Source organism: Callorhinus ursinus, unplaced genomic scaffold (assembly GCF_003265705.2).
Source record: "Callorhinus ursinus isolate GAN/ISIS: 27379988/994484 unplaced genomic scaffold, GSC_fseal_2.0 scaffold1, whole genome shotgun sequence".
Classification (NCBI taxonomy): Eukaryota; Metazoa; Chordata; class Mammalia; order Carnivora; family Otariidae; genus Callorhinus; species Callorhinus ursinus.
In genome coordinates, this window is record NW_027397063.1 from 3,946,256 (window position 1) to 4,017,172 (window position 70,917).

At 43.8% G+C, this 70,917-nt stretch overlaps 2 protein-coding genes and 1 long non-coding RNA gene across 11 annotated transcripts in view; 1 reads left to right on the forward strand and 2 right to left on the reverse strand.

Moving 5' to 3' along the window:
* Window positions 1-14,353: 14,353 nt before the first annotated feature.
* TMEM50B (transmembrane protein 50B) lies at window positions 14,354-48,342 on the forward strand. 5 transcript variants are annotated; one of them, XM_025872016.2, is made up of 9 exons: window positions 14,360-14,511; window positions 16,536-16,602; window positions 19,616-19,755; window positions 34,668-34,807; window positions 36,510-36,622; window positions 38,859-38,926; window positions 39,525-39,617; window positions 43,297-43,354; window positions 46,847-48,342. In XM_025872016.2, the coding sequence occupies exons 4-9, from the start codon at window positions 34,709-34,711 to the stop codon at window positions 46,890-46,892; spliced, it is 477 nt and encodes a 158-aa protein (XP_025727801.1). In that variant the 5' UTR covers window positions 14,360-14,511; window positions 16,536-16,602; window positions 19,616-19,755; window positions 34,668-34,708; the 3' UTR covers window positions 46,893-48,342. The 5 variants fall into 5 exon arrangements, with proteins under 5 accessions (XP_025727795.1, XP_025727807.1, XP_073747247.1 ...); XM_025872022.2 differs by lacking the exon at window positions 16,536-16,602 and having other exon boundaries at window positions 14,359-14,511; XM_073891146.1 differs by lacking the exon at window positions 16,536-16,602 and having other exon boundaries at window positions 14,359-14,511; window positions 19,616-19,751.
* An 8,969-nt stretch (window positions 48,343-57,311) lies between these two features.
* Window positions 57,312-70,917, reverse strand: part of IFNGR2 (interferon gamma receptor 2) — a 27,002-nt gene continuing 13,396 nt past the window's right edge. The window contains exons 3-8 of one of the 5 annotated variants that reach the window (XR_012377681.1): window positions 68,316-68,518; window positions 64,584-64,729; window positions 60,992-61,154; window positions 60,449-60,606; window positions 58,975-59,132; window positions 57,846-57,985 (exon numbers count right to left, since the gene is read on the reverse strand). Coding sequence is in view for 3 of the 5 variants with exons in the window: in XM_025871987.2 (XP_025727772.1) it covers window positions 57,803-57,985; window positions 60,449-60,606; window positions 60,992-61,154; window positions 64,584-64,729; window positions 68,316-68,518 (853 nt within the window). In the remaining 2 variants the exon portion in view is untranslated. Of the gene's footprint in view, window positions 59,133-59,334; window positions 60,274-60,448; window positions 60,607-60,991; window positions 61,155-64,583; window positions 64,730-68,315; window positions 68,519-70,917 lie in introns of those variants that run through there. The other 4 variants (XR_003208296.2, XM_025871987.2, XM_025871997.2 and 1 more) reach the window with 4 other exon arrangements.
* On the reverse strand, window positions 62,340-64,577 carry LOC141372426 (uncharacterized). Its single transcript, XR_012377683.1, has 2 exons — window positions 64,203-64,577; window positions 62,340-63,598 (listed from the first exon to the last, which is right to left on the reverse strand). It is a non-coding gene; the product is annotated as an uncharacterized lncRNA (long non-coding RNA).

The following is a 70,917-nucleotide window of genomic DNA, read 5'->3' on the forward strand; positions in this document are numbered from 1 at the left end:
CCTGATTCCCAGCCTTGGATTTCAGGGCTCCTTTCTTCAGACTCTAGGACCAGAACCCTGGCCCAACACCCTGAGGACAGAACCTCAAAATCCCAGTGGCTTTTGGCTCCCAGCCTTATGAAATGGTTTTTGCCCTTGTTCTGTGTACCTGAGCCTGGTTTGGTACCTCCGGGCTCTAGTTTTCTGTTCCTTGATAGAACAGTTGCAGTACTATTCCTGTTCTTCATCGAGCTACCAGGACAGAGCTCTGCTCTTGGGGGTGGGGAGCCTCCCAGAGATGGGAGTCCCCTGTGACCTTATCTGTATGATCGGGACCTGCTACTTCCTGACGTACGTCCCTGCTGCCAACTGCCTGGGACTGCCATCACTGGGACCCAGCCACCGTTTGGGACATTCTCGGTACCTCTCAGGCACCCCTCACGCTGGTATGGTCGTTCCTAGAAGTATTGCCTTTCCTTTTCGATGATGTTCCGTTCATTCGGCATACATTTATCGAGGTCCTGAATGGGAAGCTCCGTTCCACCATCTGGATGATCAGAAATCAGTAACTGAGGGAGGGGGGGCAAATGGACCCCTCAGCCCCAAATGTTACCCCCAGACACTCATTTTGCTTGGTATTATTGCTGCCACCACCACCCTGCTTCCCGGGCAGGGGACACTGGCCTCCCTCTCCTCCCCTGGCCTACGGGCAGACCCACAAATATGGCATAATACTTCTTGCCCAGCTGAGACCAGACTGGAACTTCAAATTACAACTTGGCTCAAGGCTTGGGATGACATAAGCAAAGGGAAGGCAGTCCCTGGGACAGGAGAACCTGGCCTGTGGCCCTCCCCAGTTTGTCTCTGAGCCCAGTCCCCAGCCTGCTGTAGAATGGCAGAGCCCACCACCCTTCCACCTCTGAGAGAATCCTCAGGTGCCCCAAGTATGCCTCCACTCCCCCAAATCTAGAAAATCAGAAAACTAAGGACTAAGGAATTTTCTTTCCTGCTGAGACCAACTTCAGAGGTCTGGCTTCCTCTTTGAGGACCCATGTCTTCCCTAGATGATTGATGTTTGCCCCTATCCCCCAGGCCCCCTGTATGACAGGTCCTATCTGAGAGTCTCAACAGGACAGATATATCAAATAAGCTTAACATTGTTATAAGAGAGACCTACTCCAAATAAAGAAATAAAGTCTTTAAAAAGGGGGGAGGGGGTGCCTAGGGTGGCTCAGTCAGTTAAGTGTCTGCCCTCAGCTCAAGTCATGCTCTCAGGGTCCTGGGATCCAACCCGTGTGGGCCTCTGTGCTCAGCGGGGAGTCTGCTTGTCCCTCTCCCTCTGCTGCTCACGCTCTCTCTCTCAAATAAATAAATAAAATCTCAAAAAAAAGAGAGAGAGACCTACTCGTAGTTGTGGGGTGGGTCCTTCCTGGTGTACCCTGAGGACCTTCTAGCAAGGAGCATGCGGTCCAGTGGTGACTCAGCTTTAGAATTTCTAGCTGGGCCTTTCTGCTCAGTGTGGTTTCACCTCTGCGGATGCACCTGGTTCCATGGCCTTGTCCTCCCCACTTTTCCCCTTAGCCACAGTTTACAGCATGATTTGCCCAGTTGAGCCCCAAGCTTCTCAGTGAGATTAGCTTAAAGATGTGGTCAACAGCTGTTGTACTTTGGCTCTGTCTCTCCTCTTTGAAAGGCCTATATTAATGGTGGTATATGTCGTTCATCTAGGGAGGATGTGGTTCCTAGCACAGGAAGTCAGACCTTTGAAGCTGCTCTTGACAGGAGAGAGAAGATCCCTCATTTTCTTAAATATGCTCGAAAATGGGCATGTGACCTAGGCTCTGCCAAGACCTGTCCTTGGGAGACGTGGTTCAGAATGAAGCATGGGAGGAAATAGGCTGGCTCTGTGTAGAAGTGGGGCGCCTGGGTGGCTCAGATGGTTAGGCGTCTGCCTTCTGTTCAGGTTGTGATCCCAGCGTCCTGGAATTGAGCCCTGCGCCAGGCTCCCTGCTCGGCAGGGAGCCTGCTTCTCCCTCTCCTTGTACTGCTCCCCCTGCTTGTGCTCTCTCGCGCTCTCTGTCAAATAAATAAAATCTCAAAAAAAAAAAAATCCCTTTTCAGCTCAATCCAGCTGGAGGAGGGGCTGCCATTTGCAGCTGAGCACTGTGACGGATCCAGATGAGGTCATGAGAATCTCGTGGTTTGGGGATACATGGCAATGATATGCTTGATTGTGGGGCAGGGGGCATGTGGACTCTCATCAAACTCTCAGCTCCACCACTTTGTAGGTGTGTGATCTTTTTTTTTAAATTTTTTTAAATTTTATTTTTTTTAAAGATTTTATTTATTTATTTGACAGATAGAGACATAGCAAGAGAGGGAACACAAGCAGGGGGAGTGGGTGAGGGAGAAGCAGGCTTCCCGCGGAGCCTGATGCGGGGCTCGATCCTAGGACCCTGAGATCATGAGCGGAGCCGAAGGCAGACGCTTAACGACTGAGCCACCCAGGTGTCCCGTAGGTGTGTGATCTTGAGCAAAATACCAAACCTCACTGACTTACAGATTACTCAGGTGTAAACACTCAAAATGATCACTTATTGTGAGGATTCATTGAGATATTATATGTAAGGGATTCAGCATGGTTACTGACACAGGATGAGCACTCCAAGCATTAAATGATGTACCATTGTGCTAATAAAATAATAAAGAGAGGTTTTTATTATTTTTAAGGTTTGTTTAAAAAGTGGTCCATGGGGGCGACTGGGTGGCTCAGTCAGCTGAGTGTCCAGCTCTTGATTTCAACTCAGGTCATGATCTCATGGGTCATGGGATAGAGTCCCGCGTCAAGCTCCGAACTCAGCACAGAGTCTGCTTGAGATTCTCTCTCTCTTCATCTCCCTCTTCCCCTCCCCCCTCCCCGTGTTCTCTCTTTCTCTCGCAAATAAATAAATAAAATCTCTTTAAAAAATGTTCCATAGTTCTTTTCTTGGGGGAGTATTGATTTCAAAGCTGATCTTGCTAGTTCCAGTCAATTTCCTGAATTTACTGAGACTGTTCTCTGACATGCCTTCAGCTAGCAGGAGGCATTAGATGAAAATGTAGAAGCCAGTCAAGAAAGACCACATATTGTATGATTCTATTTATATGAAAGGTCCAGGGTAGGCAAATCTCTAGAGACAGAAAGTAGAGTAGTGCTTGCCTAGGGCTATAGAGTTTGGGAGGAAATGGGGAGTGACTGCTAATGTTTATGGGTTTTCTTTTGGAGGTGATAAAAATGTTCTAGAATTGTGGTAATGGTTTCGCAACTCTGTGAACATACTAAGAACCACCAAATTGTGCACTCTGAATGAGTGAATTTTATGGTATGTGAAAGCTGTTTTTTTTTTAATTAAAAAGTAAGAGAAAATATAGAGTGGTTCTGCATTCGGTAGGTTGCTTGCTACTTTTCTATAGGCAAAAAATGTCCTCAGAAGCATAAAGAGTGAGAGAACTGTTTTAAATTAAGCATAAAAATGACAGCCAGTGTTTTAAGAATTTAAATTTAGATGCTTTCACATCTATAGCAAATGTTGATTAATGTGTACACATTTCTGCAAAACCCCACAAAACTGTTAGTATTCCCAGGCATTTGCCACTGTGCTGCTGCTTCTTTTTTTTTTTTTTTTTTTTAAGTAATCTCTACACCCAACATGGGGCTTGAACTCACATCCCCAAGATCAAGAGTGGCATGCTCTACTGACTGAGCCAGTCAGGCACCCCCACTATGTCTTTCTTACAACAAATAGCTACTCTTACCAAATTGAGTGGTGGCCTTACATAAACAAGAATCCACAAAGTGGAGAAAATAGACAAAAGCAAACACATATTTTGTAAAAATGATTGAAAGAACATGGTCTGTATCTTTTTTTATTTTTATTTTTTTAGATTTTATTTATTTATTTGAGAGAGAGAGCACAAGGGCAGGGTGAGGGGCAGCGGGAGAGGGAGAAGCACGCTCCCTGTTCGGGCAGGGAGCCCGATGCAGGACTCGATCCCAGGACCCTGGGATCATGACCTAAGCCAAAGGCAGACGCTCAACCGACTGAGCCACCCTGGGCACCCTAGAACGTGGTCTTTAATTACATACAAAAAATTTTTGTAAAAGATTTTATTTATTTGAGAGAGAGAGGCAGAGAGAGCAAGAGTGGGGGAGGGGCAAAGGCAGAGGGAGAGGGAGAAGCCGACCCCTCGTTGAGCACAGAGCCCCCTGCAGGGCTCGATCCCAGGACCCTGGTATCATGACTTGAGCAGAAGACAGACGCTTAACCAACTGAGCCGCCCAGGCGCCCCACATATAAAAACTTTTTATTCTAAAACTCCACAGGTGATTAGGCAGTGGGGAAGATTACACATCATGTTACCCAGAGCCTGTGGGGAAGGAGAGGCGTAAAGAACCTGCCTTTCCTCTCTTCTCTTTCTTCTCTCCAACACCCAAGAAAAAGTGGCCCTGAGACATCACGATTCCATAACCTTCCAGACATGAATGTCAGGGAGCTGGCAGAGTGAGGAAGAATACCCGGGCATGCCTTTGGGTCCCACTCTTATGGACATGAGTATCTTGAGAGGTTTGGGACAGGCCTGCTTTAAGCTTATCACTTACGGTTCCGTCCTGCCCACAGGGGCCAAGGTCACCTGCCCAAGAGCAAAGAATACATCAACTGGCTGGTGAAGTGTTACATAGTACGCCAACGTAAGGTTCTTTGTTTTTATCTTATTTTAAGTATTTTATTTATTTATTTGAGAGAGAGCCAGCACAAGCGGGGGGAAAGGGCAGAGGGAAAGGGAGAAGCAGATTTTCTGCTGAACAGGGAGCCCGACACCGGGCTCGATCCCAGGACCCCGGGATCATGACCTGAGCCGAAGACAGACACTTAACCAACTGAGCCACTGAGGCACCCCAAGTTTCTTTATTTTGAAAAGAATCTTTTTTTATTTTGAAAATTCACGTGTATATAGGAAAATAATTCAATCAATGCAAAAGGACAGACAATGACCAAATGAGTTCCCCTTAATCCCAGACCCCCTACCCCCAACCTCTGCCCAGACCCAGACATCCCAACCCTACTTCCCAGATCTAATCACCATCAACAACTTCTTGGCACATGTATACTAGTTTTTTTTTTAAACAAATGACTACAAAATTGTGGCTGAAAGAACTCAAATTTGTTGCCTTACAGTTCTGGAGGTCAGAAGTCCAAAGTGGATCTTACTGGGCAAAAATCAAGGTACTGGTAAGACTTCATTCCTTCTAGAGGCTCTAGAGGAGAATCTGATTCCTTGCCTTTTCCTGTTTCTAGAGGCCACCTGCATCCTTGGTTTGTGGCCCCTTCCTCTATCTTCAGAGCCAGCGACAGCAGGTAAGTCCTTACTTACCTGCTGTAAGGGTGAAGTCCTTACTCGGAACACAGGTAAGTCCTCCCTGTGTCACACGACTCTGACTCTCCTGCCTCCCTCTTCCACTTACAGGACACTTGGGGTTACCTCGGTCCCACCCAGATTGTCCAGCATAATCTCCCTGGTTTTTTTTAAAAGATTTTAAAGATTTTATTTATTTATTTGACAGAGAGCAGGAGAGAGAGTGAGAGAAAGCACAAGCAGGGGGAGCAGCAGAGGGAAAGGGAGAAGCAGGCTCCCCACTGAGCAAGGAGCCCGATACCAGGCTCGATCCCAGGACCCCAGAACCCCAGGACCCCAGGATCATGACCCATGCCAAAAGCAGACGCTTAACCGACTGAGCCACCCACGCACCCCATAATCTCCCTGTTTTAAGGTCAGTCGATTAGCAACCTTAATTTCCTTTTGTTAAGTAACATAACATATTCACAGATTCTGTGAATTTAGGACATATTTGGGGGAGCCATTATCCCGCTACCACTATATCCTTCTAAAAGTTTAGGTATATAATTTACATGCACACACTGTCTCTCCATCTCTCTCTCAAAAACACTCAAATGTGAACACACTCTACATGCTCTTCTTATCTTTTTCTTCACCAATCTATTAATATATCTTCAAGATCTTTCCAAATCAACACATCCAGCTCTATTTCATTATCTGTTAAGCCTGCATGAGACTGTTTTATGTTCTCATGGAAATAAGAACTAATCGATACTGAGCAGATGAAATAAATAGCAGTGCAAGGTCACGCAAAAAGAGACCTTGAGGCATAGAGACAGCGGATGCAAGCTGAAGTGATCATGAGTCAGGAGTGAGATACGGCATAATAATGCATCATAATGTATGAGGTACAGAGAGGCTGACAATAGCTTACTCATGTTGGATGCTTTCCTTGCACTAACTAATCTTTGCAACAATCCTATGACATAGGTACTACTATTAACTTTTTTCAAGAGGTGAGGAAACTAATGAAGCACAGAGATGTTAAGTAACTTGCCTTGGGTCACACAGCTAGAAAGTGTCCAGGGTTGGGATTTGAACCCAGATTGTCTGTGGTTGCTCTGCTTCCAGATCCCTATTCTTTTAACGATAGATTTATCTGTCTATCTCTCTATCTGTCAGAGAGCACACACAAGCAAGGGAGTGGCAGACAGAGGGAGAAGCAGGCTCCCGCTGAGCAAGGAGCCTGATGCGGGACTCGACCTCAGGACCCTGGGATCATGACCTGAGCCGAAGGCAGATGTTTAATTGAGCCACCCAGGTGTCCCTCCAGATCCCTATTCTTACCCACACACTATACTATGGTATTGGTAGAGAGGATATTGGAGCAGATCACATTAGTGGCAGCTTCTTCAATGAAGAGTCAAGACACTGAGGTTCCTGGAGCTGTGTATTTTATCCTTGGACTGTCATTCTTGTCCCTTACTTCCCTCAAGGTTCCTGCCTCCCTGACTGCCCCTCATACCATGAGAAAGAGGCAGTATGATGCAGTGGTAAGGGAATGGGAGTGGCTAGGGAGACTAGAAGTCAGATCCAAGTTTTGCCACTCACTAGCTATGTGACCTTCTTGAGTTTCTGTCTCCTCATCTGTCCAATGAGTATACAGTTGACCCTTGAACAGCAGGGGTTTGAACTCTGTGGGACCACTTATATGCAGTACTGTAAATGTATTTTCTCTTCCTTATGATTCTTTTAAAGATTTTATTTATTTATTTGACAGATTTTATTTATTTATTTGACAGAGAGAGAGAGAGCACAAGCAGGGGAAGCAGGAGAGGGAGAAGCAGGCTCTCCACTGAGCAGGGAGTCTGACACGAGGCTCCATCCCAGGACTCCAGGATCATGACCTGAGCCGAAGGCAGACGCTTAACCAACTGAGCCACCCAGGCGTCCCTTCCTTATGATTTTCTTAATAACATTTGCTTTTCTCTAACTTACTTTATTGTAAGAATACAGTATATAATATATATAACACACGATGTATGTGTTAATTGGTTACTTATGTTATCGGTAAGGCTTCATTCAGATCAACAGTAGGCTATCAGCAGTGAAGTTTTTGGAGAGTCAAAAGTTTTGCGGGGATTTCTGACCGAGTGAAGGGTTGGCGCTCCTAACCTCCGCATTGTTCAAGGGTCAACTGTAATCAGACCTAACTTGCAGGGATAGTTGTAATCCTTAGAGATGATGAATATGAAATGCTGGGTGTAGGGTGAAGTCCTTACTCGGAACTCAGTGATTCTCAGTGGAGATGTTACTACCCCCAGAGGACATTTTGGAAATTTGTGTAGGAATCTGCAGACAACAAAATGGTTGGAGGGACACTACTGGAAGAAATTCTATTTTGCCCATCTGGACCAGTACATTGTGTTGGCTGGCATGTGTTCTGATTGGCTGATAAGTCCATGCAATTCTAATTGTGAAATATTTCAGGGGCCCCTGGGTGGCTCAGTTGGTTAAGCGTCTGCCTTCAGCTCAGGTCATGATCCCAGGGTCCTGGGATCGAGCCCCACGTCGGGCTCCCCGCTCAGCGGGGAGCCTGCTTCTCCCTCTCCCTCTGCCTCTCCCCCTGCTTGTGCTCTCTCTCGCTATCTCTGTCACTATCTGTCTCTCTCTCAAGTAAATAAATAAAATCTTTAAAAATAAAAAAATTTTAAATTAAAGGGGCGCCTGGGTGGCTCAGTTGGTTAAGCGACTGCCTTCGGCTCAGGTCATGATCCTGGAGTCCTGGGATCGAGTCCCACATCGGGCTTCCTGCTCAGCAGGGAGTCTGCTTCTCCCTCTGACCCTCTTCCCTCTCGTGCTTTCTATCTCTCATTCTCTCTCTCTCTCAAATAAATAAATAAAATCTTTAAAAAAATTTTTTTAAATTAAAAAAAAGAAATATTTCAAACATCATCGTGGACCACAAACATTTAGGAGGTGGAGCCAGGGATGCCTTGTGTTTGCAGTGCAGGTAACCAAAAAGAGGAATTGTTCCATGTCTTGCCCAACATTCAAACACCTCACCAGATATCCACATGGGTGAAAAAAATCTGTTTATAATAATCTAAACCTGGAACAGAATCATATTTTACATAGAAACACAACATACTTTTTGGGCATGATTTAAAATACACTATTTTTTTTCACAAATGCAAATACTGTACAAATTGTACTTATTTTGGGGGGAATTTTACCAAGAGTTGTACCCCATTTCAGAAAATCATTAGTGATGGCGCCATGGCTGATGGCATTTGAATTACCAGTACTACATGTCTATTGCAGTTTGCTTTTAGTGTTGAATGCAAATATGTACTAGAGGATATTGGCTTTTAATTAAGAGCTGACTATTACCACATTAGTGGATCTTGTAGCCAGTATCCAAGATGACCCTCAAAGATCCCCACTTTCTTTTCTTTCCTTTTTTTTTTTTTAAGATTTATTTATTTATTTTAGAGAGAGCATAATCAGGAGGGGTGGAGGGAGAGGGAGAGAGAATCCCAAGCAGACTCTGGGCTGAGCATGGAGCCCAACATGGGGCTTGATCTCACAACCCTGAGATCATGACCCCAGCTGAAACCAAGAGTCGGACACTCAATTGACTTTGCCATCTCACCCCCCCTTTTTTTTAAGATTTCATTGAAAAAAAATTTTTTTAAGATTTTATTTTATTTATTTGGCAGAGAGAGAGACAGAGAGAGAGGGAACACAAGCAGGGGAAGTGGGAGAGGGAGAAACACGCTTCCCGTGGAGCAGGGAGCCCAATGAGGGGCTCGATCCCAGGACCCTGGGATCATGACCTGAGCCGAAGGCAGATGCTTAACGACTGAGCCACCCAGGCGCCCCTAAGATTTCATTTTTAAGTAATCTCTACACCCAGAGTGGGGCTTGAACTCACGACCCTTAGATCAAGAGTCACATGCTCTACCAACTAAGCCCGCCGGGTGCCCCAAAGATCCCCACTTTCTGATATTTACATTTTTATGTAGTGCCCTCCAATATCGTATCAGATTTGGTCTGTGTGACCAATAGAGTATAACAGAAGCGACAGCGTGTCAATTCTGAGGCTAGACACTCTCCTGCTAGATCACTCACTCTGGGTGAAACCAGTTGCCATGACCTGATGCAACCTTGTGGAGAGACACATATGTCCAGGAACTGAGGTGTCCAGCCAATAACCATGTGAGTGAGCATTATTGGAAGCAGGGCCTCTGTCAAGCCTTCAGAGATCTGCAGCCCCTGCTGACAGTTTAACTATAAACTCATGAGGAATCCTGAGCTGGAACAACTTAGCTAAGTTGCTTCCAGATTCCTGATCCTTAGACATTATATAAAATAATAAATAAATGTTTGATGTTTTAAGTCACTACATTTGAGGATAATTTGCTACATAGTAACAGATAATTAATAGAGTAGACCTACATGAAACTCTGTAGTCTCATTAATTTCATTAACAAGCATTGTTTTAAAAAATATTTCATACATGCTACCCTTCTAGTACAAAGAAAATCAATCTCTATTGCAAAAAGTACATGTTGAAATGATTTATTAATTTGGGGGTCACCTTTTGTGTTTCTGCCTTATCATATTCTATCCTTAGCAGCCTTCTACCTAACTTCTCTATGGCTTCGTGTACAACTGAGCTTCTTCTGACCCATCTTCTGTTCCCTGTTTCCCATCAAAGAATTTATCTTCATATCAATCTTTTAAACATTGGTGTCTGAAGATATCCCTGACATAGAATACTTGCAGTATTTCACTGCCACCTTTTCCTGGATCATAACATAGGTGATTATTTTATTTTATTTACTTTTTTTTTTTAAGTCCCACGCTAGCTGTGGAGCTCAGTGCAGGGCTTGAACTCACGATCCTGAGATCAAGACCTGAGCTGAGATCAAGAGTCAGACACTTAACTGACTGCCACCTAGGCACCCCATAGGTGATTATTTTAACACAACACTTAGAAAACCGCCGGACCCATTTGTGAGAGTATCATACTTCTCATTTTCTCCATATGTGTCTCTATTTCTACTGAGGTTATGTCTCCATTTTTTTGTTTGTTTGTTTTAACGTGAGGATTTTGAGGCACCTGGGTGGCTCAGTCCAACTCATAATTTCAGCTCAGATCATTGTATTAGGGTCGTGGGATCGAGCCCTGTGTGGGGCTCTGCACTCGGCAGGGAGTCTGCTGGATTCCCTCTCTCCTCCTCCCTCTGCACCTCCCCACCAGGTGCTCTCTCTCTCTCTCTCTCTCTCTCTCTCTCAAACAAATAAATCTTAAAAAAAAAAAAAAACACCCTAGGGTTTATGGGGCGCCTGGGTGGCTCAGTTGGTTAAGCGTCTGACTCTTGATTTCCTCTCAGGTCATGATCTCAGGGTCCTGGGATAGAGCCCTGTGTGGCTCCCAGCTCAGCAGGGAGTCTCTTTCTCCCTCTGCCCCTCCCCCAGCTTGTGCTCACTCTCTCCTTCTCCCTCTTAAATAAATAAATAAAATCTTAAAAAAAAAACAACCTAAGGTATTTTTGGTTTTGTTTTTTACTATTCTAAAAAGCCAGTTTGAGATTATTTTTCTTGTTACTTGCAACTGAAGGAGCCAACTGATAAATGTATCCACTGTCATCAAGAGTCCAGACTGCAGAAAGAAATGGCCTGTTTTCTTCCTGTATCATCTGATCCTCCAAGCTTTGGTATCATTTTCCATCTAAAGACCAGTCTTTCTCCCAAATGAATGACACTGAATATCTATCCTTTCAGGAGAGGGTCATTTCAGATCCACAGGAATGTGATCTTAGTCTCAAGATACCTTTACCAAATACAACAGTTCTACTGACTTATGTGAAGTCTTTTTGTTACACACCCCTAAGTTTATGGAGGAAGAGACCATATTTTCAGAAGTACATGTTTACACATTATGCTTTAGTCTTTCAGTTTCTGCATTATACATTGGGTGGGAAGTGAATGTCACTGCATTAGAGTATGTTTATGAAGTTGCCTTGAGAAAATAAGAACAAACCAGAACCCGTGGGACCAAGTATGAAGGACAGCTTGGATTCTTCCTCTTTCTTAATAGGTTTGAACCAACTGGACTGGATCCTACCTGTCTAGTTTTAGGTGAAGCAGTCTTTTAGAACAGTCCTGGCCCAAGCCTGAAAAGGTCCTGAAGTCACAAAGACCCCAGATTCTAGGAGGGCCTCTCTGAGGTTCTGAGGGAATAGGAATTTAAGAAAACACATACTTAGGTAGCTACATGATGGAATACCAGTCAAATCAGGGCAGGCATGAAGTTTTGTTTAAGCTGATTTGCAATTTTACTAAAGACTCAAATCAGTACATTTGAAATGCCAACACTGAAATGCTGACATCAGTGACTTAATCCCAATACATTCCAAATGCCCATATTTTTGAAAGTATAATTACATATATATGTACATATATATATATGACTCTCTTTGTAAAGTAGAGGTTTACAGAATGAGAGAAGCTAGCTGCATTAATGTGAGTCCCCACTCATTTCTGGAAAAGCAACCGAAAGCATGTACATCCTCAGGGCAGGTCAACAGTAACATCTTCTTTCAAACATGGAGGTAAGCATTTTCTTACAGATAGTCTTCTGTAAAAAAAAGGCTTTTAAAAGTCTTGGGAAATCTTAAAATACTTAATCTTTAAGAAGTGAGATTTAAGACCATGATAGAAACTCCTACCTGTTCCCCAGAATCCATTCTTTCTCAGTACTAAAGCCCTGTTTTCCAGCCTTTCTTGACATTTAGTGTAGCTAAGTGACTAAGTTTTTTTGCCAGCAGGATAAAAGCAGAAATGATATGTATATGCAGCTTTGGGGAAAGGTTTTTAAAGACAGGGGGTGTTTCCTTCTTCTCTTCTGCCAGTTGTCTTCTCTCCTGATAGTTGGAATGCAAGCATAATGGCTGGAGCTACAGCAGCTCTCTTAGATCACAAGGTGATAGTGGGAATGGAACTGGATATCTTCCAAGTGCCCATATATTTGAAAGCATAAATAAATACATTTATGACTCTCTTGGTGGAATAATGAGGCTGGATCTGTCTCCATGAAGTGTCAGACCAGCTCTAGACTAACTTTGGACTTTTTAAACATAAGAGGGAAATACCAATTTTTGTTTAAGCCACTGTTATTTTTTGGTTGTCTTCCCATGCTACTTGCAGCCAAACCTAATCCTAATACAATAATCAAAGAAGAAGCAAGATCTAAAACCTTATTTTTAAAAAGCCAACTTTCATAAGTTAATAAGTTTTATAAGTTATACAATTTGACTAATTTTAAAGTTGCACATATTTCAAAAGTAAATTATTCAACAAATATTTATTGAGCACTAGATCTTAGCACAGGTATCAGAATGATGGATAATGTAACTATAAATGCATTACTTGCCAAGTGACAAATAATAGATAGAAAAATAGTATCCATGAGTATGGGAACTTAGGGATAGTGGGAAAATAACACAAAGCAGGGATTGTTCCTCTGACATGCATAAAATCTATAGGAGTAACAGGAATAGAAGAGGATGGCATTTTGTGATAAGTTGGGACACAAAACCTTTCTTATCATCATACCACAAGCAAAAAACTTCTTAAGATTCCCATTGCTAATACCTGGATTTAGTGTCTTTTCCTCCAAACAACTAAATGGCACCTTATAGGGGCACCTGGGTGGTTCAGTCCTTAGGCGTCTGCCTTCCGCTCAGGTGGTAATCCAGGGGTCCTGGGATTGAGCCCCGCATTGGGCTCCCTGCTGGGCGGGAAGCCTGCTTCTCCCTCTCCCACTCCCCGTGCTTGTGTTCCTTCTCTTTCTGTGTCTCTGTCAAATAAATAAAATCTTTAAAAAATGGCATCTTATATTCTGTAGGAAATTTAGATGGGGCTTTCAAAAGCTGGTGAAGTTATGCTGAAAATTCAAGATGCAGTGTATTTTTATTTACTTACTTATTTTTTTAAAGATTTTATTTATTTATTTGACAGAGAGAGACACAGCAAGAGAGGGAACACAAGCAGGGGGAGTGGGAGAGGGAGAAGCAGGCTTCCCACCCGAGCAGGGAGCCCGATGGGGGGGCTCAATCCCAGGACCCTGGGATCATGACCTGAGCCCCTGGGGATCATGAACTGAGCTGAAGGCAGACGCTTAACGACTGAGCCTCCCAGGCGCCCCTATTTACTTATTTATTAAGTAAGTTCTACACCCAAGGTGGGGTTTGAACTCGCGACCCCAAGAGTTGCATGCTTTACCTAAAAAGCCAGCCAGGCACCACAAGATGTAGTCTTTAAAGGAGACAGTTGGTTTTGGCTAATTGAATTTAAATTAAAAGAATAAATTAAAAAAAAAAAAAAAAAGAAAGGAGACGGTTGAAAGAGACCTGACTATAAGGAAGCCAAAAGTCTGGGTGGATCCCTGGAAAAGTATCAGGCAGAATTAGAAGACTAGTTGTACCGTGCTCGTTACCTCGGGTAACAGTACTAGTTGGTAGCCTTGGATGAGAAACTTCACTTTTCCAGACTTCCATTGCTCAGTGGTGGAGATTAGAAAAGGGCATCCCTACAGACCTTCAGTTCCTCAGAACCCTTTTCTGGAGCACATGCCCTACTGTGGGCAGCTCGCGCGGCCAACGCCGCTGGGCCTTAGAGGCAAAGAAGTCCCTGCCATCTGGGTCTTGGGCTCCCCGCGCGCGTGATCTCACGGATGCCGCACTCGAAGTCCACCAGCAGAAACGCAGCGGTGGGCACCCGGCCCCAGTCGCCGTCTAGAAGACAGCACTACCGGTCCGGTGTACGCGGCCGCGAACCCTAAAGGCGCAGCAGTCAGCCGACAGCTTCCAGAGCCGCAGAGTCGCGGTACCCTCGCCCCGCCCCCTGGCGCCCCCGCCCCGCCCCTCGAGCCCCGCCCCGCCCCTTCGGCCACTTGCTGCGTGCCGATTGGTCGCTGCGGTGCGCACGGCGCCGCGCCCCGCCGGCCCCTCTAGCCTAGCGCTGGCCGTCCGCTCCCGGCTCCCGGGGACTGAGGTGGAGCGGTGGACGCTGGCCGGGTCACGGCACAGCCGCCACCTCCTCTGAGCGCGCGCTCGGGGTCGGCGTGGGCGTTGGGGAGGCCAGGTGAGTGCGGCCGGTCGGTCTCGCGGCGCGCGGGGGGCTCGCGCCCGCCGTCCACGCGCGGAGAGGCGCCCCCGGCCGGCCCGGCCTGCGCGGTGCGGCGGCGCCCAGCCCGGCCTCTCCCTCTCCCGCGCCCGGCGCCGCCCGGCGGAACGGGCCCGCGGAGCGCCGCGGCAGCCTGCGGACCGGAGACCTCCACCGCTCGCTCCGGCCCAGCCCGCGTCCCCTCGGGCCGACCGTGGCCGTGACGCGCGGGGATCCGCTCTCGACCCGGGCGGGCCGCACCGCCGCGTTACCTGGCCGTCCATTGCCGGTCTGGGGAGGTCTGGAAGGTTCCCATCTCGAGCCTCTCGGCTTCCCAGGGCCACGGGCAGGGGAGAGAGGCGGTGGACGGCTAGCACGGGGAGTCTGGGGGCGACTCAGGTACTTCGTCGCCCCTCTCGTGTGCTCCGAACCATTGCTGGGAATAGTGTCAGTGTTCTGTGGACTTTGCCGACTCTGGCCTTAGGAGAGTCAGGTACAGAGGTGGGAAGAGGAAATGTACGAGGCGCAGCTTTCTTTTGATAATTACTCATAAAGTGTGGAGTGTCCTTTTAGGTAAGTAGCAGCAGAAAATTGCCACTGTGGCAGTGGTAGTTGAGCTGGGGAAAACCATTTTGGTTTTTAACCAATAAATTGGGTCCCGAGTTAATCACTGGAAGGTGCTTAATCTCAAATGTAAATATATGACCTTTTTAAAGCCAAAGCAGTGGTGAGATCGACTGTGCTCTCCCCCTTCCTGCTCTTAGTGCCCGGTGAGCGTGTGCGTGTGTGTGTCTGTGTGTCTGTCTGTGTGGGGGCGGGAGTCAAGCCTCCGACTGGAGTAAATGTGTCATCACTATGGTGCCTCTCAAAGACAATTTCTCTTTTCGGAGTGTCCCACCTCTTCTCTCAAACTCTTCGTCTACCTGTACCGTGAATCCCTTTTCTTAGCAATTCCCAAGGCTCTTACTCCCGGGCTTGTCACTATTCTTTTCCCATCGTCGTTAGTCTCTTATTTGTCCTCTCGTGTTTCAAATCCGCTTTGGTTTCAAACGTAGAACACACCTTAAACGTTTTTAGCGATTACAGTGTTGCAAGAGTCTTCGCTCTTGAAATGAAAATCAAAAGTTATCTTGAATACTGATACTGCAGGAAAAGCAGGTTTAATGAGAGCAGCAGGAGGATGTCGTTTTCCTCTTCCGGAGACACGCCCTCCCCTCCCCACCCAACCCCCATCCTATGCCCGCTGGGATTACCGCAGCCCTAACGGGCCGGTCTTAATGAATTCACTGATGGAGTCCAATGGTAGAACATTTATCTGATTAGTTTATCCTTATTTGCTACTTTTAAGTGATAACAATAATATATCTAGGTTGTAAAAAAAATTTTTTAACGTTGCAGAAGAATATCAAGTGAAAAGTTCAAACAGCACGAAAGTGTATCAAGTAAAAAGTGGGAATTCCTTGTTCACTTTTCATCCTTTATATCTTCAGTTCCAATCCCTAGGAAGAGATCATCCCATAACTGTTGGGCAGTTGACTTATAATCATATCAGGACACATTTCCATATATGTATGTGTGGACCTACCTCATTTTTAAAACGCTGCGTAGTATGCCTTTATTTAGGTGTACTGTAATATGTTTTATTGGTCCAGTACTGATGGACATTTTGGATGTTTCTGGATTTTAGCTGTTAAAAGCCTTGTTGCATGAAAATCCTTTTGCCATTGTAGGATAAGTTTCAGGTAGATAATTTAAACAGATTATTGTACTTCAGTATAATGTGAGTGCCCTTTTCACCAGGAATGGTTTTTACAATTTAGAGGCAGTAGCTAAATTTGTTTGTTTTAAGTGCATTTCTTAGAATCTGTGTGTCCTTTTATATTCAGAGACTGGATCAAGAAAATTTTGAGGACCTGGTTAAATGATGGCGAATTTTTAGACCTTGTTTCCACTTAGTGGTGTTGACTTTAAGATTATATTCATTCATTTGATTGGCTTGGCAGGAATAAATAGAGGAGGCCTTCAGGAAGAGATTTGTGAAGAGACATATTTTGTGTACTTTGTCCTGTGGTAGGCACCTTGAATATCCAGTCATAACAAATTCTTGTTCTCTTTTTTAAATGTTTCTTTTATTGGGAAATGTATCCCAGGTGCAAAAAAAAGTGTGTAGAACATACAAACATACGTGTGTGTGTACATATATAATACGTGATTTTTATATATACATATATATATTTAAAGAATATGATTGCTATGATCATTGTATCTGCCATCAGATTAAGAATTAAAACATTTGCATCTTTCTTCCAGAGGTAGCCTCTATTCTGATTTGTTGATCTTTCTCTTGCTTTTTTTAAAATAAGCTTTACACGGGCGCGTGGGTGGCTCAGATGGTTAAGCGTCTGCCTTCGGCTCAGGTCATGATCCCAGGGTCCTGGGATCGAGTCCCGCATCAGGCTCCCTGCTCGCCGGGGAGCCTGCTTCTCCCTCTGCCTCTCTCTCTCTCTCTCTCATGAATAAATAAATAAAATCTTAAAAAAAAAATAAGCTTTACACATATATACACAAATACACACATATACATATATATTTACACATATACATAAATGCACACACACAACAGTTACGTACACATCCTAAACAATATATTTGGTTTTGAATGAATAGTGTTAAGATCTCACGCAAATAGATAATGAACATGTTTCAGAGTTTTATTTAACTGTTAGAGAGAGTGCCACGGAAAGCTGGTTTTAAGAGAATTTAAGGAATATATATATAGTCCCCAGGGAAAGGAATATCTGAACAAAATTCCCGAGTTAGATATAATTGGTTAATGTTACACACAGCAACAAAATCATCATGCCTTTGGGATTATTCTTTTCTACCAGGCTAGAAAAATCATAACACCTTATTAATTTCTCCAGTTAAACTAAACCTTACAGGACTCTAAACTGTGTCTTTATTAACAGTGGGTTTTTCATTTAATAATTAGTTGTTATTAATTACAGTTATTATAATTTATTAATTATTTCATTTAATAATTAGTTGTTATTACAGTTATTATAATTTATTAATTATTAATTATTTCCCCCAGAGTGCAGATGAATTCCAAACAGGCTTATTAGAAAATACTGGAGCTTTCTAAATTTGAGATTAAAATTTTATTTCATAATTGTAAGCCCAGACCTGACCACATAAGGAAAGCACGTTATTGTCGCTATTAGATGAAGTTTTCCAGGAAAAGATGAGCAGAACAGAATGGCTTCCCCTTCCCTGCCTGTTTATAGGAGGTCTTTCTGAGGAAGTTAGTGGGTAGTGTTGTGAGTGAGTCCTAGGAAGTGGGGTTCACCACAGTAAGGGCTTCTGGAAGGCTCGAGTGTGGATCGCATACAGGCACCTTGTTTTATTGTGCTTTGCAGATACTGCCTTTATTTATTTATTTATTTATTTAATAAAATGAAGGTGTGTGGCAGCCCTGCATGGAGCAAGCCTATCAGCACCTTTTTTCCAACAGCATTTGCTTGCTTCATGTCTCTGTGTCACATTTTGGTAATTCTTGCGATATTTCAAACTTGTTTATTATTATATTTGTTATGGTGTGATCTGCATGACTTGCTGAAAACTCATATGATGCTTCACATTTTTAGCAATGAAGTGTTTTTAAATTAAAGTATGTGCATTGTTTTCTTAGATGTAGTGCTCTTGCATACTTAACAGGCCAAATATAGTGTAAACATAGCTTTCATAAGCACTTGGGAAACAAAAAAATTCATTCAACTAATTTTACGAGGATATTCACTTGATTGCTGCGGTCTGTAACCGAATCTATAATATCTCCGAGGTCTGCCTGTACTGGAAGGACAGCAGAAATGAGAGAGTGAACTGCTCTGTATTTTCTGCTTTTTTAGCTCACGTGGCCTGCCTGCAGTTACCACGGTCGGTCAAAGCAGTCAAAGCACTTCCTTTCTGTGAAGGAAGTGAGTGTCCTCTGCTGATGCAGCTGCAGGGCTTGGAAGGGGAGCAGGAACTGTATCACCATATGATCAAGATCAAGCCAAGCCCAGCTGAGTACAGATAGGAATCTGGGCCAGGTTTCGGGGCATTTAGTCGTCAGGTTAAAAAGCTGGTATAGCAGCTGGGACATGTCTGTCTCAAGTTACACTACTTCAATCTGGCCTGGTTATCCTCGTTGTCTGGGGCACAGCTGGATTCTCTTTAGTTCTCCTGTGTCCGATCTTTCCTGTATCCTGGATTCTCTCCCTTTTAAGAAATATTTTTATTATTGAAGTGTACGACATACAAGGTTACATTAGTTTCAGGTGCACAACAGAGTGGTCTGACAATTCTGTACATTACTCAGTGCTTGCCACAATAAGTGTAGCGACCATCTGTCACCATACAATATATTATCGACTATTCCCTATGCTGTACTTGTCATTTCCCAACTTATTTATTTTATAACTGGAAGTTTGTATCCTGTATTCTCTTTTATTGATTTATTCTCTCGAGTGGTGCTCAAACTCTAGTAGCTTCTTGACAAGAGAGTTACATTTTTTGGAGACCTTGCCTGTCTGAATATGTCTTGATTCTTAATACTCATACTTCATTGATACTTTTTCTGGTAATAGAATTTTAGTTGAAAATAAGTTTCCTTCAGAATTTTGAAGTTACTGCTCCACTGTTACCTCCTTCCGGTATTTTTTTTTTTTTTAGAGAGGGAGGGGGAGGGGCAGAGAGAGACTCTTAAGCAGGCTCCAGGCCCAGCATGGAGCCCAACTCTTTGCTCCATCTCACAACCCTGAGATCATGTCCCTGAGCCGAAATCAAGAGTCAGACGCTTAACCGACTGCGCCACCCAGTCGCCCTGGGATTCAACTTTCTAACTGCTTCCCCCAGGTCTTTCCTGGGTTGGTTCTCAGCTCTCCCTACTGCTGGCTTGGGAATTCAGCTTTCTTGGCTGTGCTAACTCAGTCACCACTGCCCATCTGCTTTCCAGCTTTCAGAATTTCATTGCTGTTGTCTCCTCTTCTGTTCTCCATATCATTAGGAGTTTATGACTTTTTAAAAACTCCCTTTCTTGTAGTTTTAGTGAAGCTTCGCGGGGAGCAAAATGAGATGCTTATGTGCAATCTGCTGTCACCACCTCAAGCAGTAAGTTTTTCTGGACGGATGAGTCGTAGCAGTATTGCCAGGAACAGAGTGTTCACTACAAAGCAATCGTATGTATGTGCACCTTCTTTTTGGTGGGGAATGGTTGTGGTGTAGAATGGTCACACATGCTGGACACAGCTATTGTTATTAATTCTCACTTTCTGGGGCGCCTGGGTGGCTCATTCGGTTAAACGTCTGCCTTTGGCTCATGTCATGATCCCAGGGTCCTGGAATTGAGTCCTGCGTTGGGCTCCCTGCTCAGTGGGGAGCCTGCTTCTCCCTCTCCCTCTGCTACTCCCTGTTTCTCCCTCTCCCTCCGCTACTCCCCCTGCTTGTGCTCATGCGTACCTGTGAGCTCTCTCTATCAAATAACTAAATAAACTCTTTAAAAAAATTCTCACTTTCTGAGAGGGGTGCTGTCATCACTCCAGTTTACATATGAGAAAACCATAGCCTAGGGAAATTTAAAACTCAAATAGTGCTGGTACACAGCAACTGTTCCCTGAAGAGTAGAATGGATACATGAACAGGCACAGCTGGGAAGAGGCTGGATGTGGGAATGGGCCCAAGCCAGTGCTTGCTTCCAAAGCCTGTACTTTTCTTTTTTTCTTTTTTCTTTTCTTTTCTTTTCTCCTTTCTTTCTTTCTTTCTCACTTTCTCTCTCTCTTTCTTTCTCTCTTTCTCTCTTTCTCTCTCTCTCTCTTTCTCTCTTTCTTTCTCTCTCTTTCTTTCTCTCTCTTTCGTTCTTTCTTTCATTCTTTTTCTTTCGTTCGTTCTTTCTTTTTTTCTTTCTTTCTCTCTCTCTCTTTCTCTTTCTTTCTTTCTCTCTCTCTCTTTCTTTCTCCCTTTCTTTCTCTCTCTCTTTCTTTTCCTCTTTCTTTCTCTCTTTCTTTCTTTCTCTTTCTTTCTTTCTCTCTTTTCTTTTCTTTCTTTTCTTTTCTTTTTTCTTTTCTTTTCTTTTCTTTTCTTTTCTTTTCTTTTCTTTTCTTCTTTTCTTTTCTTTCTTTTTTCTTAGCTCTGTGCTCAGTATAGGGCTTGAACTCACAACCCTGAGATCCAGAGTTGCCTGCTTTACCACCTGAGTTAGCCAAGTGCCCTCAAAGCCCGTCCTTTTTGCTGCCTCTGTATGGGTAATGCTGGAAGATGGTAATTGGTACTTCAAGGTGTCCGTGTCCTTTGAGCCTTTTAGGAATATTCTTACTATAGATCTTTTCTGAACTCATTTAAATACCTTTGCTTTCCCAGCAGTGCTTGCAAACAGGATTACCTTTCATCTGTGTGGGTTGGGAGCTGTGACCCTGGAGCCAGTTTCTCTGACCTGGGGGGGAGGGCATTTACTGAGCAATCCAGAGGATGTAAAGGTGCCTCAGTAGGGCTCTGCTGGAGAGCCTGGGTAAACATGGTCTCGGAGAGTGAGTGGAATATTGCTATGGCTGGAGCAGCTCTTGTATTATGCAGCTGTTAATCTGAGTTTAGGTTGCAATTCATGATAGTAAGCCTTCCTGTTTTTTTTTTCAACTTTTTTATTACAGAATATTGTAAACACATAGCAAAGTTAAACAGTGCATTCAACATTTTAACATTTTGCCCTATTTGCTTTATTTTTTTCCTTTGCTTAATCATGTGATAGTATGTTGCTGACATTGACACTTAACCCCTAAATAGGTAAGCATTTGTCTCCTAAAAACAAGATCATTCTCTTTTATCACACCCAAGAAAATAATTCTGTAATGTCTTTTAATGTCTGACCTGTATTCGAATTTCCCCATGTGGCCCAGACTGCCTTAAAAAAATTTTTTTTGAAATTAGAATCAGTGAAGGTTTGTACATTTCACTTAGTTTGTTAATTGTATGTTTTGACATAGTTGAAATTAATTATTAATGGATTTGACGTAGTTGAAATCCTGTGAAGTTTCTGGCTCATATTGCTCTTGGAGACTGTTTCATTACAGTCTAGATGGTGCTGCTTAGAATCTTAGCAGTGGAAGGGAACCTTGAGTGAATTTGGTGTAGTGATTCCTATGGTTTACGTGGGAAGTTTGGTGGTTTGTTTTTTTTTTAACCTGGGAAGTTTTAAAAAATAGGTAACTTGGCATTAGTCTTTACTTTATGATCTTTGGGGGAGGGGTTCCAATTACTTTTTTTTTTTTTTTTTAACTCCCAAGTTACTATGAGGTTATCTTGGCACTGCTCCACAGACCTGTGTTTGGGAACCACTGATTTAGTCCACCTGTCTCATGGGCCAGTGTCACTGGAAGCAGGGCTCCTAGTGTTCTTTTTTCCCTTTTTTTAGACATTATTTGAATACCATTTGTTAAGCATACACACAAAGTAATTGCTCTGCAACATGATGTGCTATTATTAAAGCAAAACAAAAACTCATGAAAGCATTTATGCTAATTCCGCTAGAGAGGGAAATGTTTGATGTGTGTCCTGAAGGTTGAATTGGAAGTTTGCCTGTAGACAATAGATGAAAGGGGCATTCCAAGGGTGTGTGTGTGTGTTTAATATAGGTATATATTAAATTCATATATCTAATATAGATGTATTATTATATCAGATATATAGTGTATATGACCATATTATACATTAGGTATCTAATATAGTAATACATATATATATAAGATATGTGAAATATCTGAATATATTTGTCTAAATTAGATATATAATATATATAAACATATGAAATATAAATATAGCTCTATACAGTTTAGCAGCTTGCCCCACAGTAGGTATTTAACAAGTATTGACTGCCTTCCCCCTTCCGTTTCTTTGTGGCTTTAGGTATAGTGTCAAGATAGCAGGAGATAAGAAGGCTGTGTTAGAGAAAGATTTCAAGTAGCCTGTACATTTTGGAATTTATCTCACTAGCTGTTGGAAGTTTGTGAGTGAACGGCACAATCCAGTCTGAGTTTTAGAGAGAAAATTCTGGCAGAATATGGACTTGGGGGGCGCCTGGGTGGCTCAGTTGGTTGGGTGACTGCCTTTGGCTCAGGTCATGAGCCTGGAGTCCCGGAATCGAGTCCCACATCGGGCTCCCTGCTCAGCGGGGAGTCTGCTTCTCCCTCTGACCCTTTTCCCTCTCGTGCTCTCTAGCTCTCTCTCTCTCTCAACTAAATAAATAAAATCTTTAGAAGAAAAAAAAGAATACGGACTTGGGAAGGCAAGGAAGATGATTTTAAGAAATAATATGTTTGAATATACTGTCACAGCAGAACTTATTTTCCTCACCCAAATGACGTTTTTTATTACCAGCTTTTACAGATTATCAGTTTCATTTCTTTTTTTTCTTCCTTAAGATTTTACTTATTTATTTGACAGGGGGAGAGAGAGAGCCACAAGCAGGGGGAGAAACAGGCAGAGGGAGAGGGAGAAGCAGGCTCCCCGCTGAGCAGGGAGCCTGATGTGGGGCTCAATTCCAGGACCCTGGAATCATGACCTGAGCTGAAGGCAGACACTTAACTGACTGAGCCACCCAGGTGCCCCCAGATTATCAGTTTCAATAAACCTAGGTATAAAGTTGACTCTCTCATTTTATGACAGGATAATGAAACATGTACGCATTTCACATTTTGAAAGCTATATAGAGTCAGTCATTCAGCAAGTATTTGAGTGCCTAGCCTAGTGTGCATCAGGCACTGTTCTAGGCTCTGGGAATGCCACAGTGAGTGAAATGGACTTAGACTGTCCTTCATGGAGCTTACCCTCTACAGGGGAGGTAGATGTTTATCAAATAATGAGATTAATAATGCAATACTAGGGGAATTAGGAAGTCAGGAAAGTCAGTATCATCTCTCACTTGGATATTTCAGTAGCCTATGAACTGGTCTCTCTCTTTCCATTCTTAGCCCTTACAGTCTGTTCTTCCACAGAAGCCTAAGGGATCCTTTTAAATGTACGTCACTCTGCGAAGCACTCTCTTATGGCTCTCTATTTCAATCAGTAAAAGCCAGAGTTCTCACAGTGGCCTCCGAGGCTCTGTAAGTATCCTTCCTTGCCCCTGTTACCTCTCTGATCTTGTTTTCTCCTACTTTCCCCTCTTACTCACTCTGCTTCGGCCACACTGGGTAATACCCAGACACTGCCTTCGGGGCTTCACCCTGCTGTTGCTCTCTCTGACAAATATCCAGAAGGCCAACTCTCTCCCTACCTTTAAGTCTTCGCTCAGCTAGTACCTACTTAATGGGGCCTCTCTTGACCACCAATTTGACATTTCAGCTGGCCCCACTATCTCCTGCACTCCTATTGTTCCTTACTCTGCTTGTTTTTTTCCCCCCATGACACTTAATTACTTTCTAACATGGTATATCATTTACTTTAAAAATTATGTTTATTGTCCCCTCCCCCCACCAAGCTCCATACAGATAGTGCTTTTTATCTGTTCATTGATGTATATTATGTGTCCAGTACCTGGTATGTAATAGGCATTGTAAATAAACATTTAATGAGGAAGGGAAAGCTGAGTGAAAAAGTGATAGCTAAGCTGACCTCTGTAGTGGAGTAGACGTTAACGAAGTGAGCTAGGAATGGAGAGGTATCACACAGAGGTGTGCAGGTTCCAGATGAGGTGATGAGCAAGTATGAGGTACTAAAGAGAAACCAGGATACCTGTAGGAAAGAGACAGTGTTATAAGAGGAAGCTGGGACCAGTAAGGACTGGGCTGTACTATAGACTTTTGTCTTTATCTTAAATGAGAGGGAAATTTTTAAAGTTTTAAGCAGGAGGGAAATACCAGATTTGTGCCTTTTTAACAAATGTCATTCCAGCTGCAGTATGGAGGACATATTGATGGGGGCAGGAGTGGATGTGGCTATATCAGTTGGGAGGCGGTGGTAGTTGGACAGTACTCGGGTCAGGTGGTGGAGGTGGAGCAAACTTAGGAGGCATACTCAGGTGATGCATTGGATGTGAGAGGGAAGAAAGAAAAAGCAGGGATGACACCTGGGTTTCTAGCTCGTAAAGCTGGATGAGTGATGATTCATTCATTGTAGGGAATCCCAGAAGGGGATCAGGTTTGGAGGAGGAGATCATGAACTCAGGTCCCGATATGTTGATTTTTTTTTTAAAGATTTTTTTTTTATTTATTTATTCATGAGAGACAGAGAGAGAGAGAGAGAAACAGAGGGAGAAGCAGGCTCCCCGCTGAGCAGGGAGCCCGATGCGGGACTCAATCCCAGGACCCTGGGATCATGACCTGAGCCGAAGGCAGACGCTTAACCATCTGAGCCACCCAGGTGCCCCCGATATGTTGATTTTTGAGGTGACTTTGAGACAGCCAGGGGATGTCTTGCAGGTAATTGGATGTATGGATCTAGGATTGGCTATTTCAGTCTGCAAATCAACTGTATAGAGAAGTAGTGGAGGGGAGGATTTGCCAATAACCCACATTTTGAATAATTAAAAGTTGTTAACAAGGATATTACTGGGGGAGATTATATAGTTATAAAATTAAAGTCTCTTGAAAAAAATCTATGCTCCCTGTCCTTTACTTTGGTTTTAGATTTAAGTCTTTCACCACAGTTGGTTGTACTTACTACATTTTATTCTTGTTATATGTGATTTATAGGTCAGAAGGCAAATAAGCCTTCCCTGAGATAAAGTATATAAAACGTCTTTTCCAGAAGTACTTACATCTCTGAATAATTCATACTGTTGGATTTTAAGGCCTATAAAATATTCACACTGTGAGTGTCTAGAAACCAGGTTTATAGCAAACCAAGAAGAGAAGCTATTCCTCATACTCCTTTGGCAAGATTTGAATCAGCAGCAATCACCACAATCATTGTAGACCTCATCGGACTGCTTTCTTTTATTTCCAGATGATCACAGGGTTCCTCTAAATTCAGTCTGTTCCTCTTCTATCTTGTTCTTCTTGGTCTCCTCACCACAGGCAGTGGAACAATAATTTTCTCTTTATGAAACCTGAAATGGGGGAAATACTGTGAAACTCTCTGATGATGACTGGCAGTATAGTGTTGTAATGGTCACAAGCACAGAATTGTGGACTAGATCTGAAGGAACTTCACTGGCAATCCCAACTTTCCTCCTTGCTAGCAGTGTTAACCATTCTCTAAGCCTTTTTAGTGATAGGAGATAATATTAGGGACTGCCTTAGAGCATTTGTGAGGATTGAAGGCAATAGTCCCATGAATAGGGTTTTTCTGAGGTTGGAATGGAGTGGTCTGTAAAGAGCCTAGCACCTGTACGCATCCTGTAACTAATAGTAGTACTGGTAAGAGTGGGGAAGACAGAGGTTTTATTTTTGTTTCATTTAAGACAACTTGTTCTGCTCTGGCTATGTAGAGCAAGGATCTTGAATGGTATTTATATTTTGTTTTTTATTAATCTGATTTTTTGCAATGGATTTTTTTAATGATACAAATTATAATTTAATGTAACAATGTTAATTGATTTCTCTGATGATGAGGGCTGTCTTATTTATCTGTATTTTCCCCACCCTGCCTTGCTCGTAGGAGGTGTTCTGTAAATACTCAGCACATGCTCTAGAGGAGTTTTGTGCTGATTAAATGCCATCCTATCCACAGGTCTGCTGTAGTGCCTGCATACAGTAATTCAAGGCAGAAAGGACAGCCATCAGAGACGAACACTGACTCAAACCTCAGTCCTCCACATCTTCTACCTGAGATACCTTCACTGCCCTGTGACTTCAGTTACCACTGAATGACTCTGAGCTTCTAATCTGTATTTCTGTCTTAAGCAACTCTTTCAGTGGTTCCCGTACATCTGTCTTAGGTATTTTCTACCTGAATGTTCTTTAGTCCTTTCAAATACATTATGCTCAGATTCTCCTCTCCCATTCTCCCTTTCTTGTTTTGGCTAATGGTGTCTCACCATCCGCCAGGCATCCAGCCATTGTCATTCTTAGCTTCTCCCTGCCTGTTGATAATGCCCCTTTGGTAGTCCTCAAATAAGAACCTTGTACCTTGGCTTGTACCAGTGTGGCTTCTGTGTGCATCCTTATTCCCTCCCTCCTCCACACGGTTGCTGCCAGCATTATCTTCCTAAATTACAGAGATGATCTCGTCACTTCCCTACTTACAAGCCCAGAATTTTCTTCCTTCTTTTTCATCTGTCAAACTCTTATTCATGCTTCAAAACCCAGCTAAGTTTGCTCTTCCTCTGTCAAACTTCCCTCAGCTCTTCCTGGCAAGTACTATCCTTTGACACTTTATTTCATATTTATGTTGTAGCACTTTCACACTACAGCTCATAATGTGTGTGTGTTATGGCCCATATTGCAATGCAATTACAATGTTCTGACAGTGTTCCTAACTAGACTGTTCTCTACATTGATTGCCTTAATCGTTTTTATATACTCAGTGCCTAACACTAGTAGCATTTAACAAAGTGGAAAGATGGCAGAACAGACAGATGGTAGTGCAGAAATTTGATTAATGGGAACATTTCTGAATTAGATGTTATTTGGGACTTTGATGCATACAGAAATTTCTCAGACTGCGTTTGTATGTTGAAGTGTGTAGTTGTTTTTCCTCTTGCTTTTGCAAGTGTCCTTGGGTTTCCTAAACTGAGTTTTTGGAAATGAAATTTTGGCAGTTGAATCATTTAAAATGCCCTCTGAAAAGGATTCCTATTTCCTTTTATAAAGAGTTGCCTCTCTTAGTAATGGGAATAATTGCTATCTAATATATTATAAGACTTGTGGGTTGGACCAGTAATCCATTAGTTCAGTTCACTAATTTTGTTTTGTTTTGTTTTGTTTTTCACTTGGTACCAGGGTCAGTTTTGTGGGAGAACCTACCAATAATTTCCTTGACCTCCAAAAAGTCCTAATTTTATTAAAAGCAGTTACAGACATATTACATTATACAAAGAGGTTTCTCAACAGGCAAGAAGAATCAGCACTTCATTGTGTTAATTATGATAACTTTTGAAACTTTTGAAATTTTTGTATTTAAAAAGTAATTCATGCTAAGAGCTGCAAACTTTGAAGATAGACAAAAAACAAAACAAACATGCAATCCTATCACCCATATATATAATAATATTATAAAAGTGTTGGTGTTTGTTCTTCTGGTATTTCTACTTATGTATGTGTTTTTATATGTAGATTGGTAGTTCTTTTTTTGAAAAAGGAAATAATGCTATACATAGTTTTAATAACCTTACTTTTTTCACTTAGTATTAACCATTACCGTTCACTTGTGCCATTAAATGTTTTTCAGAAATAGTTTTTTTAACGTTTGCATTAAGTAAACTATTTTACTGAACTGTTTATTCTCTAATTGAACATTTAGGTTTTCTCCGAGTAGTCTTTGCCTTCATTGAGTTTCCAAAGGCTTGTTATATTAAGTATTGTGTACTTGTTTCCGCTTTAAGCCAGGGAGCCAGTGTTCGGAGTATTGTCAGTTTATGTTACATCAACACTGTGTCATGATAAAATATGCTTATCTTTTGGTGACTGTCAACAATAAAGCTCCTGTGAAAGGCATTCTTCCCAGTTGAGAGGGTTCGTTCTTTTTTTTTTAAAGATTTTTTTATTTATTTGAGAGAGTGAGAATGAGAGAGAGAGAGTACATGAGAGGGGAGAGGGTCAGAGGGAGAAGCAGGCTCCTCGCCGAGCAGGGAGCCCGATGCAGGACTCGATCCCGGGACTCCAGGATCATGACCTGAGCCGAAGGCAGTCGCTTAACCAACTGAGCCACCCAGGCGCCCGAGAGGGTTCGTTCTTAATAGACTAGCCTTCTCCCTCCCTTTCCTCTCCTAAATGTTTACCATAGCGACTGGGCTCCTGGTGGCCTTGGCTCCTTTTCACCTTAAAGCTCTTCGTCTGGTTTCCTGTTAGGGCTGTGAAACCCAGATTCCTCGCGAGGTCAGGGTTAATCTGTGATCCAGCCTTACCTGTCGCTCTCCAAACTTACTCCCAGCCAACCTGCTTCACTAACTTAACTGTGTCCTGAATCTCTTTGGTACCAGGTAATTCTTCCTTGCTGGTACCAAAGGGACCTAGGGGCTTTGTATATAATTTTCCCTTGCCCTCCTCGATCTCTTTTGTTGCTTCTTAATCTAATTAACTTTACTCAGCTTTTAAATTTTAGTATGTTTTAAGATTTTAGCAAGTGTTACCTCTTCATAGAGGCTTTCCCCAATCATCTTTTTTTTTTTTTAAGATTTTTATTTATTCATTCGAGATACAGAGATAGAGAGAGAGAGCATGAGCAGGGGGAGAGGCAGAGGGAGAACAGGCTCCCCGCGGAGCCAGGAGCCCGATGTGGGGCTCGATTCCAGGACCCCGGGATCACGACCCGAACCGAAGGCAGACGCTTAACCATCTGAGCCACCCAGGCGCCCCCCAATCACCCTTTCTAAAACAGGTCTCCCCTTTATTCCCTGTTAGGATCCTGCACGTTTCCTCCATAGTAATTATTTGTATTACTTCGATGTTTCTCTGTCTCACTCCATCCCTGACCCTCCAGTTTAAGCCCCAGAAGGGAGGAGATCATGACATTTCAGAAATCATTGTATGCAAATAGCTATATATTTTCTGCTTTAGAACTATTTATAATTAGGTTAATATATGGGAAATGAACTTTATAATTGGAAATAAGACTTTTAACTTCAGACATTGTCTTAAATTCATGGTGACCTTCCCTTCCCTATTAACCAGTTAATATTTAATCTTTGATGATAATTCATTATCATATCTGTAGAATAGTGATAAAATGTGCAGGACTTCAGTGTAGCTAAAGCATATCTGAATGATAAACTTCTAAAAACATTTTGTGAGTAAAATTTACGTACTGTAAAATACACAGGTCTTAAGTGTACACTTCAGTGACTTTTGATAAATGTATGTACCTGTACAACCATTATCCCAATTAAGACATAGAACATTTCCATCACCGCCCCCACCAGAAGTTCCCTGGTAGTCAGTCCTTACCCCCTGTAGGCAAACACTGTTCTGATTTCTGGGACTGTCGACCAATTTTACTCTTCTTAAGCTGCATTTAAATGGAATTATACAGCATATACTTTTTTTTTAAGATTTTATTTTTTTTTGACAGAGTGAGACAGACAGACAGACACACACACCACAACACAAGCGGGGGAGTGGGAGAGGGAGAAGCAGGTTTCCCTCTGAGCAGGGAGCCTGATGCGGGGCTCCATCCCAGGACCCCGGAATCATGACCTGGGCTGAAGGCAGATGCTTAACTGAGCCACCCATGTGCCCCCAGTATATACTCTTTTGTGTCTGCCTTCTTTCACTTAAATCAAGTCTTTGAAGGCTTACTTTTTTTTTTTTTCCTGTGTGGTTGTATTTATCAGTTCATGCTTTTTTGTTGCAGAACAGTATTCCATTGTATGAATCAATCATAACTTATTTTTTGTTTTTAAGGATTTTATTTATTTATTTGAGAGAGCAAGAGATAGAGAGCGCAAGCAGGGGTGGGGGTGGAGCAGAGGGAGAGGGAGAAGCAGGCTCCCTGCTGAGCTCGATCCCAGGGCCCCAGGATCATGACCTGAGCTGAAGGCAGATGCTTAACCAACTGAGCCACCCAGGCGCCCCTCGATCATAACTTGTTTATCCATCCATCTGTTGATGAGCATTTAGATTATTTCGGTTTGGGGCTATTATGAATAAAACTGCTAAAAACTTTCTTCTCTAAGTCTTTTTTGTGCGTGGATATGTGTTTTTACTTCCCTTGGCAAATACCTAGGAATGGAATTGCTGGGTTATAGGGAGGTTTATTTTTAACTTTATAAGAAACTGCCACCAGAAATATATGAGATTTCCACTTGTTCTACAACCTCACCCACATTTAGAGTTGTCAATCTTTTAAATTTTAGCTGTTCTAGTGGATGTGAGATGTTATATTTCATTAATTTGCACTTCCCTGATGACTGACAATGTTGAATACCTTATGTGCTTCTTGCCATTGTCTTTTTTAGTCTTTTGCCTATTTCAAGTTTGCTCAAGTCTTTTGTCCTTTTTTTTAAAATAAGATTTTATTTATTTATTAGAGAGAGAAAGAGAGAAAGAGCACAAAAGCAGGGAGAGTGGCAGGCAGAGGCAGAGGGAGAAGCAGGCTCCCCGGAGCCCAGTGAGGAACTCGATCCCAGGACCCCGGGATCATGATCTGAGCCGAAGGCAGTCGCTTAACCAACTGAGCCACCCAGGCGCCCAAGTCTTTTATACTTTTTATTGCCTATATTTTATCTTGTTATTACTAATGTTTAGTTCTTTCTATATTATAGATCCAAATCCTTTGTCAGATATTTGTTTTGCAAATATCGTCTCCCAGCCTGTGTTTCCAGTGTTTGGACCTTCTATAATATATTGTATTTATGATAAAGTATAATATATAATTGATTGTAATAAATTGTATTTATTTTTCAGAATAATTGGACACATTACTTTAAATTTAGAGGTATTTCACCTGAATCCATATTGAAGCATATTATTTGAAGATGTAACTAACATACTGTTTAGAAATAAGTTCATCTTTGTGGACATGCTATACAGTTATAATTTTTGCTTTACATAGTTATCTTTTAAGTAAAAGAAGAAAAGATCATCATGTTTACCCACATATTGATCATTTCTGGTTTTCTGCATTTCTCCCTGCAGATCTGAGATTTGTCTGGCGTCATTTCCCTTCAGCCTGAAGAATTTCCTTTAGCATTATTTTTAGTGCAGATCTAGTGATGAATTATCTCAGTTTTGTTTACCTGAAAATATTTTTATTTTATCCTCATTTTTATAAAAAAGCTTTATTGAGATATACATATGATAACATTCACCTATTTTAAGTGTACAATTCAATGTTTTCTTCGTATATTTAGAGTTGTGCAATCATCACCACAATCTTATTTTCTTTTTTTTAAGTTTTTATTTATATTCTTTTGTTAACATACAGTGTACTGTTAGTTTCAGGTGTACAATTTAGTGATTCAGCACTTCCATACAACATCCAGTGCTCATCATGACAAGTGCCCTCTGTAATCCTCATCACTTATTTCACCTTTCCCCCCACCCACCTCTCCTCTGGTGACCATCAGTTCTCTGTAGTTAATGGTCTATTTCTTGGTCTCTCTGTCTCTTCCCCTCCCCTTTGATGGTCTGTAATTTTAGAACCTTGTGCCCATTAGCAGTGACTCCCTATTCCACTCTCCCCCACTGTCACTAGGCAACCACACATTTATTTTCTGTCTATAGATTTGCCTCATCTGGACATTTCACATAAATGGAATCATACAAGATTAGCATAATGTGTTTGAGGTTCCCCTCTGTTGTGGCATGTATCAGTACTTCATTCCCTTTTATCACTGAATCTGTATTCCATTGTATGATATGCCACATTTTATGTATCCGTTCATCAGTTGATGTATGTTGGATTGCTGTACTTCTTGGCTAGTATGACTAATGCTGCTGTCAACATCTGTGTTCAAGTTTTTGTGTACGTGTGTCTTTTATTTCTCTTGGGTAGATAGGTAGTAGAATGGCTGTCATGCTCCCTTTTAAAAAATATTTATTTATTTTGAGAGAAAGAGAGAATGCACTAGGTGGGGGGGTGAGGCGAGCAGAGGGAGAGAATCTTAAGCAGGCTCCCTGCTCAGCTTGGAGCCCAACTCGGGCTGATCTCATGACCCTGAGATCATGACCTGAGTTGAAATCAAGAGTTGGATGCTTAACTGGCTGAGCCACCCAGGGGCCCCTATCATGCTCTCTTCTGAAGAATATTTTCACTGGATACTGGGATTGATTACTTAAAAAAAAAAAAAAGCACTTAAATTCTTTTCACTATCCTGGCCTCTGTTGAAATGTCAGTCATTGTGATAAGTTGATTTTTTCCCCCCTAAAACTATGTCAAGTGTTTCTTTTATTTCTGATTTTCAGCAATATGATATTTTCTCTGTTTAACCTCTTTGGAGTTTGCTGAGCTTCCTGGATTTGTAAATTAATATTTATCATCAAACTTGGGAAATTATTGGCCATTATTTCTTCAAATATTTTTTTCCTCCTTCTGTCTTTTTCTGGGACCCAGTTAAACATATATTGGATCAGTTACTAGTGATCCCTAGTTTGCCAAGGCTCTGTTCATTTTTTTTCCTTAGAAAAAATATCCCTTAAAAAAAAAAACAAAACCCTGTTCTTTAGACTGGATAATTTCTTCTGATCTTTCTTCAAGTTTACTACCCTTTTCTACTCCTGTCTCTAATCTCCTATTAAGCCCATTTAGTTAATTTAAAATTTCAGATTATAATTTTCAGTTTTAAAATTTACATTAAAAATTGTCCACTGAGATCCTTCATCAGTTTAGTTATTTGGACCATGTTCCTTTAAGTCTTTGAATGGTTTATATTGGTAGCTTTAAAGTCCTTGTCTGCTAATTTCAATATCTGAGTCATTTTGGGGTCTATTTCTATTGACTTCTTTTTCTTTAGTCCTTGAAAATAGATCACATTGTTCCTGCTGTGAATGTCTAATAATTTTTTACTACATATTAGACATTGTGGATGATACATTATAGACACTCTCAATTCAGTTATCTTCATCAGAAGGGTGTCAGTTTTTGTTCTAACAGGTGGATAAAATGCTGGCTGATCACCTTGAAATTATAGACACTTGGTTTTACACCTTATTAGAGTAATGCCAAGGTGTTTACTGATCTCTGACTTGGTGGAACTCAAACTCTAAAATATCTTGCAGTGGGCACAGGGGAACTCTGCTTAGTTCTTTTAGCCTTCCAGCTAATTTTTTTCCCCCTGCTGAGTTTCTTGGGAGTTTTCTGCTGAGTTTGGGGGGTTAGTCAGATATTTAAAGAGAGTTTATATTAAGGTGTTTGGGGCTCCTTCCTGTAACTCACCCCTTTCCAAGATTTCCTCCTCAGTTCCCAGCTATTCTAATCCTGAACTCCATCCTCTTATACCTCACACCAAAAAGACTGGCATTTTTGCTCAAGTTTTAGCCACGATGCACCACAGAGACTCAACTGGGCTGGGAGTGGGAGGCTAGGGGGTTCTTCAGGGGAAAAAGCTGTATGAAAGCGGGTCTTACTCATTGTGTTTTCTTTCAAGGGTAAATTCCCTCCAGTTTCTGCTGGCTTTTCAGCACTCTTCAGTGCTTTCAAATAGTTTTGGAATTTAAGGTGTTCCTGGATCACCTCATCTGAATGTACCTTTTTTGAAAATTCTCACATGTTGTACCCTTATAGTTCTTTATGCACATGATTTTTCTCCTTCTAGTTATTGAGTGCTGCATTCCTGATAACTCCAAAACTTAGTAGTTTAAAACAGCCATTTTATTATGCTTATGGTTTACTGTGGGTCAGGAATTGGTAAAGGGCACAGACAGCTAGGATGGTGTCTCTGCTCCATATATCTGGGGATTCATTGTGTAAAGCCAGAAGTCTGGGTACCAGATGGGGTGTGGTAGCTGGCACACCAGTCACCTAGAAGTGGCTACTCACCTCTGGCAGGGGAGGCTAGCTGTTGGCTGGGAACTCTGGGCCAGAGCACCTATACATGGTCTCCTCACAGCATTGTGACCTTGGATTTCTTACATGACAACCCAGAACTCTGGTACCAGTGTTCCAGAGAAGCAGCTACAAGCTGCATTGCCTTTTACTATCTAGTCCTAGAAGTTGTATGGCAGAAGTTACATAGCATCCCTTCCTCCACTATTGCCCAGCCAGTTTTTATTGTTGGCCTGAATTCAAGGGGAGGGACATGGATTGATTTCTCAGTGAAGTGGAAGTGTCAAGGAATTTGCAGACGTTTTAAAAGCAGCAGGCTCATTTGGTAAATAGTAAGCTCCCCCTTGTGTCCCAACAGAGTCCTACGTACCTGTCAATAGGTATTCATCGAAGTATTTAATTTTTCTCCTTAACTCTAGGTTTGGACCGAAAGCAAATTTCTGTTTAAGATCTTAAGAAAGGAAGAGATATTTCACTTCTTAAAACCATTTCCTCAGAGTGATCATTTTTTGTCTTTTTATTTGTAGAATACAGAGTTTAATGAAAAATCCATGCTTACGGGGTGAAAATGGCAGGCTTCCTCGATAATTTCCGTTGGCCAGAATGCGAATGTATTGACTGGAGTGAGAGAAGAAATGCCGTGGCTTCTGTGGTGGCAGGCATATTGGTAAGGGAAAAAGCCTGGTCGGTGACCTTGCTGCCTCATGCTTTGCCCTGAAAATTAATGTCGATTCCTTTGGACCATGAATACCCTTTCAGAACTGTTTATTTCACCGTTACCTTGTATAAACAATTAGAGTTCTAGGTATGACTGAACAAAACATGGTAGGCCCTGGGTTCGTTTGACTTTGTAAATTTGTTAAGCTTAATATCTTTTCTTCATTTCAAGTGATAATACAATTATCATAAGCAGTAGCATTTTTAAGCTAATGATACAATATGTCTGAGTCCGGTAAGCTCATCAGAGGCTCAGAATTTGATAACCAATAGTGTTGTGACTCAGCAAGATTCAGGATGTGTAGACAGCAGTAGGGACCTGAGGCTGTGTTAGAACTGAAACCGTGCGATGCTCCAGGGAAGGGACGCCAGCCCCCTATCCCCAGCGGCAGCTCTGAGGGGGAGTGAAACCAAGAAGTCTGTGGAGAAAACTCTTGCTTCATCTTCTTCTGGACATTTTTTTCTTTTTCAACTTTTTATTGTAAAACATGTTGCGCATATACAGTCAACAAAAATAGAATGGTGTAAGGAGCCCTGCTCATCCCACATTCGTACAACCCAGCTTCAAAACAAATCATGACCAGTCTTGCGTTAGCGGTCCATCACCCATTCCCTGCCATCACTGTGTTTCTGAAGCAAATTTCAGTATCGATTACATTTTAAAAATGTATCTCTTTCAGTATACAGTTCTGTACTTGAAGTCCAGTAGGAAAAAAAAAAATAACCCAGAGCAGGAATTAAAGATAATTGTGAAGCTTCTATTTTTTTTTTTTTTTTTTTTTTTACTCTTTGTGGTCCTTTTACCTGCACTTAATTTGTCCTTGAAATTCTTTAGCAGTTTCTCGAAGTCTTTTCAGTTTAGTTTATAGAGAAACATGACATTTTACAAACTCATGTTCAGTCAGTTACACACTATTTAATCAAACTACATAATCGATTAAAACTATGGCAGGCTTAAATAGTTTTGGAGACATGACAGCTGACCCTTGGTAAGCATACAACTCATTTGTGGATGCAGAAGAGCTTGGGCGTATTAAGAAGGAATGTTCTCTGGAGAGAATGAAACACACCAAGTAATCAGGAGCTGGTTAGCTGGAGGTTAGTTAAGAGAGGTTCAGGGGCACCTGAGTGGCTCAGTCGGTTAAGCATTCAACTCTTGATTTTGGCTCAGGTCATGATCTCAGGGTCGTGAAATCAGACCCAGCGCTGGGCTCTGTGCTCAGCCGGGAGTTGGCTTGGGATATTCTCTCTCCCTCTGCCCCTCCCCATGCTCTTGGGCACGGGCCCTCGCTCTCTCTCTCTCTCTCTCTCTCTCTCAAATAAAATCTTTTAAAAAAGAGAGAGCTTCAGTGCATGTAATTATGGTGGGCAAAAGAAGCAGATAATTCGTTCTAGATAACAGATTTTTTATCTTGCATTGAGAGCAGAACTTCAGAATGTTACACAGATTTGATTAGGTAAGTTCACCTCAAATGCTATCAAGAGTAAGTAAACAAGGGATTCTTATTTTTTTTTATTTCCACATCCAGAACTCAGACTAGAAATATGTTTCATTTATATGGTCTGTAGAAATATAGGAATATTAAAGAGCAAGTAACTTCATGCTTAGCCAATTGTTAGTGTTATTTTAATGACTTGGGCTCTTGTGCCAGTTTTTTACAGGTTGGTGGATAATGATTGATGCCGCCGTGGTGTACCCTAAGCCAGAGCAGTTGAACCATGCCTTTCACACGTGTGGCGTGTTCTCCACATTGGCTTTCTTCATGTAAGTATGAAGGTGATTCTTAATTCAAGATCATTTTCCAAAAAAACATGTTTTCCTTAGAGTTTAATGCTATTTAGAGTAACCTTTTAATTTAATTGATGGATTCTTCTTTAACATGATAAATATATATATATTTTCCCCATTATATTAAGTTTTTTTAATCAAGAATGAGTGTTGAATTTAGTCACATATCTTTTTAGCATCTGTAAAGATTATCACGTGATTTTTCTTCTTAAACTGTTGTTAAGCCGGTCAGTCACTGTATTTTATCAGTCCCGAGATTATTTTTTGTATTTGGATATCTCTGAATATGAGGGTGATTCTTTTTTTTTTTTAAGATTTTATTTTTTTGACAGAGAGAGAGCACAAGCAGGGGGAGCAACAGAGGGAGAGGGAAAGGGAGAAGCAGGCTCCCCACTGAGCAGGGAGCCCGACGCAGGGCTCGATCCCAGGACACTGGGATCATGACCTGAGCTGAAGGCAGATGCTCAACCAACTGAGCCACCCAGGCGCCTCAATGTGGGTGCTTGTTATAGTCAGTATTACCTTATAATTACAATTGATTTTATATATATATAATTTTTTTTTTAAGGAGGGAGAGGGAAGGAGAGAACTTTTTTTTTTTTTTTTTAATTTGAGAGAGGGACGTCTGGGTGGCTCAGTCGGTTAAGCATGCAACTCTTGATTTCGGCTCAGGTCATGATCTCAGGGTTGTGAGATCAGGCCCTGCTTTGGGCTCTGTGCTCAGCTGGGAGTCTGCTTGAGACAGAGTTGGATGCTCAACCGACTGAACCACCCAGGCGCCTCCCCAATTGATATTTTTTTCTCTCTTGGTAAAAAAAATATTCATGCATCTTAAAAAATCAGTGGCATCTTAGATTTAATGAAATATGTTACATTTCTAGATTTCTTTTTAGTAGTGAATCATTCCCTGAGTATTGTAACACAGAACTTTTAGCATGGAGTATAATTTTTTTTTTTAATGTGTTGTTTGAATGTGTTTGCTAGTAGCTGGGGGGAGGGCAGGATTGGCCTCTAATGAGATTGGTCTATGACTCTTCTTTTTTATTAAATCATTTTTGGGTTTATCTGTTAAATCTCATTTCATAAAAGAGTTTGGAAACTTTCTGTGGATATCTTTTATTTTAAGGACTATGTTAAAATATTAAGATTATGTAATTTCCTTATGCTGTTAACCATCACCCAAGCCGAAATCAAGAGTCAGAGGCTCAACCCACTGAGCCACCCTTATGCTGTTAAGAGTTATAAAAGTTAAATTGTGCGGGCACCTGGGTGGCTTAGTCTGTTAAATGTCTGACTCTTGATTTTGGCTCGGGTCATGATCTCAGAGTCATGAAATTGAGCCCCCTGTTGGGCTCCACGGTGGACACAGAGCCTGCTTAAGGTTCTCTTTCCTTTCCCCCGGCCCCTCCCCACCCTGCTTGTGCATTCTCTCTCTCTCTCTCTCTCTCTAAAAATAAATAAGATATTTCAAAAAAAGTTAAATTGTAGAAGATGGAACTACTTACATCCATTAAGGATGCTGAGAAGAGGCTACATTTCTACTGTAAACGCATCTTGCTCTAACAAAAATGGCAAGAGAGGCTGAGTAAAGTGAGCCTGTTTATTATATAGAGATCAAATGTGTGACTTTGAGAAATGGATCAGAGAAAATCACTTGACTTTTAACACAGAGAGGAACTTAACTCTTGATTATAATGAGAACCTTAAACTATGACTCACCCTGAGTCATTTGTGTATAAATATAAAATAGGCAAAGAAATCAGAAAATTGGCCCCTCTTTCATAATCTCTGGAGACAAGTGATAGTAATTTTCTTAAAATTAAGTATGTTTTCTGGGTGTTTAGGTAGAGAGTAACGTTTCTATCCACTAGGATATCCGTTAAGTTAAAAGATATGTTCAGTTATTCAGACTGACTTTTTTTAAATCTTTTTTTTATTATGTTACGTTAATCACCATACATTACATCGTTAGTTTTTGATGTAGTGTTCCATGATTATTTGTGTATAACACCCAGTGCTCCATGCAGAACGTGCCCTCTTTAATACCCCATCACCAGGCTAACCCATCCTCCCATCCCACTCCCCTCTAGAACCCTCAGTTTGTTTTTCAGACTGACTTTAATTCGGAAATGTTTCTCTTTAAATGATATGTAAATATCTGCGACTGGTTTAGCAGCATGTGAGCTTATGAGATGATTTTGTGTTGTTCCAGGATAAATGCTGTGTCCAACGCTCAGGTGAGGGGGGACAGCTATGAAAGCGGCTGTTTGGGAAGAACAGGTAAAGGCACTTTGAGTTTTAAGTGCACTGGCAGAGAGGGATTTGTCAGCAGGAGAAAAAAGTCCTTTTATATAGGACTAGTTAGGATTACATAAAATTTTTTTTATTAACTTTGAAAAAAGTTTTGGTGTTATTTAAATCCTTAACGAAGTTAAAGTGACCGCCAGAAGTACTACTTTAGTCATGTTTTACTGCTCATAGTCTATAAGTAAAATGTTATTATTTAAAATCAGTGGCTCTTGGATTCCAGGTTACTCCTCCTGCAAAGCTAATGATGACTTTAGGACTTAATCAATTACTCAATTTAGTCATGGAATTACTTAGAAGCTCCCCTAGCCTAGTTTGCCAGGGTATTAGTTTCTCTAGCCCACAGAAAGGTGATTCTCCTTTTTTCTCTTCCCAAGTATGGCTTAACCCCTTTAATTGTTCATTTTTTTAAATCTTCATTCAGTTCATTGTTATAGCAGGTGTATGCAAATATGTGACTGTCTTTGATATGCTGCATACCATGTATTAGGTTAATAGTGTTTCCAATGTTAATGCATTCTTCGGACAGCTGCAGAAATGAGCGAAATCGTAAAGCCTATTCTTCATGCAGGTGCTCGAGTTTGGCTCTTCATTGGTTTCATGTTGATGTTTGGGTCACTTATTGCTTCCATGTGGATTCTTTTTGGTGCATATGTTACCCAAAGTAAGTATTTATCCTCTTTTATTTCATAGAGACTCAGATATGTCTTTTACATTTAGCTTAGTCCGTCAACTCCACCTGGAGTAAAATTTAGTGTAACTATTCACTTAGCTTGAAGATACGTAAGTTGTTTAATAAAACTTCTCCGTGGGGTCCTTGATTGCAGTGGGATAGCCTGGTTGTGGAATCTAAGCCACCGACAAGACCAGGTAACTGGCCATCTCTAGAGTGTCTGATTTCCTTCCTTACCCTGGACAGCCAGGCTCTATACCAGAGGTCTGTTTACTGAGGGTTGTAGGTGGTAAAGTGAGAAGCCTGTACAGATCTGCAGTACCTTATACGTAATTCTAAAATCCACAAAGTGCTGAAAGTCAGGTTTTTCATAATCAGCTTGGCAGCAAAACCTGACCGAAGTTGACAGGGGGCTCCTTATGGTCTTTATTCCATTGAATAAGTATTCGCGTATTTTCTTGCTGGAATGTTGGTTGTATTTGATTGTGGATGCTGGTCCAAACAGAGCTGGGGTGCTCTGTAATATTTATGCCCTGTGTTAACCATTCTTAAATGTGCAAATTTTTGAATTCCAAAACATACTTTGCCTCAAGGATTTCTGCTCACGGGTGTGAACCCCGATATCTTTCCACTGATACCTCCTCTCTCCAACCCAGCCTGGAATTTTTCAGGCATAGGTGCAGGGGAGGTTTTTAGGGGTAAGACTGAACATGTGCGTGTAACCTTCATGTAGAAACTTGATGCTCACGCCACTGAGTGGCGTGAGCTCTCAGTGCTCTGTTCTGAGCGGCTCCTCCAGGCACCATAGCTTTCCTCCAGGGTGGGGTGGAGAGGCAGCACCCAGTCCCAGAAGAACCCGTTTCTCTCCCTTCACTCCGAAGACAGGAGTCTATTTCAGATAACACGTAACACCACTTATTTATCTTCTGACCCCTCTACCCTCAGAATCTCTTTGTCACTCTGCCTAACTGTCATGTCTCCTTGTCCTTACCCACAGCTGACCTTTTAATACTCTTATAGGACCCCTTCAGTTCCTAGTTCAATCTTCGGAAACTTGTTTTTCACTTGGCACAAAATAAGTTCGTACAAGTGGTTGGCTACTGTTTAAATAATACTGCTCATCAAGTATATCTAAAATGTGTTATTTTAGGGGTGCTTGGCTGGCTCAGTCAGGAGGGTGTGCAACTCTTGACCTCAGGGTTGTGAGTTTGAGACCCCCACATTGGGTGTAATGATTACTTAAAAATAAATCAAGTGTTATTTTAGTTATTAAAAATACTAACGGAGTACACAGTTCTAGTATGAAGCTCGTGAAGGAAAGTGCTTTTTTTTTTTTGATTTTATTTATTTATTTGACAGAGAGAACACAAGCAGGGGGAGGGTCAGGCAGAGGGAGAGGAGAAGCAAGCTCCCCTCTGAGCAGGGAGCCCAATGCAGGACTCGATCCCAGGACTCCAGGATCATAACCTGAGCCGAGGGCAGATGCTTAACTGACTGAGCCACCCAGGCACCCCTGAAAGTGCTTTTTTAAAAACAGCTTTATTGAGATGTAATTTCCATTTCAAGTGTATATTTCAGTGTTTTTAGTATATTTAGAGTTATGCTACCATCACACAATCCAATTTTATTTTTTTAAAGATTTTATTTGAGAGAGAGCATATGAGTTGGGGGAGGGGCGGAGGGACAAGCAGGCTCCCCGCTGAGCATGGAGCCCTATACGGGGCTTGATCCCAGGACCTTGAGATCATGTTCTGAGCCGAAGTCAGACGCTTAACCAACTGAACCACCGAGGCACCTCACACAATCTACTTTTAGAACATTTTATTACCCCAAAAAGAAACCCCTTACCCATTAGCAGTCACTTCCCATTACCTTTCTTTAGCAGTCCGAGGCAGCCACTAAGCTACTTTCTGTCTTTGTAGATTTGCCTATTTCATATAAATGGAATCATATAGGGAAGTGTGTCTTAACCTCACTCTATCCCTGACTCTTAAGTGCTATTACTGATCTCCTTGGAAAGTCTGCTTAGTTACTTCAAGCAACAGGTGAAACTTTCTGGTTTCTCTTAAGAAAATGGGTATAAATTATCATTTCTGGAAGGTGCGTAGGGAAGTATTAACGTTTGTATATGTTGTGCACTCATTGGTTGTATTTTAATTTTTAAAGAACTAGTACACATTGAGAAATTTCTCAATTAGGGATTTCATCTTTGTATTCCTACAGCAATACTCATTATATATACTTTTCTGTTTATAAACTGAATATGCTTTTACTTCAGAGAGCATTTCTAACACATATTTCAGATCTTTTGCTGTACAGATTTTCTTGACCTGTTACTAATAATAATAGCTAACATTTATATAGCACTTTATGGGCCAAGTACTGTTCTAAGCACTATACGTGGTCATACATTCCTCACTCTCTGTGGGGTAGGTGCTGTTATAGTGCCCATTTTACCGATGAGGAAACTAAGGGCATAATGTTAAATAATTTGCCCATGGTCATACATTTAGTCACTTGGTAGAGTTAGGATTCATATCCGGGGATCTGTCTCAGACTTGGAGCTCTTGACCATGCTGTTGTATTGTTCGCTATGATATCGAAAGCTAAAAATGGAAGGTTTTTTTTCATCAGGTCTAGGATTTTTAATTGACAGTTAATAGTTTTATAAAAGTTAAAAATCCACAAAAATTTAAATAGTTTCCAATTTTTTTTTCTCTTCCTTTGAAGATAGTAACTTTCTTTGAGGGGAGATTCAGTGAAAAAACACGATGAAGAATTAAAATGATCCTTTCTGTATCTGTAAGATTTGCACAATAAAACTCCTGAATTCATGAAAGAAAATAAGTGTACAGACTATTAAATCATCAAGAATTTAATGTGTACCTTTCTAACATTTCATATTTCTATACAGCAGTTCCCCCCCCATCTTATCTGCGAGGGTTACGTACCAAGACCCCCATGGGCGTCTGAAACCGTGGATGGTACTGAACCCTAGCTATACTATGATTTCCCCATACATAAGGACCCGTGATAAAGTTTAAGTTGTAAATTAGGCACAAGAAGAGATTAACCACATGACTAATAATAAAATGGAACAATTATAATAGTATACTCTAATGAGTTCAAAATATCTTGTACTGTACTCACCCTTCTTGTTCCAGTGATGATGTGAGATGGTAACACGTCTGGGTGATGAGATGGAGGGAGGTGAGTGATGTAGGCATGTGACGTAGCCTTAGGTTACTGTTGACCTGACGATGATCCATCAGAAGGACGATCGTCTGCTTCTTCATGGTGGTTGACGGCGGATAAGTGAGACCTCGGGAGGCGAGACTGTGGATAAAGGGGAGAGCGCTGTACTGACCTCGGAAAGTAAGGGGAGGAGCTGCTGCTTCCTCAGCAGTTCTGGCTCAGCCACAAGCATAGCAATTACTGTAGACAAGAAAAGCTATGAAGTTCACCGTCCTTTTTCCAGAGTGAGGACAATCCTTTGTTTTGGGAGAATGAGATTGACATTTTCTTCCTTCAATTTTGTTATAGCTTTCTTAGCATTAATGAATAATAGCCGTATTTTATAACATATAGAGCGTGTCATTACGAGTGGCGCAAATACTTTGTCACTGCCATTTGCCTTGTGTAATCTTCTGATCCATTTCACTTTGTGCAGATACTGATGTTTATCCAGGACTGGCTGTGTTTTTTCAAAATGCACTTATATTTTTTAGGTAAGTTGCCTAATTTTTTTTTTTTTTTGGTGCAAAATGGTGGTTTATGAAGGCACGGGGACAGGATCCGTGGGCAGAGAGCTGCTGCCAGTTGCCCAATTTCTTAACCACACCTGAAACATTTACAGAAATGTCACTTTATTATAAGAGCAGCATATCGAATGTATAAATCACTTGAATTAGTTACAGTGTATAGAACTTCTTTGAAAAGGTGAAAATTCCACTCTTGTATAAGGGCATACATAAACTATTTCACTGGGGTCCTGCTATGAGCTAAGAGCTCAGCTGGATGGTTTGTATATGTCACCTTTTCAATTCCCATGTAATTGTCTTAAATACTGACTACTTACCAACCAGGTGGTGTTCCCGTTTTATAGGTGAGGAAATACGGCTCAGAGCCTACTTAATGACAAGTAATTGCAGAGTTGGGACTTGAACTCAGACTACTTCCATGGCCTGTTAAAACACTGTGTCAGGTACCTTTATTAAAAAAAGAAAAACAAAGAAATCAGAGTTAATACATATTATGCATGCCATATACAAAACCTGGTTAGGAAATTGGATTTTTTGATTACGTTTTTAAGAAAACTAAAAGTAAACATAAAAATAAATATTTGAAGTATTTTTTAGGGGCAGTCTTCTGAAAAAAAAAAAAACCCTAAAATGAAGCTCGTGGGGCGCCTACGTGGCTCAGTCAAGCATTTGGCTCTTGATCTCAGCTCCAGTCTTGATCTCAGGGTCATGAGTTTGAGCCCGACATTGGAGCCTACTAATAAAAATATTTTAAGCTCATATCCTATGCTTTTCAGAATGAACGTCTTTTAACGTAAAGATAAGTATTTTAGGCATCCATTTATAAATTTATACCCCCCCAACCTCACAAAATTATTAGAATATAAGCCTTGAAGAACTTTGTTTTTGTCACTGTTTTTAAGCAAGCTGATTATGGTGCTCCCTTTGGCAGCACATATATTAATCAATCTGATTATGATGTGCTATGATGTAATTTTCTGCATATTTATTCTTTTGGGGGGTTCATTGAGTTTCTTGGATCTGTATGTTTAGTTTTCATCAAATTTGGAATCTTTTCGCCATTACTTCTTCAAAGATTTTTTTTCTGTCCATCCCACTGTCCCTGGAGTCCAGTTACATGTATCCCGGTCTGCTTGAGTCATCCCACACCCACGAGTGCTTTGTTCTGTTTTTGTTTTTGTTTTCGTTTTCTCTCTGTGTATCATTTGGGATACTTTCTACTGTTATATCCTTTAAGGTCACTAGTCTCTTCTGCGGTGTCCGCAGTCATTCCTATCCAGTGTACCTGTCAATTCAGACATGTGCGTTTCATCTCCATTTGCTTGATTTTCCATATTTCTTAGCATGCTCATGTTCTCCTCCACCTTCTTGAGCATATGACATATGTTTATAACCATTTCAGGGGCCCTTGAATTGTGTCAGTTCTGAGCTCTTCCTGTTATTTCTACTTTGTCTTCATTTTCGGTCTCTTTCCTCCCATTTGCTTCTTTGCATGCAGCTGGTGGGGGGCTGGACTTTTTGGCATTCCTTTAAACATTTTTGAGCTTTGTTCTGGGTGCACTTAGGTCACTTGGGAACAGTTCGATCCTTTTGAGTCTTGCTTGTAAGCTTTGGAGGGCAGAACTAAGAGCAGCTCTAGGCTGGGACTGATGCGCCCCCTTACTAAGGCAGTGCCCTTCACATGCCGTGTATTCTGAGGTGTCCCACTCCACTTGGGAGACTGTGAAGTCTTCCCGGCCCTGTGACAGCTCTGGGAGTGGTTCCTTCCGTTTCCCTGGGTAGTTGCTTCGCATTCATCTACTGATCAGTACTCAGCAGAAGACTCAAGGGGAGCCTCCTGCGCATCTCCTGTGCTCCCTCTCTAGCTGTCTGTACTCTCCCTCCCAAACTCCAGCCCCTTGGGCCTCCCTGAACTCTCAGCTCCATTCCCTCAGTTTAGGGAGACTGCTGTGCTCAGCCCTCTTACTGCGCCGTGGCCTGGACACTTGTGGCTTTGAAAGATGTTTGACAGTTTCTGCTGTCTTGTGATCATGTTTCTTGGCATGTGACCAACAGCGTTCTGGGGGGATACAATTAAGTTTTCCTGAAGACATCTTAGGCACTGTTTATTTATTTTTAAAAAAGATTCTTATTTCTTTATTTATTTAACACAGAGAGAGAGTACAAGCAGGGGAAGCAGTGGAGGGAGAGGGAGAAGCAGATTTCTTGCCGAGCAGGGAGCCCAGTGTGGGGCTCGATTCCAGGACTCTGGGATCATGACCTGGGCCAAACAAAGGCAGATGCTTACCTGACTGAGCCACCCAGGAGCTCCAGGCACTGTTTAGAGATCAAATTGAAATTCAGATTCAGCCCTTGGTGGGGGTAGATGAGACCACATAATTGACAGTTGGACAAACAGAAACCTTGCACATAGAAAGGCCTGCGCTCATGGGGACTGGCTGTAACATCAGCTGTGTGCTCTGCTCAGAGCCTGGCAAGTTAACCAGCCAGCTGGGCGCCTCCTCTCAGTACCGGAGTGCAGCCACTCTGCCTCTGCTTCCTTTGCAACTGGCCCTCCCACCCACTGGTCCCCCACTTCTGAAGTTTCTTAAGGCTCCAATCCGGGCCTCTTTTCCTTCTAAAGTGAGCTCCTTTATGCTCAAGACTTCGATTACTGCATATATGCCGAGGAGTCACAGACGTCTGTCTCCACGTCTGAACCGTGTGTCTTGGGGGGCTGACATTTCAAATCCAGCACATCCAACATGCCCGCAGCTCAGTTTCTGGTCCCAGTGTACCCAACCTCTCTGCTCCTCTCCCACTCCCCTTCCCTGCCGTACTTCGCTGAAGTCATTCCCACTCTTCTTTTAGATCTCAGTTCCGCCACTTTCTCAGGAAGACCTTCTTGACCTCTCTAAACTCAGCGGATCCTTCTATTTCACTCCCTCGGCACCAGGTGCATTGCCTTGACAGCATTTTTTTTTTTTGCTTTTGGAATTTGTCTCCCTCAGGCTCTCAGCTCTATTCGTGAGCACCGTTGGCCTTGTTTTGACTCCTACATTCCTAGCACTTTGCTAGGAGCCTGCGGCCTTGCCAGGCCTCCTGGTACAGTAATTACATGGAAAATGTACAAAGAATTGCAGCATGGTCTGTTTTAAGATTCTTCAGTTGCTGTAGAAACCCAGAGTTAAAAGGGGCCCTAATGCTGTCACTATGAGAAATTCCCCTATTCCTTACAAGTTTCCTATCTAATAACTTTCCAGGCTTCAAGAAAGCATGTTTAATCAAGTTTAGCCATCAAGGTCAACAAATTGCTCTACAAAACAAGCACATTCAGACCAGCACCACTGAGGTCTTTATGTTTAGAATTTGATACAAAAGAACCAGGGAGGTACCTGTCAAAAGCATATTTAGAAAATGAATTCTTTGTTGCTCATTCCCATGCATTGTTTCCTCATGATTTATTTTCATATCTTTTAGCACTCTGATCTACAAATTCGGAAGAACTGAAGAGCTGTGGACCTGAGAGCACTTCTTAGATCACATTTCCTTTTGTTTTGTTATATTTGTAGATAAGTTTTTCTCTCTCAACATAATTTACACATTGCCAAATGGGATAGATTGTACATTGTTTTGTTTCTTTACACTTTTATGCTCTGAGTTTTGAAGTAGTTTTATGAAGTGTCTGTCCTTTTTTAAAATCATTGAATAGATTGTTAATATGTACATATATAAAACTATATAGATGGGATGATGAGTATCAGTTTTTTATTCCTGAAGACTTAAAGCTTGATCTATTCCCTGAGCCAGGGTTGTATCTTCATGTCATTTTAGAATTTTGGTTTTAGTATCTTTAGTTTTAGTATCTTTAATTTCTGAAGATGTGCAAAAAAAAAAAAAATATATATATATATAGCTCCATGCATCTGAAAGAAGCACTGAGCCATTAACAAGGGTATTTCAGCAAGTTGTAATTTATTTTGGCTTAAAGATGAGATTTTTTAAAAGGAAAAATGTTTGTTATGTATTAAAGAAATGGACTTTTATATGAAGATTTTTTAAATGCCTGAAGGACTAGTTTGAAAGCCTCTTTTAAAAACAATTTCTGTAACATGACTTTGAGAAGGGATAATACGTGATCAGGTACACTCAGTTTTATATGGTTAATGTGAAAAGGCTGTGAGGCAGCTCAGCAACATGCTTTTTGTAAAAACAGCTCCAACGATCTGTCTAATGGGATTATCTTGGCAGGCTGTTATTATCTGATGTTACAAAATTCAGCATCAAACAAGTTTGAGACAACTGCAGTTTAAAAGCATGAACCATATAACAAAAACTGGAATAATTAGTTTCAAGATAAAGCACTTCTTCCCAAAGGGAATTATTATGACCTAGTGAAAAATTAGGCGTTATCTCCACTTAGTTACCAACCGCAAGTGGCTCTTTGCACTACTAGCTCTCAAACTTTGGGTGAACTCTTCCTGCAAAATATATCTTTAACCCGAAAGTCCATAATTCCAGTTGAAACCTTCTTTTGCTGAGTTTGAAACACTCTGCACCATGTGTATTCCTACGAGAGGAGACGTCAAAGTGATGGTTGGGTCCTTGTTGCTACTTTTGCCTTCCTTTGTTATACAGGCTTTGTGTTGCACTTTTTTTCCTCCAGAGGGATTTTATAGCACCTTTTGTTGTAAGACAGAATAATAGCAATGGTATAAATATGTAGCTTCTAATGCAAGCCTTATCTTGCTTTACCCTCTCCGCTCCCTGAGAGGGTTTACTGTGCACAGAGTATGAAGCGATTGTGGAACACTGTGCCTTTGTCTAGACACCTTCTTGTTTAATTACTTCTTCCTTTGTTGTTGTTTTTCTCTCCAAATGTCAGTAAACTTTGTCTTGCCTCCAACAACTTGTAAGGCTAATTACTGGTGGCCACTCTCTTGTCACGTGTTGCAATAAATATTACTTCTCACACATCCTAATATTGTGAAATCAGTTGGAGAAAATGAACCATAAAAATTGGCTTGTTGTTCATTTTCAGTTATTCAAGTGGACCCGGTCACAGAAACAGTTTATCTTTGTGACATAAAGAGAAATACATTCTACTCAGACTTGTAAAATGCTGGTATGAAGGCTAGTGAAGGGCGTGCCGGAAGACCAACTGAAGTAGTGGCTGTTTTCTCCATCCTTGATTCTGCCTTGAATTTATTTTGTAACTGTGAGCAAATCACTTAATTTTCCTGTTTACTCACTTAAAAAGGGATGGGGGGAATAATGTTTGTATCCACCCCTACAGATATTATAAGAAAAGATGGAGCCCTTCATAATCATTTAAAAATACGTTGTGGGGGAGCGCCTGGGTGGCGCAGTCGGTTAAGCATCTGACTCTTGGTTTTGGCTCAGGTCATGATTTCAGGGTCCTGGGATCGAGCCCCGTGTCAGGCTTCACGCTCTGTGGCATCGGCTTTAGATTCTTTCTCCCTCTCCTTCCCCCTCTGCTTCTCCCTGCTCATGCGTTCTCTCTCTCTCTCAAATAAATAAAATCTTAAAAAAAAAATATGTGGGATTCCCTTAATAGAAAGGTCTCCCTGTTACACAGGTTCAGTAGCTGTTGAATCTGTCTTTTGGTGTTTGTACGTAGACCAGTATTACCAGAGCATTCTATTTCATTACACTGTTTCTGAGATCCTTGTATTCCTTGTGGTGTTGCCACTGTGAAAAAGGCTAAATTTTTCCATTATATAAATTTTGATGTGTGTCAACATAGTGGAGTAGCAAGGTTAAAGAGGGAAAGATTGATGTTATCAAGCCATGTAACATTTGCTACTTGAGCAAGAACCCCACCCAGGTATTTGACATTGAACTCAGGTTCTCGACATTTTCCACAATGGAAGGCCTTTCAATCATAACGTCCACTTCATTGTTCCATTTTATTTTTTTTAAAGATTTATTTATTTGACAGAGACACAGCGAGAGAGGGAACACAAGCAGGGGGAGCGGGAGAGGGAGAAGCAGGCTCCCTGCTGAGTGGGGATCCCCATGTGGGGCTCCATCCCAGGACCCCGGGATCATGACCTGAGCCGAAGGCAGACGCTTAACCAACTGAGCCACCCAGGGGCCCCTCATTGTTCCACTTTAGATTTAATTACTTCATATGAAATAACCTCTGCCAGTCTTACGAATTAATCCCAATTTTTCCTGCACTCTCTTGTCCTCACACTCTCATTTTGATTCTATTTAAAGTTTATAAAAGTTTGGGGCTACTTTTAGACGATCTCAAGTAACAGCCTATTAAATCCCGAGGGAGAAACATCTGGTGTTAATTTTATTCTCTAAACAGTTAGTTGCCTTTTGTGGTTAACTGTGTGTGCAGTTAGGTTAGAACAATCTCTTCACTGTATCTGTTCAGACAGGAAAAACTGAAGGAGAAGCTACTTGAAGTAGAAATTACTGAGTTACTTTGTTGATTGTTTTTATTTCTTTGATGGAAAACAAAGGAATAGCCTGGAGTAACTGAGAGGTTCAGTGCTTTTCTGAAGAAGGATGGAGGAAAATCAGGGTATGCTTATTTAATCCTGGAGTAGATCTTCACCTTGACGGAATTGTGGCAATATTTGCTTTCACAACCCATTCCCGTTTTCCTAAAAATAGTCTTTATGATAGTTCCATTTTACTAAAAATGAACTCAAGTTCTATCTTCTTTGCTATCTAGACAGCCTCACCCACGCCGGCCCCCTACTCAGCAGAGGGCAGGGAGAGACCGAAGAAAGAGGCTGCTTCGGGCTGCTAGGTGGCAGGGTTTTAAACAAAAAGATTTTTTTTCATTTTAGGGAGAGAGAGGGAGATGGAGCACACGAGCGGGGGGAGGGGCAGAGGGCGAGAGAGGCGCTCAAGCCCGACTCCCCTCTCAGCGCAGAGCCCGACTGGAGGCTCGATCCCACCACCCTGAGATCATGACCTGAGCCAAAGTCAAGGGCTGGCTGCCCAACCAGCTAAATCCCCAGGCGCCCCAGGTGGCGGCTTCGAGGAGCAAGAGACCTTGCAGAGGAGGCTCGAGGCTCCACCCGGGCAGCGGCAAGACGAACGGACCCCCGCGCCCGCCATAACACCAAACGTTCAAAGCGGATGAAGGGGCCCTAACCGGCTTCATCGCGGCCGCGCTTGTGTTCTCAGCACCGCACCCGCATCTCCAGGCCGTGTCCTCAGAGCAGCCTCTGGGAGCGGGGAAGGCAAGGGGAACCCACATTCCGAGGACGGGGGAAGGGTGACCAGTCGGGGGCCGGCTCTCGGGTCAACTGGCAGCCGCATCTTTGCGGGGACCTTCCCCAACAAACACTGGGCCCCACGTGTTCTCATTTTACTGATCGGTTTGGAGGTAGGACTTTTTTTTTTTTTTAAGATTTTATTTATTTGACAGAGAATGAGAGAGAGCACGAGAGGGAAGAGGGTCAGAGGGAGAAGCACAGCAGGGAGCCCGATGCGGGACTCGATCCCGGGACTCCAGGATGATGACCTGAGCCGAAGGCAGTCACTTAACCAACTGAGCCACCCAGGCGCCCCTGGACGGAGGGCCTTCTATCTGGGGAAGTGAAGTAACCTGCCCTCTGCTTGGGGTCACAGCTCGGGCCCTTTGCTCCTGAGTGCTGGGCCCTGCTCTTCCCTCAGCCTCCTTCCCCACACCGCCCCACAACACTGGTGTCCTTGGGAAAAACAGGTGTCGTGGTCAAAGAAGCTCGGGAATCCTCGGGCTGAACCAGGTTAAAACTTTTTTTTTTCCTGTAAAGTTTTTTCTTTTTTGAGATTTTATTTATTTGAGAGAGCCAGCGTGAGCATGTGCGCGCGAGCAGGGGGAGGAGCAGAGGAGGAGGGAGAGGGCCAAGGGGACTCCACACCGAGGGGGGGCTCCATCCCACCACCTGAGAGCGCAACCTGAGAGGAAACCGAGAGTTGAGGATGGAGAAAGGAGGGAGAAGTATTTCCAGTGGCACTGTTCCTAGAGATTTCTGGTTTGGGAGTTGGGGTTCTTGGGGAACCATTTATATTTAGGTTGGTTTACTTGTCCCTAAATATGGCCCCTTAGCTCTGTGACCCCAAGGCTGTTTGCCTATCCGGAAGTGTTGCTTGAGAATGAACGTGAGCCGGGGCCTAGTTTGGTGCCCCGGGAACAGTTAAGCGCCCAATAAAAGCGGGTCCTTATTTCTCCTGGAGGGCTTTGCCTGAAGGCAGGGACGTTTCCTTCCTCTTTCGATGGCTTTTTTTGCCTCCTGGCACAAGGTGGCGTGCCACCTTTAAAGAAAAACCGTTGGGAGGCCGCTGTTTTGTTTTTTCTTTCTAGCCTGCCTGTGGTTTCGTCTTTGCAGCAGCTTAAACACAGCTTATGTCATTTTACGTTGGGTTTTCGGATGATACAATCTATGCCTCTTCAAAGTATTTTAAATTTCTACAAGTAGGTGTGGCAGGGGCCTTCCGGACCCTCAGGGATGATGCAGAGAGCACCAGTCTTTGATTTGGGAGCATCTATTCCAAGTGCCAAAAAGTGTTAGGATAATGTTAAGTGTATTTCCCTCCATTCTGAAAGTTGTGAATTTATTTTTTCTTAAAATTTTTTTAAAGATTTTATTTATTCACTTGAGACACACAGAGAGAGAGAGAGAGAGAGAGAGAGCATGAGCAGGGAGAGGCAGAGGGAGAAGCAGGCTCCCTGCTGAGCCAGGAGCCCGATGTGGGGCTCGATCCCAGGACCCTGGGATCATGACCTGAGCAGAAGGCAGATGCTTAACCATCTGAGCCACCCAGGCGCCCGCTCCTATTTTTTCTTAAAAATTTAAAAAAGGTTTTATTTATTTGAGAGAGAGCACACCAACAGGAGGAGTGGGAGAAGGAGAAGCAGGCTCCCGGCTCAGCAGGGAGCCCGACGCGGGGCTCAATCCCAGGACCCTGAGGATCATGATCTGAGCCGAAGGCAGAGGCTTAACCGACTGAGCCACCCAGGCGCCCCAACTCAGAGAATTCCTATACAACCTTCAGATTCTACGAATATAAACATTTTACCACATTTGCTTTAGTCTATTTTTTTTTCTGAGATATATGACAATATGCTGCAGGTGTGATGCTTTTTCCACCCTTGAATATTTCTGTGTACATTTCTCCAAGTCCTAACTGCTGTATACACAATACCAAGGTCAGGAGGGTAACCTTAATACAGCACTAAGCACTGTATCCAAATGTTGCCAAGTGCCCCTGGTAGGTGCTTCATAGTAAAGGAAAACAAGTGTTTTCCTGTTGTAGAATCCAATCCCTGAACACACAGTGCTCTTTGCTTGTGTGTCCCCTGAAGGGCTCTCGGCTTGAATGATTCTTCAGCCTTTGTCTTTCATGACAGCATTTTTGAAGACTGCAGACCACTTCGTTGTTTTGTAGAATGCCCCTCAATTTAAGTTTGTGTGATGTTCCCTGACCATTATAGGTTACGCGTTTTTTGGCAGGAATACCACAAAACCCACGTTTGTTATGTTTCAGTACTCCTATCAGCAACCATTGAAACTGCCTGCTCGAGGTAGTGTCTAGCTGCTCTATTTTTCTCCTTTGTAATTCACTTAGGTACCCTGTGCGGACAGCGACTGATTAACTTAATAAATAGAACAAACTCCGATTTGTTTACTAACAGCATTGTGCGGAGTCAAATGAAAGTAGGGGCCTTGGGACACGGCAGATGGGATATACATTTGTGTGTAGCAAATTATAATCCTTCCCTTACATATATAAACGCTTCTCATCCGCTTGTAGATAAACCCAGATGCGGAGGTGGGGCTGTCGAGAGAAGAAGGGGATCCAGCCGCATCCTGAAATCTGCTAGTTTTCCGTCCCTTACATCCTAGTTTCTCTCAGGCCAGAGCCCTGAACTTTCATTGTGTATGAAATTTGTGATAGTATTTCATTATAAAAAGGAACATCCTCATAGAAAATGTCTGGAAAACAGTAGAAAGAAATGCCCGTTACCATCTAAAGTCTACTGGTGGCATTTGGTGTATACTAAGTTTTATTTATTTATTTTTAAAGATTTTATTTATTTATTTGAGAGAGAACACAAGCAGGGGGAGGGGCAGAGGAAGAGGGAGAAGCAGGCTTTCTGCTGAGCAGGGAGCCCGATGCGGGGCTCGATCTCAGGACCCTCGGATCATGACCTGAGCAGAAGGCAGACGCTTAATGACTGAGCCACCCAGGCACCCCTGGTGTATACTAAGTTTTAAATCTGATTTTGCAGGTTAACACGGAAACCTCAGCATTATTTTGACAGTCTTTCATGAGAAAATTCCAAGTCTCGGAGGAGCCGAATGTATTTTTGGAACTTCAGGGGCTTACAAATCAGGATTATTAATATGTGCTGTGTACATTTGTGTTCTGTGTATGTACATGGCACTGCTGGGGTTGTGCACTGCGCAACCCCTGCAGGTGTATATATGACCTTGACTGTGGTACATAGTCATTGGCGTGGGGCTGGCCACTTGAGAAGTGTTTGGGGGACCCTGGAGGGACACACAGTCATACGAAGGTTCACAGCAACATTTCAGAAAGAAACTAGTTAACAAACATAATGTTGTAATTGATTCATTGAATTGTATGCCAGCCCTTATACCTGCCCATTCACAAGGACCTCGGGGTCCTACCTGGGCTCACTAGCTCTTCAAGGGTTTAGGTCTTCTCTAAAAAAACTACACTTACAGGGGCGCCTGGGTGGCTCAGTCGGTTAAGCACCTGCCTTCGGCTCAGGTCATGATCCCGGGGTCTTGGGATCAAGCCCTACCCATATAGGGCTCCCTGCTCAGCGGGGAGCCTGCTTCTCTTTCTCTCTCCCTCTGTCTCTGCCCCCCACTGTACTCGCTCTCTCTCAAATAAATAAAATCTTAAAAAACAACCACAAAACCACTAAGGACAGAAATAAGTGATTGTAAGTGAAACAAGAGTCATAAAGGCGGATGCCCCAAGCACCAGCTAGGGACTGAGCTGTTCCCACACTGGCGATTGCTGGGTGACCTGGCAGTGGTCATTTCTCCAGTGCATTAGCCCGTGTCCTACAGATACAGAGTGTTCTCCCTCTGCGCCTCCTGCCTCCAATTCCTGCTTGTTGGAGGTGGGCCTCCCTTCCCCACCCCCATCCCCAGGGCTCCTCACCCCATGGGGCTCAGCACCGCCCCGAGGATCTGGCGGCAATCTGCGCGGCCGGGCACCGTGGGGCCCCCAGGGGGCGCTATGTACAGCGCAGGAACCCCAGACACTTGGGTTTACTTAGAAAATCCGTGGCGCTTGAAAGCAGAAAGTCTTGCAAGTCGCATGTCTAATTCACACAAATATAGGCCACAGGTGGCCTTGTTCCAACGAATCCATCATCTCTGGGGACCCTATTCTTGGTAGAGGGCCCCCTGGCAACCACAGTGACCTGCGTGCCCCTGAACTCCGCCTCCGGCCGGCTCTAGGACATAGTCCGCAAGGAGCTTTGTGGAGTACATGCAAGAATTAAATCCCTTTCCTCCGGGATAATGAGCCCTGAATGTAAGTCCCGAGTGAGAGCATCTCAGCGTCACGTGGCTTCTTGCAGGGACTTTGCATACACTTAAATAATGGGAATGGGTCTGTTTTTCTCCTGTCTAGCAAACAGTTCATTGTAGAGATCAAGGGGCATCAAACACTCTTGGTAAAGGGGCACACAGTAAATATTTTAGGCTCCGTAGGCCTCCTCAGTTCTGCTGAGCAGTGCAAAATCAGCCAGCGATGGTACAGCCATGAGTGAGCATCCCTGGGCCCCAATGAAATTTAAATTCCATGTCCTTTTCATGTGTGATGAAATACTATTCTTTTCATCTCCCCCCCACCATTTAAAGGTGTAGAAACTACTTTTAGCTTCAAAGACGGGGCGGGGGGGGGGGGGAAGCAGGCTGGTTTTGCTGAATGGCTTGCAGTTTGCCCTGTTGTAAATGATTGATAAGATTGCTTCTGACTCATTTTATGGTTAGGTACTTAGCTTGACTAGAAACTGAAGTCCGAAGTTAGTGTAAGTATGAATTTCATTGACTAGCCCTTCATTTTACAAAGTAGAACTAGGTGCTTTTGGGGGAAGATATTTAGAAAAGGAGAATTCCTCAGCTAATTGCTGTCCTTCTCCCCCTGGATCATAGGCCAGCCCCACGCCTCCTTGGGGTGTTTACCGAGTTAGGATGGTGAAGCGGGTTTGGTGTTATTGGCACCCTCTCCCCTCTAACTCAGTAATGTTGGCCAGCCTGGCCCCAGGCAGGCCCCTGGGAGCAGTGCTGGCTCCGGGCTCGACCTCTGAGTCTGTCATGGACTTCAGCCGCTGCCTTCAACTGAGAAGGGCCTTTCTGGGCCTGGACCGCAGTGAACTCCTGCTCCAAGCCACTGGACCGACTCTGCCCTGAAGCCAGTTCAGCCTTATCAGAATCTGGTCCCCGGACCACTGGAACTAACTCCCTTCTACCCAGGGGGACATGTAGGTGCTTACTTTTTAGCAGAACTGATCTGCCCCCCTCTCTTTTGGGCTCAAACTCTTAGCCTGCTTTCTGCTGCCTATGTGCGTGTCCTCCTACCCTACCTTCACCCCACGGCCCCAAAGAGGAAGCTCTTCTCTCTTAAATCCCTTGAAGGATCTGAGGTATGGGTTCACAGTCTCCACCTACTAGCTCTTCCTCTAAACTGGTCCCGACGAAGGTGCACCTAATAAAGTGGATCTCTCCCAAGAGGACTTGCATGGCGTGGGGGCTGTGGGTGGGGTCCTTTTATCTCTTGTCACTCTGGACAGCCAAACACACAGTGCTTGCTTAGAAGGTCAGCCCCAGGGCCAATTCCTCCCCAGTGGCACAGGCCCCAAATGAGAGAGAGGTGGTCCCATCAAAGAGTGCTAGAAGCTTCTTATTCCTAGTCACTGCCTTCTCTTCCCAGTGAGGTTTTGCTGCCAGAGGGGCTTCTTTGTAAAGCAGACCCTGAGTGATACAGTGAGTATATCACTTGGGGTGTGTGTGTGTGTGTGTGTGTGTGTGTGTGTGTGTGTGTGTGTGTTGGGGGAGGGGACATGTGGCTACGCATCCATTTCCTAAATGCTAAGAGTCATAGAAATGGATTTTTAATCCAAAGCCTTTGAACCAAAGAACCTGTCAATACTTAATCAATACTTACACGATCATACACAGTGGGTATCATCACCATTGACGGTTAGCGAATTCTCTTTACTGCTACAAGCCCGTCTTGGTCAATACACGAGTCATCACAGGTGACATGCTCATGCAGCTTCTGAAAGTGCCCTTTATACCTTCCTAAGGAATCGAGGGACGCACGGAGACAGTTCTCACTGAGTGACCATGAGGCCGTGGGAGCTCTACCGGGGGTTTCTTAAGAAAACAGAAATGTTGGGGCGCCTGGGTGGCTCAGTCGTTAAGCGTCTGCCTTCAGCTCAGGTCGTGATCCCAGGGTCCTGGGATGGAGCCCCACCATCGGGCTCTGTGCTCAGCGGGAAGCCTGCTTCTCCCTCTCCCACTCCCCTTGCCTGTGTTCCCTCTCTCGCTGTGTCTCTCTCTGTCAAATAAAATCTTAAAAAAAGGAAAGAAAGAAAACAGAAATGTAGGGGCATCTGGGTGGCTCAGTCTGTTAAGCATCTGCCTTTGGCTCAGGTCATGATCCCAGGGTCCTGGGATTGAGCCCAGAGCGTCAGGGTCCCTGCTCGGCAGGAAGCCTGCTTCTCCCTCTCCCACGCCCCCTGCTTGTGGTTCCCTCTCTCGCTGTGTCTCTCTCTGTCAAAGAAATAAATAAAATTAAAAAAAAACAAAAACAAAGAAAACACAAATTTAGAAAGAGGAATTTTAAACAGTTGGAACTTTGCAGAAGATAAAGAAGGCCAAAATAAAGAAAGTGAAGTGGAAAGCAGAAACTTCACATTGACTTTTTAAAAGTTAATTACAGTCTTTTATTCCTAGCTTGAAAAGAAAAAAAGGCTTAAATCACTAGGAAACTATTTACAGGACGAATCACAGTTTAAGCCGGGTGACTGGATATGAAGAAGGGCCACTTAATGTCCCTTCTTGGGACAGGCTGGGACAGGTGACGTGATCTGCCCGCAGGGCTGCGTCAAGGAGGGGACCCCGTGTCCTGGCTGCCGATGAACAAAGCATCAGAGGCATGCCAGAGCTGTTTTGCTAACAAATAATTACATGTCTTTTTAGTGTTTAAGAGAAATCTTAAATCTTTCGGGGCTATCTCTGTAGAATCATTCTGGAAACGTGTATGATTAGAAAACTCTTTTAAAAAAATTAGGCTTGTCGCCCCCATGAGACCCGTTACGTCTTCCCAGGCACTGATGGGCCTTTTGGGGACAGGAATATGGAATGCTGGGCTCCAGAGAGTCCTGCCAGGACCATCAGCAGCCTCCTCGACTCAGAGCTCTTGTCCCACAGGCTGGCAGACCGGACCAGAGTCTTGGGTCCAAGTGCTTTGGGGAACGTCTTCTTGCTCCTTCTCTGGAAACGAAACAATGGACACAGAGTCCCAGGCATCATCCGTTGGCAACGTGTCCTTATCCAGGGCCTCTAAGATAGGCTGGCTCGGGTCCTTTAAATACTTGAAAAGGTCGAAAACCAAGAGTGTCATTAGTTTATTACGGCAACACAGCAGCCCTTCTGCTTGACGTTTACGGCACGGTCCTGTCTTACTCAGGGGTGCCTGCCTCCTCTGACCACCCCCGAAACAACCTGCCAAATGAGAACACCCCTCACGTCAGCAGTAACCTCAATGAGACCCAAGGGCCAGCCCAGGGCACACCATACCTCAGGGACAAGCATGTTGTGACTTCCTGCCCTTGGTGCAGGCTTGGGGACCGTTCTTCCCCAAGTGGCTATGGAATTCTGACTTTCCAGCGAGGGACGATGAGGGGCTTCCAGGTCACCCCTCATGGGGGAAAGGAGGGAAAGGTCGCCAGTGTTCTCCTCAGGCCCTCCACCCACCAGTTGCTTCCACCTCACACAAACACACACCCAGGAGAGAAGCAAGGAGTGCGGAGGGGGCCTCAGGGCGCCCCGCCTGCCCCTTCCCTCCAGCCTCTGTTCCAGGCTGAGCCATCCCTTCACTGCTGAGGGACCGAGAAACTCCCGCCTCACTCCCAGATATGCCGAGAGACACCGGAATGCGCAGTGAGCTGAGCTGACTGATGACAAGAGGGACATAAACCAATTATGTGTACTTCTGAAACCTCAGAAATATAAGCAAAACCTGATTCATTATTCTTGTGTAACTTCAGTGCCCTTTGATGTCTATTTTTCACACTTTCCCAGGAAAGTGAACCGAAAGACTCTGTTTTAGACCACGCCCCCAAGGACCAGCTAGTAGTAAATACACTTCATTGGGACCTGCTGGTGGTTCTTCGTGAGAGAGAGATCGTGCAAGTAAGATTCTGAGACCCAGTGAGGGCTGTAACTGTGTGAAGTATTAACCAGGGAAGGGTTTTTTTGTTTTTGTTTTTTTGTGGTAACTACCCTCTTAACGAATTTTTAAGGGCACAGTGCAGTACTAACTATAGGCATGATGATGCACAGCAGATCTCCAGAACTTACTCATCCTGCGTAACTGGAACTTCATACCCGTTGAACAGCATCTCCCTGGGTCCCTCTCCCCTGGCCCCCGGCAACCACATTCGACTCCTGCTTCTAGGAGGTGGACTATTCTAGATGCCTCATGTAAGTCCAATCATGCAGTATCTGTCTGGAGTTTTCTAGTGGGGAAATTCACATGTAATTTGCGTTATGTCTGGGTACTTTAAATACCTCTCCAGCTCTATTTCTAGAAGCACTACTCTTTCTCTATAGACTTGGACCTTATCTAACACCTGTTCCTTCTAGATGCAACAGAGTAAGATTCTGTTTCCAGTATCTTTACCCCGATTTTACTGCTAATAAGCCTCCAGAAACAAATACCTTTAAATAATCTTCCATAGGCTCCTCGGAGGGCTTGGCCACTGCACAGAGCCGGGGAGGGGGGGGTTGCTGTGCAGGAAATCAACTTCCCACGAGACCCGGTCCACCCATCTTCCTCAGGTCTTTCAAAATACCAGTGACATTCGGTGAGCTCTCTGTGGGGAAGGCTCTGTACTCACAGCCGTGGGTGCGTTTACTCTAGAATCCTTCTAAGTGCACAGCTCATGCCTAGAGCCCTGGCTTCACCGCCTTCCCACCCTCTGCCAGGCGTCTTGGGGGCTCTCTCCACAAGGCGCAAGTCTCACACGCTGCTAATCTTGGCCAAGCCAGGCCACCTTTTTCACCAACCTCATGCCATTAAAAAAATTGTTTTAAGTTGCGGTAAAATACACATAACATAGAATTTTCATCTTAACCAGTTTTAAATGGTATAAAATACATTCACACGGTTATACAACCCTCACCACCATCTCCAGAACTGTTCTAATTGTGCAAAACTAGAACTCTGTCCCCATTAAACGCTAACTCCCCATTTCCCTCTCCCCACCCAGACCCCGGCACCCACCACTCTACTTTCAGGCTCTGTGAATCTGACTCCTCTAAGTACCTCATGTAAGTGGCATCACACAGCATTTGTCGTTCTGTGACTGGCTTATTTCACCTAGCATGATATCCTCAAGGTTCACCCATGTTGTTGCGTGAGTCAGAACCTCCTTCCTTTTTATGGCTGAGTAACATTCCATTGTGTGGATAGACCACATTTTGTTTATCCATTCATCGACTGACAGAAACTGAGGTTGCTTCCAGCGTTTGGCTGTTGTGAATAATGTTGCTATGAACAGGGGTGTCCAAATAACTCCGTACCACTTTTTTAAGTAGGCTCCACACCCAGCAGGGAGCCCAAGGCAGGGCTCAAACTCACCAGCCTGAGACCAAGACCTGAGCAGAGATCAAGAGTCGGACACTCAACCGACTGAGCCACCCAGGCGCCCCTGCCCTGTACCACTCTTAACTCCACTCTGTGTCCACGGCTTTGTCCACTGCCACACTCCTAGGCATTACCAGGGGGTCACGGAGGGCTGACACGTCACCCACTGGATATGTGCACACGTACCTCTTTGATTTGTGATGGGATGCTTGGCGGAGAGTGAAACCAATATTTTACCAGGCCTTTGTATTTCAGGACCAGGAAGAAACAGGCCCCCGCCAGCGCCGACAGCAACAGAAAGATACCCACGGCGATGATGATGACTTGTTGAAGCTTGGTAGCGGCTTAAAAAGAGGACACGAGAGTGAACAAGAGACCCATCCCACACACGATACAAACACGGGTCACTCTTCACCTGCCAACTGCTCAGATAGTGTCCATGTCCTTGTGAGATGGGTACATACTGTCCCTCCTCCGCCCCGCCTCCCGTGCTCGAGTGCATAACTAGTACAAGCAATCCTAAAATCAAGCTGTGTTAGCTGTCTGGCAGTGTTATTGCTGTAGATCTCAGCATGAGCTGGTCAGACCTACTTGAGTGCTGGCTTCTCGTGCCTTCCCTCTGGGTCGCCCCCCTCCCACCACCCTCCACCTCGTAAGCCAGCCCGGGTTTCACTACTTGGGGAGGATTCTTGTCCCAGCTCAGAAAGGACATAAGAAAGCATATGTTACCATCCATTGTTGTTTTGTAGCAAGATATATTGCTTAAATGTCCCGGTCTGGAGATGTTGTTGTAGTATGTCCAAACCAGATGCGCCTTCACTTGTAAACAGTATTCTCTTAAGGGTTTCAAGTCATCCAACACAATGGAGTTGCTCCTGAAGGGACCTTTAACCTACGTAAAAAACGCCAACAGGCACATGTGAAAATGACCCAAAGAGACGTGGCTGAGCCACTTCTAGCTTTTCCGACGTTTCCATCACCAAAGAAGAGAGAGATGCTGTTTCACACATTTTATGTGTGAAAGCTGGTGAACCGTGTGGAGAAAGACGCTGATGACTTTAGAGCTGTGTTTCTGGCTGTGAGGCCTCAGAGGGCCCACTGTAGCCACAGAACGTCTGCCACTGGAATTTAGCGAACCCCAATGTCTGGGATGGACTTTTCTCCTTCAATGGGGCGCCTGTGTGGCTCAGTCAGTTAAGCGTCCGACTCTTGGTTTCAGCTCAGGTCATGATCTCAGGGTGGTGAGATTGAGCCCCGCGTCATGCTCAGTGGGGAGTCTGCTCATCCCTCTCCCTCCCCCCTGCACGCTCCCTCTCTCTCTCTAAAATACATACATACACAAATAAAATCTTTAAAAAAAAAAAATTGCTTCAATGCCCAGTGCGTTTACTTTGTATCACTATTTTGTACTTCACAGTTAATGTAGTCTAGATACTTCAAGCTAGTCAACGAACAGAGAAAAAAAAATCATCATGGGAAATAATGTTCCTTTAGTTCCGAGTCTGCTTTTAGTTTTAACTGAAATGTGCTGATGCCTCTTACACAGTTTTGGTCAACATGATCTTTGTGAGTTATGTAATCGGGACACAGTTGGATCCCAGATTCTTGAGGATTCTGTCTCTTCCCCTTGGCCTGTCCCTGCTGCTGCCTCCCTCAGGCCTCGTCAACCCCCACCCCCCCCAATCTGGATCCCTCTAGGCAATGGCTTCTCACTCTGCTGGACAAAGTCGCTATTGTCCCTCCTTTCCCAAAGGAGGGAAAGATACATGATGGCAGTATAGGACTTCTTATAAGGGGCTTGCTTTCCTATTTTGAGATGTAGTAGGAAACACTGCAGTCATTTGAAATGGTGGTATAACATATGCTCAGCAACATGGAGATGAAGCTGCGATAGTGCTGGCTGAAAACGGGCAGATTATTCAATAGTATGTAGAGAGCATCTTATTTTTAAAGATGTAAAATAATCACATTACTTAGGAACAGTAGGATCATAGATTTTTTTTTCCTTTCGGTTTAATGGTGATGGACTGCCAGGGCAGAAGAGAAAAATTTTTGCTCGGGATGCCACATAAAGCAATTTTAAAAAACACTTATTTTTTATTTATTTATTTGAGAGACAGTAAGTGTGGTGGGGGAGGGGCGGAGGGCGAGGGAGAGAATCTCAAGCAGATTCCCCGCTGAGTGTGGAGCCCTACTAGGGCTCAAGCCCATGACCCAGAGATCACAACCCGGAGATCATGACCTGAGCCCAAACTAAGAGTCCAGCACCTAACCAACCGACTACGCTAGCCAGGCGCCCCACCACATGAAGCAATTTTAAGTACAAACTTCCTTCGGGGTTTATTTCAGTCGCCGGTTGGCATTTCTAGAATTTAGAATCACGGACTGCAGAGACCGCTGTCCTTGGGGGGCCTGCTTGCAAGGCTAACCATAGCTGGCATCTGGGAACTTGGAATCCAGAAATGTCCTCACCATTCCCTAACAAATATCGGCGGCTTATGGTAAAAACAATGTTTTCTATGCTGAACACCCGCTCTCCTTCTAGGAGTCTGGAATTTTGAACTGTGCTAGGGAGAAGAGGCCTGTATTTCCAGTAAAACCCCTGGGCACTGAGTCTCTGATAAGCTTCCCTGGTAGACATTTCATATGTTGTCACAGTTGGTTGTTGGAAGAATTAAGTGTGTCCTGTCTGAGTCTTTTGGGAGAAGGTTCTTGGAAGCTTGTATCCGGCTTCCTCTGGAGTTTGGCCCATGTGCCTCTTCCCCTTGCTGATTTTGCTTTGTGCCCTTCTTCTGTAATAAACCATAGCCATGAATACAACCATATGCCAAGTCCCGTGGGTCCTTCCAGCAAATCCAGGGGCTGGTCTTGGGGACACGGACAATCTTAGCTGGAATGGATATTTTGGAGGCTCTCAGACTCATCTGAGCCCTAGCATCTTTTGTTCACAGAAGTCCAAAGTATAGCTGCTCTGGTAGAATGGGGTAAAGGGGAATCCCTTCTGGAATCTTCCAGGCCTTCTCTATTCCAGTTGACCAGACCTTGACCTCTTCCTTTGGGGAAATGGTTGGTTTCTTTTTCCCCATAAGAGTCTACTGTTCAGTGAATTTTGCCTTCCTCAATGTTTTAAGATTCACCATAAAGAAATGAGTAGGAAGTACACATATAAACTATGTGGGAGAAGATCTGCAGAGCATGGGAAGGCCTGGGCGGCTCAGTCAGTTGAGCGTTACCAGGGTCCTGGGATCGAGCCCCATGTGGGGCTCCCTGCTCAGTGGGGAGTCTGCGTCTCCCTCGCCTTCTGCTCCTCCCCCTGCTTGTGCTCTCTCTCTTTTTCTGACAAATAAATAAATAAAATCTTAAAAAAAAAAAAAAGAAAAGAAAAACTGCGGAGCATGGACTCTGGGCTCAGATGTGCTGGCTGTCAGCTGCTGACCTTGGGCAACTTACTCAACCAGTTGGTTCCCTTCTCTGTGACACGGCTCGGTACAAAGATTAAATGAGATGATGTATCTAAAATGCCTGGCCCCGGGGCCCAACACAAAGAAAGCTCTCGATAAACATCAGCTCTTATTATTATAAAAAGACTCTAATCACCTTAAACTTATACAATGATGAATGTCAGTTATATCACAATAAAACTGGAAAACAAACAAAAAACGGTTATAATACTGTTGAGTTTAGGAAACCCTGAAGCTTACATTGATAATAAAACTTCATGATACGCAACATGGATAATCAGGCACTGCAGAGGACTGAAGGCCAGCACCTTCCCTCGTATTATGTAGGGCTGACCAGGGCCTGCTGGTCTCATGCACCTCAGCCCCTCCTGCATTCCTGCCTGACCCGAGCGCTTGCAGTCCCCCAGACATCCCGAACCTTCCCACGCCCTCCGCCCTCTTCCCTAGGAGGGTCTCTCTCCTCCCAGTAGACTTTTCACCTGTTCACACATGCTTTCTTTACAAATCACTCAAACCGGAGTAATTTATATAAACCTTGCGGACTGCAGGGGTGGATTCCTTGTTGTAGAAACAGGCCCTCTAGAACCTTCTCCAGCCGTTAGAGGGCCCCAGGGGCTCCGTGCGCACCCCAAACAACGGGAATGGCGTGCTTTCAGTCAGAGAGGGGAGTTCAGAGCCACCTGGCAGAAGGGAAGGCTCAGCATAGGGAGCAGAAGCTCGGGTCTTGAAGGGAAGGATTAAACCCGATTCGGGGCTCAGACTAAGGCAACACTGGGAGGCTCTGTCTTCCTTGTCCAGTTTCCAGTTTACTTCCTTTTGCTGTATCAGAAAATCAACACAAAGTAGAAAAATGCTCTTGCCTTTTGGACTCCTGCCTTTTCCCAGTAATGGACATAGTACACAAAAGTGGCCAGGGAGGCAGGGATGTCGAAGGGAGAGGAGAATCTGATGATCAGGGAGCCTTCTCCCGGGGTCACCCAGACGTTCTCAGGAGGTCCAACGGTAACTGAAATAGAGTAACGAACACAAACACAAAACATACATGTAAATATATACACATACATACAACATATAATCTTATTTTTTAATTTAAATTCAGTTAATTAAAATATAGTGTATCACTAGTTTCAGAGGTAGAGGTCAGTGATTCATCAGTTGCATGTAACACCCAGTGCTCATTACGTCATGTGCCCTCCTGAATGCCCAACACCCAGTTACCCCACCCCCCACCCCTCTCCCCTCCAGCAGCCCTCAGTTTGTTTCCTAGAGTTGAGTCTCTTATGGTTTGTCTCCCTCTCTGATTTCATCCTGTTTTCTCCTCTCACACATAATTTTACATATAGTGTGTACACACACTCACACACACACACACACACACACACACACACACACAAAATACAATGAGATTGCATTCAGGCACACAAAACTCCCAGAGACTGCTCTGGGCACAACCTTCACGTGGAAGGCCACGGGGCAGGAAGACCAGCGGGACCACGGTGCGGCACCAGGGGCTTCTCATCTTCGGTGGCAGGCGTCCCCGTGGTGGCCCAGAGCCAGTCTGTCCGCCCGCCCCCCCCACCCCCACCCCAGGACCCTGGCAGAGTAAGACCCACAACAGGCCAGTACAGGAGCCTCCCAGGCTTAAAAGCCCCAAGAGCCAGTATCTGTTACGATAACAGGAAGAGTTTCTAGAGTCCCCGTGAGGGACATGTACAGTTACAACAATTGCTGCACTCAGCAAAGACATGGCTCCCTAACAGGTATTTGAGATGGCCCCAAGGGAGGTGCAGTTTATCAATCAGGGCTCATTTTGCCATAAGTGACGCTGCCTAGGAACATAGCTGACAGCCACCTTGACCAGGTTTCCAGAGAAACAACTAGGTTAACCGAAGATCAGATTTTCATGCAGAAGGGGACAGGATTTTGTTACCCTTACCTACCACCTATCTCCTTTGTATTTATTTTTAATATACATTCTTATAATTTCTTTATAAATGAACAAAAGTGGTATTTATCAACCTTTAAATCCATGTCTCCCAGCTTATTGTCAGACTATGTTCAAATATAGTACCAGAGAGATGTTGCCGTCGGAAGCCTGCTTGTTGAAGCTTTTCATAGAGTTCACGGGACAACCAAGGACTGTGAGTCATGAAGTGCATTAAATGAAGGGTTCCAGCATGTATGAAAACAAGCACTTCAGACTGAGTATAGCTTGGGTCCCACGAGTTCTGAGAGGCCCGTTCATGCACCGTTTGCCCGTGCAGGCGATCGGATCACTGTGAACAGTTGTGTGTTCATGACTGTTCATGCCTTCCGCGCTCTCGCCCGGGCTCCCCCGGGCTGGGCCAGGCTCTGGCATCTGGTTGGGCCACCCTATTCTGTGAGAAAGGAACTGGCCCCTGCAGGGTTTGCAGACATGCCCTGCGGTCTCATGGGCTGTGGTGGAGGAACTACGTCTAGACAGAGACCGGGCCGGCCTGGCCCCCCCACCAGCCGGAACCACGTTAGCGGATTAGCTGCAAGTGGCCAGAAGATTTTGTGAACCCTGTTCGCAGATGCTGACCAGCAGGGTCGGGCCGCCTGCCTCAGGCTTCTCGCCTCTGTAGGACATGTTCTCTATAGACTTTTCTGTGACTTACACATGGGAATGGGCCTGGAAGCTAGGGTGTCGGCCGTGACCAGTCACTTTGTCCCCGGAAGGTCTGTGCGGACAGACCTGCCCTTCTGAGAGTTCTGGATCCAGGATCTGGTACCAAGTGACAGGTGCCAAGAAGTTAGGATACGGGTTTCTTGGGTCTGGTGTACAGTGTGAATAAATGCTTGCAGCTCTTAGCCCTTTTCGATCAATGAAGCACTTTTTGAGGGGGAATGAGCCTGTCTCTCGAGGGGGAAACAACCCGCCTTCTCTCAACACATTGAAGGGAGTTTCAATTACCTGTAGATAACTTGATAACAGCTTCCACGGACTAAGCTCTTATTGTAAACCAGGCAACAAGAAGGTCATCTTCGTTTCCCACAGGGAGAAACAGAAGCCTAGAGGTGATCACAGTGGCCCAGAGTCCTAGCCAGTAAGGGGCAGAGCTGGGATTTGAACCTAGGTCGACGTGATGTCCTCGTGTTGGTTATGCACTCCAACTGCACAAGTGCTGGACACAGTGATGGGGTCTGAGGATATCCAACTTTACAAGTGAGCCGGGAGCCACCTGGGAACACTGCTGCCCAGCTCAGGCTGGGAGGACAGGGGGCCGCCGTTGCCTGGGACCGGACCAACGACTTCCACAACAGGCCCTGCTTCCATTCCCGTTCCTTTTCTCCCAGGCCAGGCCATGGGAACCACCATTACTTTCTCTTTCTTTCTTAACTAATTCCCACCTAGGTGACATTTCATAGCTCAGATGTGTGCTGGTTCTCTGCGCAAGGACAGATGACTTGTCTGCAGTAAATGCCCAGCTCAAGGGGACTGTGCTGTCTTCTCTTTCCATCCCCACATCATCTGGCACAAACTGTTGATTTTTCTTCCTAGCTTCCTCTTGCAAACAATTGCCTCAAACACGTAGGAAGGAGAGGTCGGATCAAGACAACAACGCACGCCCTCGTCACCCAGCATGTACCCACCATCAGGTCATGGCCAATTTTGTTCCTCTCATCCCTCTTGCCCTCAGCCCTCCCACTCTGGATTATTTTGAACAAATCCCAAATATCACATCATTTCATGTAAAAACTCCAGTACGTGTCTCTAAAGGATAGAATCCCCGCTTTTAAAAACATAAAATACCATGATAACACCTGAGATAAACTAACAATAATTGCTTACTACTAGATCATCAAATAGCTAGACAGTGACCCAACTTCCTCCCTGTCTTCCACCTCTGTTTCTGTTTGAGTCCGGATCCCATACTTCGTTTGCTTAAACCACACTGAAGAAACCTGGGACACAGCTGACCATGTGAGACATGACTCATGGAAGGAGCGAATGTACAAACTAGTATCTGTCGATTCTTATGCCCTCTTCCGATTTCTGGGAGCACATGTGCTCATTCAACCAAGCTTTACGACATATCCACTCTGTGCCAGGCACTGTTCAAGGCTGAATGAAAGTCTTTCTTGAACATAAAGGAAGTTGTGCCAGAAGAGATGAGGGGGATCACTGAAGCCAATATGCTAGTGTCCCATCCAGCCCAGAGGTCAGCAAGCTTTTTTGGTAAAGTGCCCTAGTAAATTAGGCTTCGCGGGCCAGACAATCCCTGTTGCAACTGTTCAACTCTACTGCTGTAGCGTGAAAGCATCCATAGACCATACATTATTAAAAGACGGTGAAATTGTGTTCTAATAAAACTTTATTTACAAGAACAGGTTGGTGGGCCGGATGTGGCCCACGGGCTGTGGTTTGCCAGCCCCTGGTCTAGCAAATCACACTCCTCTAGCGCCAGCCTCCATGCTCAGTCCTGGGGTTTGACCATCATACCCACCTGTTTGCTGGCTATGCGGGGTCAGAGACAGGACTGGGGTGCATGGAATCCATACTTCTCAGTGAGGAGTAAAGTGAAGAAAGCCTAAATGATAAAGGAAGTTTTATAGCCAAGTTCTCTTACCATTCCAATAGTACAGGAACCAAGGCACTGACAGCCATGGGGAAACCAGGTCCTCCAACTTAGCTCGGACACGTAAAGAGACGTTGAAATGTGGTGGGAAACCATTTGAGAGGCTGCTTGGGGTGAAGTTACACTCCGTCGTGGTGACGTTCATACAGTGCACACCTATGTCGCTGGTGTCGTACCACCTACTGTCAGAGGGGCTGCAAAGGAAAAAAGGCTTTTACTTCACGGACTTCTCTCTTCTGCCACATCCAACGGTTTCCCCAGAGCTGATTTTTTAAAAAGCAGCTTCCCTGTGATACAATTTGCAGACCAGAGAATCCACCCCAGTTAAAGTGTACAGATTCGAAGCGTTGTGCAGCCATCACCAGGATCAATTTTAGGGCGTTTTTATCATTCCCCCAAAGAAACCCCGTACCTATTAGCACTCACTTCCCACTGTGCCCTAACCCCCTAAGCCCTGGGCAACCATTAATCATCTACTTTCAGTTTCTACGGTTTTGCCTCCTCTGGACATTTCTTATAAACGGGCTCGTAAACAGCATGGTCTTTTCTGATTGGCTCTTTCCACCTGGCGTGTTTTCAGGCATGATGTGGCATATTGTAGCATCAGTATGTCATCCCTTCTGATGGCCAAATACGATGCCAGCATACACTTATAGTACATATCGTTTCTCTGTGCACCTGTTTATGGACATGTTGGTTGTTCCCACTTTTTCGCTGTTGTGCGTAACACTAAGAAATATTCACACGCGAGTTTCTTTGTGGACGTAACTTTTCAATTCTCTGGGGTAAATACCTAGGAGTGGAACTGATGGGTCTAACTCTTATTTTAAACTGTCTTCCAAAGTGGCTGCACCATTTTACATTCCCAGCTGCAATGTATGAGGGTTCCAATTTCTCCACATCCTCACCAACACTTGTCATTATGCCTTTTTTTTTTTATATGGCCATCCTAGTGGCTGTGCTGTGGTATATCACTGTGGTTTTAAATTTGCATTTCTTTGATGAATATTGATGTTGGGTATCTTTTTATGTATTTATTGGCCATTTGTATATCTTCTTTGGAGAACTGTCTACTCAAACCCTTTCTCTATTTTAATTGGGTTGTCTTTTAATTGTTGAGTTGTAAGAGTTCTTTATATACTCTGGATGCAAGTCTCTTATCAGATTTTTCCCATTCAGTCCTGCAACTGATTTTAATTCTTCAAACTCAGCCTCTGTAGCCGACGTCTTAGGAAAGATACCGTGTTCATACAAACCCCACTGATGCTTCCTGCTAGTGTGGAGTTCATTTTATACCACAGATGCCCATTTAAAGTTTGCATCACCCATATGAAAACCCTGCTAAATATGAGGCCACATATTCTTGTAAATGACAATGCATTCCCCAGAGTCCTAATGCCACACCCCCACATGGGACTCTACTCTCCAGCTCTAACCTCTGTGCTTAGGTGACAGACTTGAGAAAAACCAGGGAGGTGGCTGCTAGAGACCTCAATGGGGGGCAGTAGGCTGTGTGCTCTGTAGAGACAGGCTATGCACCCCACAGCAGCTCTGGCCTAGAAAGCAAGGCCAGGGGAGACAGAAGAGACGAGGCTGGGGATCACTGCCACCAGCTCTCACACACCACACTTCTAAGGGTGCCTTTGACCCTGACTGGAGACTCCTCTGTCAAAGTGGCCAGTGGCAAGATGAAGGCCACTTCAAGATGCGTGGCCACGGCTTCCGTGGAAGATGCTGCCATACTCACATTACCACCAAGCCCCGGGGGCCAGACCCTACTGGGGAGGGGGATCCCTGAGCACAAGCACCCCCGTCTTAGATTGGGGGTGTGCTTCAGAAGGGGTAAGTGATCTTTAAAAAGTTATACAGATACTTAGAGATACTCTAACCTTCTCCCCTGCAGATCCCAGCTGTTGAACTTGGGCAAAAGGCTCCCCACATTTCAAAGGCTCATTTCCCGACTTACCAGGGAATGGACCACTCCTCTCCCCCACCCTCCCCTCTCCTCCACCCTTGGCCCTGTCTCAGAACTGCTTTTGAACAATATTTCTCCACAAAGGGGTCTAAAGGGGGACAAACCCTCCCAATTTAAATGACAGCTGACCCATGACAGCAGTTTCAGGGGGAAGAGCGGAAAAGGAAGCTGCATTCTGGAGGCCGCCTCCCCCTCTCTTTGCAAAGGGGGTAAATAAGGGGATGATGTTGGCCGCACTTCAGTGACCCTGGCCTCGAGCACGGCCCCGCCCACCGCCAGACTCCGCCTCGTGTCGTGGCCGGGCCCTGGCCGAGTCTCACCCCGACAGTCCCGCGGGCTCCCCCTCACCATGTATCCATCATAGACTGCCTCTGTCCCTGAATTTCAGTTTGAAAGCAGCCCTCATCATGAGAGGGAGCACAGCATGGTGGTTGAACACATGGGCTCTGGAGCCAGATGACCTGGGTTCAAATCCCCGTTACCTGCTTCTCTGTTCCTTACTCCCTTATCTATAAAATGGGGATAAATTATGGTATTTGCCTCCCTGAGGGATCATGAAGGTTGAACGAGCCGACATTAGGAAAGTGCCTGAGCCAGGACCTGGTGCCCAGGAAGCAC

What these genes read in the sequence shown, in the direction of transcription:
- TMEM50B (XM_025872010.1), top strand. Translation starts at nt 34,709, where the DNA reads ATGGCAGGCTTCCTCGATAATTTCCGTTGGCCAGAATGCGAATGTATT. An exon ending in TCCACATTGGCTTTCTTCAT is followed by an intron (nt 36,623 to 38,858) that starts GTAAGTATGAAG and finishes GTGTTGTTCCAG; the next exon opens with GATAAATGCTGTGTCCAACG. An exon ending in CGGCTGTTTGGGAAGAACAG is followed by an intron (nt 38,927 to 39,524) that starts GTAAAGGCACTT and finishes TTCTTCATGCAG; the next exon opens with GTGCTCGAGTTTGGCTCTTC.